Raw genomic sequence first — 72,089 nt, 5'->3', positions numbered from 1 at the left:
CAAAATACATTTAACAGTTGAGACACAGCAAATGGGCCTGACAGAGATTCTGCAGCTTTACCAGTGCAAATTATGGGGAGAGGACGGGGGAGAACAGAACATATGATCTTCAGACACGTTGCATTTGGATCATGCAAGTGCATAGATGATAACAGGAAGGGGGAGGCCCAAGTGCACCCAGTCGGTGGAGAATGAGGTAAGTGCAGAGAAAGCCACTCTCTTGGGTTATTTCTAAGTGCCGTGGAGGTGGGTGGGTGTAGGGCCCTGAGGCAAGTGCAATAGGGAACTGGTGGGATTGCACGGGACCGGTGAGACTCTGTGAAACACCAGGATGCCAGTGAGCAAGCTGTGAGGAAGAGGAGGGAGAGATGGAGTGAGCAGAGAGCTAGGTTAACAGGGAAGAGGGAGAGCAAAGGAAAACAAGAAGAAGAAGGTCTTCAGGAGTTTACAGAACTTAACAATGTCAGGCTTAAGACAAAGGGTGGCAGGGAAGCTGTTCCAGAGGCTTGCACCTGTTGAAGATTAGGATCTCCCTCCAAATATCTGCCTGGAGAACCGGCTCACTCGCAGAAGGTTTGAGGTAGATGAGCGGAGGGCTCATGAGGGAGAGTATTTAGGTAGACAGCATTGAAGGTAGGTAGGTCCCAGGCCCCAGAAAGCCTTGTGGACAATGCAGAGTGTCTTGAACTTGATCCTTGCAGCCACAGGGAGCCAGTGAAGGGATTTCAGCGCCAGAGAGATGCGGTCCCTGGGCTTGAGGACAAGGATAAGTCTTGCGGTTCTGTTCTGGATGAGTTGCAGAGGCTGCAGGGCTGAAGACGGGACGTTGAGGAAGAGGATGTTGCAATAGTCCAGGCTAGAGATAACCAAGGCTCTGGAGACACTGAGTCATTGGGGGAAAGTGAGAAAAGGTACAGTACCTCTAAGGAGGAGTAGCTGGTAGTTTAGACTTTTTAGAGATGTCAGAGATGTGAGAGCAGAAGGAGAGAGTGGATTCGAAGATGACCCCAAGGTTTTTTGCCACTTAGGTGGGTGCGGGTGCAGGGCCAAGGGAGGCTGGCAAGAGTGGAAGTGGAAAAGCGGGAGCATGGGCCCCTTTGAGAATGATCTCAGTCTTACTGGCGTTGAGGCAGAGGACGTTTGCAGCACACCATTACTGAATCACAGACAGACAGATATGAGCTAAGAGGAGGAGGCGGCTGAGGGTAGCCTGAAAGACAGTTACATGTTATCCACATAACACTGGAAGTTAGGAGTAAAAGTGGCAATGACACATGCCAAGGCACCCAAATAGACATTGAAGAACTAGGGGGAGAGGGTAGACCCCTGGGGAACGCCACAGGTTGAGAGAGCAAAAGTTGAGAGAAAAGCTTCAAGTTCCACCTGGAATGGGCAGTTGGAGGGAAAGGAGATTAACATGCCAGAGCCTGACCTGTGAATCCCAGGGTGTCACGGAGATGTGCGATCAGGATGTTGTAGTTAACCATGTCAAAGGCAGAGGAGAGGTCAAGGAGAATGGTGATAGAGGGAGTGTTAGTGTTAGGATATGAGAGGAGGTCTTCATGGGTGTTCAGAATGGCAGTTTCCATTCCTCTGGGTGCTCTAAAGGGATACTGGTGGTCATGGAAGCAGCCAATAGATTCAGTATGGAGGGTCAGCTGAGTGATAGGCAACTTCTCCAGGAGTTTGCCCAAGAAGAGATCAGCCAAGGCTCGGGCAAGTGAGTCAATATTGTCCTTTATGGTTTTAGCGGGGCAGGGTTTCACCTGTTTGGATGAAGCTTTCATAGACAGGACTTTTCTGATGACCTCATCAGGTGTGATGGGTGAGAGAGAGGAGAGGATACGAGGAGGGGGGCCAAGGGAGGCTCCGGTGTTGGTGTTTGCGGTGGAGTGGAAGAGAGGGAGGAAAGGATGCATTGTGTTTTTGTGATGAAGTGTGATGCCAGGGCTGAGCAAAGTCCCTTGGTGGGTGTGATAGAAGAAGAGGCTGCTGCCGGATTGGCCAATTCCTTGCAGACTTTGAAAAGCTTGGCTGTGGTGTTAGATGCCACAGAAATGTGGGCTTGAATAAAGACTCTTTTCTTTGAGCGGATGCAGAGTCGATATTGCCTTTGAAGGAGGCTGCATGCCAGTTTGTCAGATGATCCGCCCGATGAGTTCCATTTCCGTTCAGCTGCCCTAAATTTGCGTATGAGGGCAGCCAGATCGGAATCATAGCAAGAGTTTCACTTTTTGGAAGGCTTCAGTTAGACCCTCATGGCAGGGGCAAGAGTGTCAAGGGTGTTGGAGAAAGGGAGTTGAGGTTAGCGAGGGCTTGTCAAGATGGGAGTGAGCTACAGGAATGGGAGGAGGAGAGTAGGTAGAAGCAAAGGCAGCCGCTGTCACTTTTTTGCATGGGTCTGGTGACATCTCTTTTCCCTCCTATCTGTACTCCAATGCATTAGATTCAGTTCATAGGTGGTGCTAAATCACCACCTAATAGCCTCACTAAAAATGCTAACATGCAAATTCTATGATGTGAATATCTGTAACCTCAGTCACTTGACATGATAGCAACATGGTCTTCTAACTCACAACCATTCCCGCTATTGATGGGAGCTCTCATATAGGCATTGGAGTGCATCACAACAGTCGCCGGTGTTCGCGGATAATGCAGTGGGAAAAAAGTCTGGGAAACACATTTTGGGTTTTTTGCTGGTCAAAAGAGGGGCTGCAAAGGGTGGGGTTGGACTAAAGATGATATGGAACTGTTTGTCTAGCTGAAAAAAGGGTGTGCATATGCCACCAGGTCCACCATCATTTTTAGTGTCTACAGACATCATTTCAATTGCAAGGGGTTCAGGGTGAGTTTTGATATTTGAAGATGTATTGTGCATACATGTATGGTTTCATTCTATGGTGGTGGTTGTGGCCAGTGGCCAGATTCTTGGGGGTGTAGCTTTAGGCCATGCCCCAAGAATGTGCCCACTGGCCACAACCACCACAATAGTAATGTGTATAGTAATAATAGGTGAGGTAGTGGGAGTATACAGTATTGGTAATATTGAGGTATTACATAATTAAAGTGCATATGGTATTTATTATTGTAGTGAGTTGTCAAAGGGAACTATGTTCCCTGCTGGCCTGCACCCACTCCCCACAAAATCCCTCACCTCACCCTCACCCAACACACAATACAAATCCCTGAACACAAGCACCTGCTGTTTAAGGGAACATTGATTGTAGTGCACTGAAAGTGCAAGTTTCTACTTCTTTGTACACTTTTAAAAATACAAAAACATCCCAGAACAGATTCTTTTTCAAATAAAAATATAGCAACAGTAAAACTTAAGTAAAAAAGTAGAGGAGCATCGCTCCCAACCACTCCCGTTTATTTCGACCACTTATTGCAGTACAATTGAGGACAGTGCTTCTTGATGGTTGCCAGTCAATTCGTCGAAAAAAATTGGTCGACCAGACAAATGGTCGAATCAAATTGGTCGAAAACCATTTCGTCGAATTTTTTTTTTTTCTATTTTAACCCTTTTTTTTTTTTTTTTTTGGGGGGGTCCCCCCCCCAACCCCCTTTTTTCTCTAAAAACCCATTTTTTAACAAAACGAAAACCCAAAAAATAAATATATAAATAAAAAATTTTTTTCGACGAAATGGTTTTCGACCAAATTGCGTCGACCAAATTGCAGTCGACCAGTTTTTTTTCGACGAGTTGACTGGACACCTTCTTGATGTCTCTGTATTCTCATTAAACGGTTATATGATATCATTAGCATCATGGAGCAAGCACTAGATTCACTGATTTGTTTTCCTCACTAACCACCCGTACTAGCTTCAACTGGGCTGTTTGTACTCCTCCACCTCACTCTTTACCTGGAGAGTATCATAGGGTGTTATCCTATAACTGTGGTTCGTCCATATCTATTTTGGCCCTCTGGTTAACCTGATGTCATTGTTTTTTTTTTTCTTCTCATTTCCAATGTTATGTTAATGACAGACACATTTTTTAAACTTCACAGAACTAATTTGTTGTCCTCGTTTTTTATCTCTAAGTGTCTGTCTGCCATCGAGGCACTGTGTGCGGCTAACAATCTGTGTCTGAATGCCAGTAAGACAGAGATATTTTTTACTGTCACACCTGCACCCTGTTTTTCTCCTACCCTCTGGCTGCTGTATTTCGGCCCTCTACTCTTACCATTTTGTAAGGCCTAAAACCTTGAGGTTATCTGTAAGTCCTCTCTCTCCTTTATTCCTTACATGTTGGAACTTGCAAAGAAAGCCTGTGCTTTCACCTTGATCTGCTTACAGGCATTTTACTGTTGCTCACCTTCACCCAGAAGCTGAACATATGTAAAGCCCTGGTACTGTGTAGGCTGGACTACTGCAACATCTTCCTTAACCTCCCCCTTTGTTATGTATGCCCAGTTCGGCTATTCCAGAATGGGGCTGCAGAACTTATGCTTGGCCTCAAGCATAAACCCAGGGTTTGTATCGCTGACGCCCTGCAATGTGTACATCGGATCCTGATAATTGCAAGGACTACAATATGTCCACTTTGTTTCCCTAAGTACTGCCTTGCTAGATACCTCCACTGCTGTAACTCCAATAGTCTGCTTGTCAAATGCTTTTTGAAACAGAGTGGGAGGCATGTGTCTGTCTTCGGCCGGTGTTTGTCTTTGGAACAGCCTTCTGATTCCTCTTATACTTGAGCAGGACTTCCTTGCGTTATGGAAACTTATGAAAACTCTACTTTTGTGTTGCTGTTTTACTTAATCCCTCAATCATGCTCCTTGATAGCAGCCTCAAAAGCACTTCAGAACAGTTCCCCCCCTGCAGAGTGGTGTGTTGCAGTATATACAGAGTACTGTTGTCTTGGAAAGATATGGATCAACAGCCTCTTTTATGGCTTGCAAGGTAGCTGGTGGGACCTTCTGCCCCACAGGAGTGGCCTGTGTGGTGGCAGTAGTGGTTGAGGAAGATGAGGTAGAGGAAGAGAGCCTACTATTTCCTGAGAAAGTAACAGCCTTTCTAAAAGCATCCTGGTGGTTGGCTTTGGTGTGGCATCGCATGGAGGTGCTCCTGTAGGAGTACTGCCCAGGTTGTCCCCGACTGAGAACACTCAGTGCATTTCACTTTGGTAGCCTTAGCCTTCAGTACATCCCAAACAGTGGTAAAAAAAAACTGCCACACTCATGATTCTCTCTGGGTGCTGGAGGTAGGCATTTCTTCTACCTCATCTTCCTGGTCTTCTCCATTGTTTTCTGAAGTATTGTGCTTCTTCCATTGTTTGGGTCCTTTAGCTGGTGGTGGTAGTGGTTCCTTTCGAGGAGAGATGGACATGGCTGATGCCATTTTTGAAGTTAAATAGTAGTTAAGCTAATATTGTTCCAAGCTTTAACTTGCTGGTGGATAGCAGATGGAAAATCATTAAGAATAGGCCTATGAGCTGTGCAAGGGTACATTTTCAACATAAAACTTCCTAGAAGCACTGACCCATTTGTGAAGCATGGACACATTTGATAACACGTCATCACACCACGAGTGGTCATGTGACACTGTCCTGAAAGTCTGCGGTGATGTCAGATGTCCGCGTACGTCGGTGAACAGGAAACAGTGCTAAAAAGTTGCAGAAAGTTAATCGAAGTGTTAAAAATGTAGCTAGGCGGTGGGGAAGCCAAATTTTTTACTTGGAACTTTCTAGATTGACTGAAAATGCTGACATATTGGGGGTAAGTATGACATTAGGAAGTTGTAGCACATTAGGGTGCACTGGTAAAAGCCTATGAAATGCATTGAAAACACTTTGGTTAAAGGGACATTATGGTTAAGTTGCACTAATAACAAACCTTTTTCCTCTCTTGGACACCATCGGGAGGAGGCCCCTCTTGCTTGCCATCATCCGAAAGGTAGCAGAGTGGCTTTGATCCGAGGGAGGTCCTATCTCTACGAGAAAAAACTCAAGGACAGAAACAAAAGAGGAAAAATACCTGATACTTAGACTAAAGGACTAAAGGTACAGATGAGGAGGAGGGGGATATAGTTCTCAGCGACAATCCTGATACCAATGTTGAACACTCCCTGTTTGATAGTTTGCAACGCCCAAAGAAGGAAACCACAATGGCTACAGCGGAACAGCTACAAGAACTGGTCAATGCAGTGCAAGATCTATCCCAGGAGGTCTAGGCTTTAAAAACCGAAAATGCCATAGTCTGACAGACAGTGGCCAATCATGGTCAACAGCGCACAGAGCTCTCCCCATGCCTCTAACCTCGGGGAAATACGATGGTTCACTCCGAAAGTTTAAGGAATTCATGGAAGCATGTATTATCCACTTTACCTTTCACCCACAAACCTAGGCTGCTGACCAGGCTCGCATAGGCTTCCTGATTTCTAATCTCACTGGAAATGCTCTAGCCTGGGCTACTCCCCTCGTCACCAGCGCAAGTCCTTTGTTGCAGGACTACAGCGCCTTTACAGCACAATTCAAGACAGCATTTGAAAGACAGGTATCCGCTCAAGTTTCCAGTAAGGAACTATTGGATATACGACAGGGTGCTTCTAATCTACTTACCTATATCTCTCATTTCAAGCATGTAGCAGCAGAAACTGGTTGGCCGGACATAGCCCAATACAACATCTTCTGAGGAAACTACAAGAGGAGTTAAAAGACGTGTTAGCCCGATCCCCAAGACCGGCTACCTTTGCCGACTTACTGTCCACTGTTCTGCAGGTCGATTTTCGTCTCAGTGAGAGCGTACCAAGCGAAGAAAAAAATCGCAGGACATGCTTCCTGTTGGAAACCCCTGGACCAGTCCCCTCCTCACCTCAATAAACCAAAGACGAACCTATGAAAATAGGGACTACGAGAGGACCTTTGAATGTCGAAGAGCGGAAGAGAAGAAACAACAACAGTCTCTGCATGTATTACAGATCGGACAAATATCTGCTTCGCGATTGTTCATAGGTGCCGCCTCGTCGGTCGGGAAACGGCCGTCCTCAGAACTGGAAGGGGAAAGTCTCTGAGGAAGTTCTTCCAGCCCCTATGTTTCTATGTCAGTTACTACCGCCGTGCCTACCGATGACAACCGGCTCATGGTAGTGGGAATCCAACTCCATTTCCAGGAAAAGAGGTATTGAGGTTTTAGCCCTTGTCGACTGTGGGGCAGCAGGCTGCTTTATGGACATCTCCTGGGCCAAGAAGATGGACCTTGATACCCTGGAAAAGGATGAAAATCAAAAGGTGGAGGGTGTGGATGGCAAACCCCTGTGCTCAGGCCTAATCACTCACACAACCGTAACATTGACCATGGCTGTGATGCAGCATACGAAGACCATCCAATTGACCTCATCAGGGCTGCACATTTCTCTGTCATCCTCTGAGTTTCTTGGCTCAGAAAATACAACCCCGCCATCGATTGGGCAAAGAACCAAATGGCCTTCACCTCAGACTACTGCAATCAGATATGCCTTCAAAACATGAACTACTCTACTGTGGACACCTCTACGTCTATGCCTAAATCAATGACCACCCTTGGAGTCCATACCATTCCCACCTTCCTTGGCGAATTTAACAAAGTATTCTGTGATGAGGATCCACAGGAACCACCTCTGCACCGCCCAGAAGATTGTGCTATCGATTAAGTACCGGAGGCCTGGGTTCCCTTTGGCCGCATGTTTACTCTCTCCCTCAAGGAGAAGGAAGTTCTGCGGAAATACTTTTTTAAAATTGTCTTAGCTGAAATGAATCAACTTTTCAATATACATTTTACATAATTTAAACAGAACAGAAAATAGCAAGATTGCAGAATCATATACATAAAACACATCCTTATAAAACAGAAAACAACTTCCTTTCCCACAACATATAAAAGGTTTTTGTTTCCTCTACTTAAATGAGCAAATTTACAAAATTACAACTAAAACAGTTCCATATTTAAATCAAGACACGTATGACTCAATTACTGTACAGGATCAAAGACTTCAGGAAATTAACAATCGCTATCTGTATTGCTATTTAACCGAGCACAATAGATAAGGCCAACGTGAATCATGATCCAGATGACTTATTATTGAAGCAACAGGTCCAAATTGCATTATTCTTTGACTAATTAAAGCTGGGCAATAAGACAGAAGATGTTCAAGGGATTCATCTGACCTTTGATTCATACAGAATCAACAGAATTTCAGATGAATAGGTATCAATTTCCGTCTCACGTGTACTTGTCTGGTGACCCACAGATCAAAACGCACTCTTAAAAAGGCTGATCGAAACTCTACTGATGGAGATTTTGAGAGATAGGATTCCATCATCTTAGCATTCTTGGTGTTAGGGAGAATTCTCTTATAAGGCTAATTTCCCAAACCTAGTCCCCCAGCAGCTTTGCTGGATTTTTGGGGTTTGTTTTTTTCTCCTGCTAAGAGTGAGACTCTTTTCCTCCCACTGTTAGGCATGATTTGAGGGATGTCTTTGACTTAATGTGTGCTTATGGGCTATGGAGTCTTTTACTCCATAGGGTATCATCTGTTTTAGTGTACGTGTTACACAGCACCCTCAGTGCAGTAACACAAGGGTGTCATAGTGACCCCCAAACATAGACTCCATACCCTGGGACTGACTACTGTCTCCCAGGGCATGTAAAGTCACCATTGGCTTTACTAGTCCAAAATTGTGAACAGAACCAGTACAAACCATCATATTGTGAAAGTACTGGAAGGGGTTAATTTGATTGCTCCTGGGTCTGTTTCCAAGGGGCACTGCCCAGTCTCCCCTTGTCGAGTTTCTGGCTGGTGGCAGTGGTTACCACGCAAAATATTCCACCGGAATATTTCCTATGGGATTTTCCCATTTTAAACGCACCACTTTTTTTGGTGCAATGTTAAAGATACCGCCGGTTTATTTATTTAATTTAAAATCACTGGTTGGGTCTTTTCGCCTGAACTCTTTTCCAAAATGGCGTTTGTGTCCGTCTCTGTAACTCCAACCAAGGTCGGGCCCTTTCTTACACTTTTTGACAGGCTTTTCCAGAGAAGCCCTCCAACTGGTGCCACTCTGTCTGGACTGCGTTGCCTTAGCAACTCAACTCACACTCTGTTCTGATTGGCCCAGTGGTAAGCCGCCCGGCTCACCACTTAGCATTTATGAGTGACAGCTAGGCTGTTGAATGGTGGTTTTTCTGCATAAAAGCAGGGCTTTTGGGACTAGAACTTCAGAAGTCGCCACAGGACCTAAGAAATCCGAAGAGGGGAGAAGCTGAGCCATCTGCAACGACGACACCACAGGTGGAGCCCTGCTGCAACGACCTCACCACTTTCCCGACGACAAGAGAAGATCTTCTGCTGTAAGAGTCTTCCCCTTTGAACTGGTGGGGACAACCAGTTCGCCATTCACCTTCCAGGATGTCCCTTGGTCGAATCGGCTGTGCCAAGCACCCCGGCGGCCGGATAGACAAGCTTCACCACTGTGACCGCGAATAAAAGGAACGCACCTTTTAACCGAACAAACTCCGCGGCTGGTCTACCCTGGGCAGTGCAAAAACTCCAAGTTTCCTCCTCGAAGAGATCTTCTCCTTCCCTGGTCAAAACCATGAACTGCACCCGCTGCCAGGAACAACTGCCACCGCTGGAGCTTCCTCACTCTTTAAGGTACTGTGTTCCGCCTGGCCTCCCTTTCTGCGGATTGCTAAAGGTGACCCTTAAATCCTTGGCTTTCCAACTGGGTTGGCCCCAGACCTTCTAACTTTATCTTTCACATCAAACCAACCTCCTTTGGACATTTCTGCAAAGACTGGCGTGCTTTTTAAACTGTGTGATCTTGGGCACACCTTGCTCCATTTAAAGTGGGCCTGGCCTATGAACTTTGGCTCTACAGTAGACTCTGCCTTCACTAACTTGCTGTGGTCTTAGAAAAGTGTTGGGAACTGTTTTATTTTCATGACCTGCCTTGTTCTCTCCCTTTAACTTAATTATTGGAGTGCCATCTAAGTTACATGCTCACATCTGCTTTTACAAATAGTGGTGTTTTGACCTAGACTTGTCTAAGAAATATTAAGAGAGGTGTGTATACTTTACCTGACTGTGTTTTAACTTGCTTTGATTTAGAGTGCTTAGTGTGTTTTAAATAAATAATTATATACTTTTGATACCAAGCTCTGGTCAGTGTTTGCTTGCTCCTCTGTGTTTTTAGCCCTATTGTGTATCCTCTGTATACTGCCCTACTCATCTTGAGAGAAGTCTGACTGCTCAGCCACAGCTACCAGGTAAATCTGGGTGGTGCTGACTGCTACCAATTGGGTTTACTGCTTAATCCTGCCGTCTTAATCTTCTTGCAGTGTTCCCCAAGGGAACTGCACAGGATTCTGCCTAACATTTGGGACAAAATCTGACATTATAATTCTGTCTATTCATTAAACACTGTGCTCTCGTGTCAATCCAATCACAATGATAAATTAGTTCCTTTGCTTTATCAGGATTTGTGACCAGCATTTCAATCGATATGCATGAGTCTACAAGAATAGTATACGCTTTATGCACCCACATTAGTGCAAATTTGTGCCACAAAGTAAACATATAAGTCAAAATCATTTTTAGCATATTATTAGACTGTGTTGATATGAGGCACTTGCGAAATAATGCACACAGGCGCCACTGATATTGAGCATGGAGGGAAATAAAGCCTAGTTCCTATCGCAGCCACGGCCTAGGCACACACTGTGGCAGGTGTGAAAAGCATCTCCAAAATGTTGATTCTAGTTTGTCAAATTTGTGTGGTTGCCAAAATATTTTTATTTCCACACCATAAAGTATGGAGGGGATGGTTTTTTGATTCCAATAAAGGATTGTTGGCTTTAGGGTAAACTTACTGTATCGATATAGTGAGATCTTGGCATGCGATATGGCCCTATTTAACTTCTGCTCCATGCTCCCTTCATGCCCCTTTAGATTAGCAATGCCTTCAAAAGTCATTCCCAAATATATGTACTTCTTGACTATTTATAATGTTGACTGATTAATAGACCAAGTATACGTGTTACAATTGCTTTTAAGGGAGGAATAGCTCACTATTTGCATTTTATTTGTATTCATTTTTAATTGATTCAACTCCAAGTACGAGTTAAATATCATGAGCAGCTTTTGTAGCCCTACTGGCGTTTTAGAAATGAGCACAATGTCATCTGCGCACATTAAGTTTGTAGTGGGCTTGCCACTTAGAATATGCGAATCATGCGCTATGTTCACAAAGGACTGTGGACATCTTGAATAAAGTAATACAAAATTGCAGACGCCAGTAGGCACCCCTGTTTTAAGTCCATGTGCTGTCAAAATTGGAAACAATAGTAAATCCTCCAGGGTAAGACACATACGAATAGAGGTGTCCAAATGGAAAGCGTGGATAATATCACAAAGTGAAGGGGGCATCCATCTCTTTTTAGTTTTGCCATTAGAAGTACATGGGAGATTGAATCAAATTCCACGTGTAAATCCACAAACGCAAAAAAAAACGGATTGTTTGGTTGCATGGCATTGGTGCTTAATAGCATTAAGAGGGAGCAGGGAGCAGGTTAATATGTGTTCCCAAACCAGCGACAAACCCCGTCTGTTGTGGATCTCTTAAGTTATCCGCCTTTGTCCAAGCATTAAAGTAGCGTAGAATTAATTTAGCAAATAATTTGCCCAGCGCATCTAATAATACTATGGGCCGATAATTCTGTGGATTTGTGCGATCGCCCTTTTTGTAGATTGGGACAATAATCAAGGTTTTCCAGGAATTCAGAATGATACACCTTATCAAGATTTGTTTGAAGATTTTATAAAGAATTTTAGCCCACTGATGGGGATCGGCTTTAAACATGACATTAGCAGGCCATCGATAATGTCAGGAGAACAATCAATTAGCCATCTAGATGTGGTACGTTTTACATAGGCTACAGAATTAAATTCTTGATCTGCATATAAGACGGTGTAATGGGACACCCATTGATGTTCCTGGACAGCGCTCGTTTGTGCCTCCACTTGTTTCTGGTCAGTCAATAGCCCCCAAATCTCTGCTGAATTTTTACTGGCAATGGCCGTTTACATTCGCTTGCTATCATGTTGAAATATAAGTGAGTGCCGGCCACGCAGCCAGGTTTGATATTTACATTTAGCAGATGGCAGGGACTGTGCAATATTGGGGCATTTGCAGCTATTAGCATCCTTTTTTCTTTACGGTTTGCCGCTTTTCTATTTTTAATGACAACATCAAACAAGTGGGCGTGATTGCGTTTACAACGCTTCAAGGGCATGATGGTATTTTTAAACGGTTTGAGAAGGTCAGGATAATGGATCAGGGCTTGGAAATTGGTATTAAGTTTAACGAGCCGGTTGAATTCGGCTAGTTTTGGTTGTGTCCATTTCGCGTTTTAGCATTGTTGACTACAAAATGCTGAGCCATCCATTTACAATTTGCCTCACTGGACCCTCATTGAATGTGCAAGGATAATAGATTATGGTCAGCCGCTGGTCAACATACATATTTAATGGTGCTAGCAGAGGCATCACAATGCCAGATATGTTGTGCTGGTATGACCCTCTCAACCGCACCATTTAACATACAAACATTTCTATCCATCATAAAGTTAGACCATGTGGTCGCCTCTCTTAGCTTGCTTTTTTGATTTAGTAGACATGCAATCAAGATTTAAGTCTCCAACTACAATAGTGTCAGTTATCTCTGATGCCATGGTGTTCAAATCTAGTAATCTTGCTAGGCCCTCATAGAAGACCTCATCTACTAACCCAACATAGTTGCGATAGATGTTGACAAATGCAATAACATGTTGCGGGCAACTGATTTTCACCAATTGGATGTAAGAATGTTTCCCACGCTTCAATGGATAAACCTTGGCTTACATTTATACTAACTGCCAAGCCCGAGGAAGGTCGACCTCTGGAGCCAGAACTTGCCGGGAGAAGGAAAACATCATAGTTCGCCCAAACAGGAGAGTCAATATATCACGTCTCTTGCAGGGCAATTATATCAAAGTGGAGGGGAAAATTCTTAATAGAAGATTGCAAGTGGGCGTGCCCTTGTGTATTCCAACTAGCAACTCTAAATGATGTTGGATGAATTTGTGTTAATGGTTACTCCGAGGGAGTAGGGAGAACACAAGACCTTCCCTCCACACGAGAACCTAGATATATGTTGGCTCGGGGGTTATCAAATTGTGCTCTTGATGCCAGATGCTCAGGATCCTGAGCAATCAGAAACCCCATTTCAAACAATTTCATCTTCGCATTCCATATGGTGTTTAGAACCATGCCAGAGGGGATCCACAATCTGACAATATCCTCAAGCTCAGCTAAGTCACCAAAAACATTAAGTACACTTTGTCTATTCAAATTGTAAGAGTCAAAGGGGCCCACTCGGCATTACAAGATTAAAGAATGGCAATCAGATTGAAGCGATATAGCATGCACCGACACACCTCGTGGCGGTCCCATTGCGTTTGCACTTAAACCTTGGTTATCTGGTGCATGACTAGGATACATTGAGTTGGCACACTCTCGCTGTGCACATATGAACTGTTGCGCTTGGATCAAATTTTCCACACTAATGGGGATTCTGAAGCGTTCCTCTTCAGATCTTGTCCAGGGTAGAGCCTTATGTGGAATCCCTACTGCTCTAGACCCAGACTCACTGGCCACACTCTGCAACCAATTGGCAAAGTAAGAGTCCACAGCTTTCCGCAGTTCACTCAGCGCAGAGGCTCTAGGTGAAATCGTTTCCCCCTGAGCTGGGGCCCCGTCAGCTACTGTGGAATTCACAGGGGTCTCAAGAGGTTTTGGTTTTGGCATTAAGCGAGATTGAGGGTCTAGCTTGATCTCGCGTAATAAATCATTCAGGGGTTCATACTGTAACAGTGACTTACAAAGAGTTTTTACCGTGCATATTGTCCTCCCCCAATCTTCAAGCCACAATTTCTCTTTTAGCTCATCCAGGTTTGCCAAATGGAGGGTTACATTTACATTTAGGGTATTGAGTATCTGCTCACATCTCAAAGCCCACTCTATTTAAAGTTTGGATGACCCACACCTATATATATCACAAATATCTACAAACAATGAGGTTCTTAGTGCATTCGGAATCGTTAGAAGCAAGTGGATTACTCTTCAAACTACCATTGCCTTTATGGATATCAGCCTCAATTTATGTCTTACAATGGCAGTTGGTACACAGTATGGTAAGAATAATGTACCTTTCCAAATCTGACCCTCGCGTCTATCCAAAGTTGAGCCATTTATACTCAGGTTAAATTATAACCGATAAATCAGACCCAGTGTTACCTTTTGCTTATAGTAATTTACTTGGAGGACCAAGGAGGACAGACAATATTGGCTCTTAATTTTCCTTAATTGGGCTATATATTGGTATGAATTGGATATTAACACTTGATTGAGAATACCCTTATTTGTTTTGGGATGTTGAACCCCAGATACTTTACTTCTGTTACTATGTCAAGTTGATTGTCCTCTATAAACCACGTGGCATTCTTTTTTAAATCACCTCTTGTGAAATATGATAACATTGTTTTATGTTGTTAATAATTCTGCTGTTTCCTTTTGTATAACCCACCAACTCCTTTAAACCACGCTGGTGACCTATTGGCGTCTGGTTAAATATTATTATCAGTGCTTAGGCATAAGCAATATACAAATAATAAATCATTGACAAATGTTTATCATATGGTATTGTCACAACAAAACCAACTACTGGATCCTTAGCTTCCCTAAACTGGGAGGAAAAGCTCTAACTCCCATGAGGAACTCACCCAAATCTTCCGCATAATGATTAAACAGACAGTGCACCAGTAGACATCCTTGGCGCAGACCCGTATCAGTGTCAATTTCTCCACGTTTCGGTACCCCTTTGCATTCAATCCTATTATCACCTCTGTTTTAGACTGTAATAACTTCAACAAGGTTCTAGGGATTGTCTAGCGATTTAATTTATCCCATAGGATTGAACAGTTTACTGTATCAGAGGCCCCGGCCAGATCAATGCAAGCATAATACATTTTTAGAGTGGAGTCCTTTGTTTTGGCTTGAAGTAATGGCAATAGTAAGCCATTTATGGCAGTCTCCTGCCCAGACTTAAACCCCGTCTGGTATTTGGAAAGCCTGTTCGATTCTGCTACCCATTTCTGAAGCTCTTTTGGCACCATTGCTGCATAAATCTTACAACTTATGTATGTTAGAGCAATTGATTTGTATTTGTTCGGTTCATCCCTTGGCCCTTTTTATAAATAAGGACAACGTGGGCTTCATGTCATGATTCTGGTATGGTAAATGAGCTGTTATTTTCTTGAAAAGAAAACACCAGGATTTCTGCCCATAAAATAGAGTCACATTTATAATAAATTGACGAGATTCTGTCGGGGTCAGCAGCACAGGAAGTTTTTAAATGATAGATTTGGTGCCCAAACCTATCCCCCAATTTGGATCTACATCTAGCTCATTAGATATCTTATTGGCGGTTGTGTTCTTAACAAGTTGCTAAAATATATTTCCCATATCAGAGCTAATATTTGGTTGATTGGCTTATGGCTTTGAGTTCCTCCATTTGAATGCCAAAACATTGCCATGTTTTCTGATCTTGATACTTAAACATCTGTTGGCTTTCTTTTAACAGCATCCATTTGTTATGGTGGTGTACACCATTTTTATAATGTTGTTTTAGATTTTTTTAGCTGCAAGCCCTGCTCAACCCAATGCTAGATTTTCAGGTTCATCTCTTTGCCCTTCTTAGTTCCCTTTTTTTCTCTTTCACTTGGGCATCAAAAATATGATTCCTACTTTCTCTTTTCTGGCAGTCCCCTCCCATGTGGATCCTTACCTTGGAACCTCTCACAATTGAAGTCAGGAAGTTGGAGTAACAGTATGGATCACAATACTCCTCTTTAGTGTGACTCTCTAATGTTGACCATTTGTGCTTCTTTTTTAAATTAAAGTTTTTCAGTACACCATACTTCATATGGATTTTGTTCTCTTAGGGATTTGTTTTAATATTAGTTGGACAACATGTTCTTTTTAACACCCCATATTCTTTATTTGTACATACGACTCACTGTCTGTGATCACTAAAGCCCATTTTGATTACCACCAGTTTTTCACAACATAATAGCAGATTTGTTGAGATATGTATATAAGCCATTGTTGACATTAAAGCTGGTGTTCCCAAGCACCACAGCTCTGAGACTATGACACAATGCTACAGAGAAACGTTCACCACTATATACCTGAATCCACTACAAGGCCTCAAAGAAGGGGAGCCCAAACTATCTGGAGGTTAAAACCACATTAAGTAATTCACCATTACAAAGCACCATCACTACGTGGACTCACAACCAGGAACCCTAGCAGAGTAAGAACTTAACACTCAGACACCCTAACATTGGGAGGCACCCATCACAATCTCTGAGCAATAAGAGGCCTCCATCACAGGAAAACCATGCTGAGAAGCATGGGACATGGGATAACACTGCATCTGCGATAATCTCATGAAAGGTAATTTCCATCTGGTATAGTTCCACACAGGTTAGTTCACACACTTGGTTGAAACCAAGGCGAGGGTCACATGGGTGAGTACAAACATTGTTTGAGTACTCATAGATTTGAATAAATGTGGAGAGAGGAGAGGCTCAGTCGAGTAGGCAGTTATAACTTCATATTTTAATACTGATCAAAAAAGTCATAATAGCATAAAAATCCATAATGCATTCACACAATAACACCCTTTTAAATCATTCAATTCTATAGTATTACAGCATAATTTTATCAAAAAGTATTAGAAAAATCTATTAGAAAAAACACTAAAGATTAAATCTAAAAGTAACCTATCTATTGCTACTTAAAGTGATGCATAACAATCTATCTAGTGGTAAATTTCATTAAGTCATGATGGGAATGCTAATCACAGAAAGTGCTTAGTGCCAAAAAAGTGCTATGTGCCAAAGTGCTACGTGCCTACTGTAGATATGGAATAGTATAGTATCATGAAACAAAACAGTTTTGGCAACATGATATTGTCTAGTTCAAGCAATTGAACTGATAATCGCCTTCGTCAGGGTGCACTATTGAGTACAAAAAACATTAGAGATACTGGTACAATTTTTTTTTTACATAGTTTGCAGAAGGTCCAGTGGATCCCATAGTTCAATCTCTGTAATAATCCAAGCTTGATTGCAGATCTCAATTCTGATAGAAGCATCAACCCAGATAGAAACATTTAAAACGCAGCAATTGTAAATAGGAGAAAAAACAAAAAATAAACATTAGAATAAAAAACTGACTGAACCTCAAACAGACCACACATTTTATCATAAATCAAAAGGTAGCACTATCAATATTAAACATAGTATGTTCACCTAGATTAGTCCATACAAGGCGTAGAAAGCCAATACTTTGTTCACTCAGTCCAACAGGTAAAAAGATGATAACCGAATTACATCTGAGGAGACAAAAAATGGAGTTATAGATATATCTAAATTATCCCAACCCTCAACTTTGTAGCACAGCAAATACTAGCCTGAGACATGCAAAGGACTGCACTTCCACAAGAGTACTAACCTCTGTTTTTTATTATTACCAAACTTAGAGTGCAAGTAAGTCACTGAAGTTTAATCGTCTTTGATGTTACACAACGTTATGTCCAAAGTGTCCAAGGACTTCAATAGAATGAAGTAAAAACCAGCCCTTTAATGCGGCCTGATGAGAAAAAACAGAAATAAAAATGAATTAACTAGGCAGGCTGCAGGTTGCAAAGGACCAATCATTGCTGCAGTTCAAAAAGGATATAGGAACATTGCAAAAGACTCGTAAGGGCTAGAACATGGTCCGTTCTCTGTCATATGGCCAAATCTCAAGGTGTACTATAACACCTAGACATTGTAGCTGCCAGTGAATTTGAATAATCTGGCATCTTTGCATAGATAGTGAAATTCTATAATATTGCAACGTTGCGACTGAAGAACATGAAACTAAGCCAAAATCAAAATTCGAAATGGACTTAATATCCTATAACTATAGACTAAACAGAGGACCAGACCCAATGTTTGCATTATTTAAATCTAATGTGTTCACACACTGGGACCGCTCTGCTACTGGAAAAGTCCTGCAAGGTAATTGTTCTGCCAAGGAACAGTTCTGCCTGAGGAACACCCCTGGGATAGCTCCTTTTAGTGGGATAGCTCCTGTTCCTGGGATAGCTCCTACCCCTGGGGATAACCAATTCCCCTGGGGTAGCTCCCATCCCTGGGATAGCTCCCACCCGTGGGATAGGTCATGCCACTGGGCTAGGTCCTGCCCCAGGGATAGGTCCCACCGCTGGGACAGGCCCTACATTTGGGACAGGCCTGACTCTAAGGATAAGGTTCCTGGCCCTGAGATAGGGTTTAGACCAAATGCAAGGCTACCCCTCCATAACAAGCTAGCCTCTGGGACCAGGCTAGGCCCCAGGATAGGCTTACTTATGAGACAGCCTGACGCCTGAAACAGTGCAGCCCCCCCTGGACATTAGAACACTGGGACAGCTAAATAAAATCATCATACAAACTATACCCCTGTGACACCTCTGCTGCATGCTGCAATAGCAAAAACAGCCTAAGCGGAGAGAAAAACCATGAGGACAAACAGATAATTGACCAGAAGAAAAAGAAAATGAACATCCAACCTGATTGGGAAAAACAGAAATGAACAAGAAACCCAGCTGTAAGCATCAAGCCAACAACACAAAATGCACCGTACTAGGAAAGACTGATGCACACAAAATAGCCAAAACAGAACCAACCAACTAGAAGAAGCCCAACCATCCCAAAACACCACACCCGGGAACCAACCAACACCAGGAAATAGCACACCTACCTGTCCACCACAAAAGGGCCCCTTTGCTGGAACAACAAGAAAATAACTGTACTTATCTCGCTACCTATCAACTTACCACCCAATTGGACAACTAACCAATCACAAGAATAATGAGCACATAAAATGGATAGCCAGAAACCCAACAGACAGACGTGAAAACTACAGAAGTTTAAGCGAAAGAAACAACCTTAACACAACATTTGTCACAATAAACTGGTATGTCAGAAAAAAATCATTAATAGGAGCAGGCAGATGAGACCCAGAAGAAAACATACTTCCAAAACACAACCTTTTGGCCTACTCAACGATTAAACAGAAACAGCAGATCCCAAGGGACAATCTGATGGAAAAATAAATCGATATCAACTCAAACTACCAAAACCACTGCTAAAGGACCCACAAACCCCAGAAAATTAAACAATATACTGCAACCTGGTCAATGCAAGATCAATGTCAAAACACACAGCAGAAATGTACAAACGTCTACGCAATGGAGGGACAGATATCGTATTCCTCATCAAAATCTGGCTAACTCAAAATTTCAAGGTAACAGCACATGATTCCCTACCAAACAACCTCAAACTCAAAGAAGCCAACAGAGAAGGAAAAAGAGGAGGAGGTCTCGCTATTGCATACAAGGAACAGCTAAAGATAACAACAGCACCACCACTAAAAATCCCAAACTGTCAGTCACTCCTCCTGCACTTAGGCTTAGATCGCCAAGCCAACCTATCATTCCTACTTATCTACTGGCCACTGACATCCAACCCTACTTTCACTGACACATTTGTGGCGTCATCACCAACATATCCATCGACTGATCCTACTGAGAGATTTTAACACCTCGATCAAAGAAGAAAACATAGATTCACCCAAAACTCTAATAAATCAGCTAGCAATGATGCATCTACAACAATTGGTGAAGGGAATGACACACCTAGCAGGCAACACACTAGATGCAATCTTCTGAAAAAAAAACATTGCCACAACTGCACCTCCTCTGGAGCAACCACCTCAAAATATCCTCTGTGATCCACCTGCCAACACAAATACTACCTAACCGCCCATTTAGAAAAGAAACTGGATATCCGTAAACATTGCCTACCTAAACAGTAGAATTGAAGCCACAAAACCATGAATCATCATCTTATACTCAACTAGCAGAGAAGAAAAACTGACACTATCCAAAATGGATCACAAAAACTCTAGATAACATTGCATAAGAAAAAAGCATTCACCCCCTCACTAAAGAAAAACATGGTGAAATGATTTACATCTCAACTCAGAGCACTGAAAAAACAAACAGGAAACTGGGACAAGAATGGAGGGAAAACTTTGATAAACAGAAAAAAAATCACATACCAATGACAGATACGACTATACAAAGCTGAAACATTCAGAACAAAAAAGCCATACTACAACGAACAGATCACACACTCATGCAGCACTCAGAGAGAGATGTTCAATATCATTAAAAAGCTAAGAAACCTGTCAGCATGCACAAATAAACCAACGCCATCACAAAAACTATGTGATGACCTTGCAGACCATTTAAAAACAAAATCACATATATTCAGCAAGTCATAGGAGGTGCTGGAACCATCTACAAGACTAAACAACCTCCCACCAATCTCAACAGAACAATTGAACAGCCTAGTGAGCAAAAGCAACAGAGCCGGGTCTCCAGCAGACCGCTGCCCACCAGACATATACAAGACTATACTCTTCCAGAAAACACCTGCAGAATATTTCCTCAACCTCTTCACCCACTCACTAGCAACGGGAACTGTGCCACAAGCATTCAAATTGGCCTACATTAAGCCACTCCTTAAAGACCCATTGGGAAACACAGAAGATCTAACCAGCTACCGACCAATTTTAAACATCCCATACCTGGCAAACACCAAGAAACCTACATCTACAAACAAATCCTGGAACATGTAGAAAACAATGAAACACTAGACCAGGCACAAGTCAGCTTCAGAGCCATGAGAGGTGTGGAAACAGCATTACTATCATTATGGGATGATCTAAAAACCAATGAAGACTCCGACATCAAATCATCACTAATACTACTTGACCTATTAGCAGCCTTTGACACAATCCACCACAAAGCACTCATCAAAATATTAGAAAATATAGGAATCAGCAACACAGGGTTACTCTGGCTAAAATCCTTCATGACAGAAAGAATGGAAACACCCTGGCTAACATCCTTCAACTTATCCCCCCACACAACAACTTGTGGAGTGCCACAGGGATTATCCCTCTCGCCACTACTATTCAACAGCTACATGAAACTCCTCATCAACCTCATCAAAAGACGCAGCTTTGCATGCTACAGCTATGCAGTTGACACAGAAATCACCTAAAAAATCAATGCTAGCGAAGAACAAAACCCAAACTTTACCAACCCCCTTACAGAAATAAACCATTGGATAAGTACCAACAACCTTAAACTCAACACAGACAAAAACAGAAATCATGATTGTGCTGTAAGGAAGGCATGGTATCAAAATAAGACAGACAAAAGTGATCACAGTTCAAGGGTGTTTATTTAACTGTAAAATGGGTAAGATAAATGCCTAATCTAAACCTAAATCTGAGGTGGGAGCAACCTACGACCATCAAATAATAATAATACAGCCCTAGTGGAGCCAGTGAAATAAAAAGGGCCTATTCTAAAATAAACTATTGCCAATCCTTACCGCTATGCTACAAACAAGTGCCCACATGGTGCCAGACAACTCTATCTCTGGTATCAAGTTTGTTCACAAAAAACATCTGTTTCTTAATCTTGTTAATGTTGCCAATGCAACCTTGAGCCTGACAAAGTCCGGTCCATTATCAGGTCCTTCCGACTTACTGGCTGTGCTGAACTCGTTGGCATTACTCTTGTAGCTGGAGTCAAGGACGGTACCACAATGGCAACTGCGGCTCCCCATCAGTGCAGGAGGGTTCCATGAACCACTAATATCTGTCACACTATTCACCAGCTGCAAGTCCCTGTCTTATGTTTCCTTTGTCAGGGGCTTCATGGATCTGGGTTGAAAAGGGTTAGGGCACCACCCTCCTTGGCGTCCTTTCAAGTGTTGATGCCGTTCTCCTCTATTTGAACTGCCGTCCTGGGATTTCTGCTTCCTCGTGTGTTTGGCCTTGCTCGGAGTGTGCTGTTGTGCTCTACCTTTTTTCCCTATGAGGAAGGGAAAGGGCAGTCAGGTGTGTGTAGTTGTTGGTAATTGCCGTACTATGCTTGACCCTTGTGTTGGGGCATGTCAGGTAAACTGCTCTGGTATTAGTCTGTTGCCACTCACGGTGTGACAAAGTGTTTGTGTTAGAAAAGGGGGGTTCGAGTTTCTAAATATCATACTGGGCAGGATGGGAAAAGGTCTCATAACGAAGGGGATACCGCATCTCACCCTTCGATGTCCCACTTCCACTCCCCAAAGACCACCCATCCAGGTGATCGCCTGAATTGGTCAATCCCAGGAACCTGATCCAATATCAATGGCCTTGTCCTGGCCACCTGAATGACAGATCCCTGGGGACTAGCGGGTGAGACACCTTCAGGTTTTTCACAGCGCCCATTGACCCATCAAGCCATCACCACATTCCATGGCCTACTCATATGGAAAACCCACCAGAACCATTTAAAAACACCATAAATCTCAGAATATAAATGGACAACTACTTAACACAAGTCAATGCAGTAGTAAAGAAATTAGCCTTCCCCCTACATATAATGAAGCGGATACTTCCCTTTTTAAACTTCCCACATAGAGCACTTTCTGTCATTTTGCTCATCATATCAAGAATAGACTATGCCAACAACATCTATTTTGGAATGCCAGAATACTGTATAATAAAGTTACAATGAATACAGAACACAGCAGGTAGACTACTCCTCAGACCCACTAAAAGAGAACACATCACACCAACACTGACAACACTACATTGGCTACTGGTCAAATAACACATTTTCTTCAAACCACTCTCCAATAAAGGTTATGATGACCTAGAATGTTTAGATTCACTAGACAATGAAAATCCTTTGGGCTTCTATGGTCTCGGCTAATTGGGGCTATTTTCTCCTACTTTTCCAAGATACCATGTGAAGCCCAACAGACCTCCTCCCACTCCCCTTTTCTGTTCACCCACCTACCCCCATCCTCTATGGCATCCACTACCATTTTAACTTCTCTGGCACCACATATGTTGATGAAATGCAGATTATAATCCACCTACAAACAGGCTCTTTTTCACATTTAGTAAGCCTTGCTGCATATCTATTAGTACTCCAATCCTGCATATATAAAAGCCAGCTCTGCTTGAATCTTTGAAGGTTGACATACTCGTGTTATGTGCAGACCCTAGCATTAGCAATATCTAGTTATCAGCACAGTGATAGAAACTAAGACTACAGGGGCCAGATTTGGCCAGCACCAATTCTATCATCATATTATATCTGTTGTTAAAGCAACCATTTCACTCTATCCTATTGGAGAAGATTCTACCATCACTAAACATGAATGGCAAATTCCACCAGATCCGCTCCAAGGCAGATTACTGTAAGAGTCTGATATCCAGTTTCCCAAAGAAAGACATGTGAAGCCTACAGACCACCCAGAACAGGCTGGCATAACCAGTGTTTGGCCTCAGGGAAATCTACTACATCTCTACAGCTCTGGAAATCCTACACTAGCCTGGTTCAGTATGAAAATGACTTTAAAGACTTCTGTATAAAAAGTCGAGCAGTCTGGAACTTAGGGCCTAAGTGCCATTTCTGACCACTTTTCAAATATTCCTCTCCAAGATCTCTCAATCCAGCACAGCAAACAAACTCTCCTTGGCAACCTATACGTGTAAGCTACTGATCATTCTTTTCTTGAATGATTTTTCTTGTGTTCCTGAACCTTGTCCTGTATCATGAACATTGTACTTTTTAGCGACATCCTTTAGATGCTGTGCATATCTTTAAAACTCTTTAGTTTAGGAGAGTAAGATTGAATTTTGTCAGTCCGGTAACAAGGCGTGCTTTAGCATTCTGGATGGCTTTCAGAGGGGCCAAGGGGGAATTTGGGACTCCTACAAGTAGGGCGTTGCCACTGTTCAAGTAAGAGATACCCAGGGCTTGGACACTTCTGAAACTCAGGGCAGGGATGAAAGGCATGACTTTGCAGATGAGCAGAGCCTGTACCATGCTACTTGGAACTCTTTGGTGATTTTTGAATTAAATGAAAATCTGCCAAAGTCTGCAGATCACAACTAAATATCAGTTTAACAATAACATTCATTTTGAAAAAAAGATATCCTAAGCTGTGAGAAACCTTCCAGTGAAAGCTATATTTCATATTTCATATATATATATTAATTTCACGCATGTTTACATATGTAGGTGACTGGGTGGCAAAATTGTGTGTTGTAAGTGCATATGTCATAAGAGTTCATGCCGAAGAATGTATTTTGCAAGGCATTTATGTGTTTGGTTTCTAAGCGTCTGCTGTATTAAAGTTTTACAATTCGCCCATGTACACAATTACATCTCCAATATGGTATTTTACATGCACAACATGGGGTGTGTTATAAGAATGTGTGTCATATGTTCATGAGTTGCAAGAGTGTGTGCGCTAAGTGTGTGTGTCTGGGTGTGGGTGTGTGTGTCATAAGAGTGTGGAATAAAAGCATGAATTATAGGAGCATGTCTTCTAAGTGTTGTAAACCAGTGTGTCAAAGGAGTTTGTGCCATAAATGTGTGCATTATAAGAGTGACTGAAGTTTGCTGCTGTCACAGTGTACTGATGCGTATCGTGTCCATGCGCCAAAGCCTCTAAAACAACGGCATTGTTGTTATCAACATACATGGATAGGTCATCAAAGACACTCTCTGTCCCTGCCACTAGAGGTCTTAAAGGGGGTCTCGTACTGAGTTTGGGTTTGTGATTCATACTCCCAGGACTTTATCGACAGGTAAGAGAATATGAAGTGCCGTTCCGCGCAGAGAGCGTACACATGGGCACTTAAAATGAGCACAACCATGTGCACATAGATTTAAAATGAATGCCATTTTAGTAGGCTTTGAAGCGTGGACACGTGACACGACACACATCAGTATACTGTGACAGCAGTGCACTTCAGTCACTGGAGCTGGGGCTTGCGATTCACTACATGTAGGCTAAACAGTCCACCCTGACAAATCGATATCAGAGATGTAAAATAGGGGAGTTATATGATTGCACCTTCTCCCATCGGTTGTTCCATTCTGATATACTTTGATGACGAGTTGAAGAGATACTATATAGCGCTAAGTGTACAGTGTATCAAATTGGCAATAGGTATGTAGATGGATGATTTGAAGACATAAAAAGGGCTCTGCATGAGACACGGTTTTGGGCACTACCTTAAATTGATGTCAACTATTTCTACATAGCCTGCAAGGTTTTGGATGCTAGTCACCTATAATACCCTTATATGGCACCATGGAATTTTTTCAATTTGGAGAGGGTCTAAGAACACACTGGCTGGTGACTCCGACCCTACATAACAAAAGAATGTGAACCCTTGGCACACAATTGGATTGTCACTTATGGGGTATGGTGTTGAAAGTCGTTAGCTAAAGATAAAACATTTAAGTAAACTAGATCATTGTTTTATATTCAATTTAGCTCCAGAAGAAGGGGAAATCATCCCCAAAATGTGTTGAGCAAGAGAAAAGGAGATATTGATGTTATTTGCATTGCATTTTTGGATTATCACAACAGATTTGAAAATTGTTGAATACTTTCAATATTTGTATTTGAAGAAACTTATAAAGCCAGTTGTTCTGGCATAACAGTGTGCAGGGGACAGGAGGACCCCAGATTGGGTACTTATTTTCATGTTTAACATTACAACTTTAGCAGTTATAAAACCCGGATGAGATGTGTACTAATGTGTGCAGTATTTAAGAGAAGTTAATGCATTAGTATTGCACAGTTTTTCAAAATTCCCAAACCAAACTGCAATATTATCATGCAACTCACATACAGCTACTTCCTTTACAGTTGATTTATGTTCTGCATTTTCAGTCAGGATGTATTCATCATAATCATTCTGGGCTCCATTATGTGTCGTCACGCCTCCCACTGGTGCATACTGAAATTCTAGCCATCTTCCTACACGTTTGAATAGAAGATGTAAAATGATACTATATTTCCAGATGGTTCAGTGCTAATTCAATGCATGTATGACCTACTGGTGTTCTCACCTTCACATAAGAAGTGTAAGCAAAACACAATGGTTTTGCTAAATGCTTTTGCAGAAAAAGAGCAAAAGCATCCAAAAAAAACTGCTATTGTGCAAGAAAGACAATATACCAGTAGGACTTAGGAGAATCACATATTTAGGTATAGAAGCTTTTTTTTTTTTAACTGTCCCAAGCCAACATTGATTAGTCAAATGATGTCCTTTTTGGGGAACAGTGTACTTTTGTCAAGGTATACTAGGATATTCAAGTATAGAAGCCCTCTTACAGGAGATGACATATTTTCATATGCCCAAAACACTGAAATATTCAGTGGTGACACTGAAAGCATTTGTGGAAGTGAAACAAGCCCTTGTGAGTGCACACGCTCTTTGGATGCCCATTTCTCAAAAAACATATATCCACTTTTGTCGTCACAAAGAAGGATTTGCACAAGGAGTATTGACACACAACCATGGTGATGAATATGGAACAAATACATAGTAAAGGACTGCATTAGATCTTTTTGAAAAAGGTGCGTTGCCTTGCTTGGAGTCCATAGTCAGAGCTGCATTGGCGGTACAAAGTTCAGAAAATATAGTGTTAGGTTCACCCCTCATTGTAACAGTTCCCCGTGCAGCCACACTATTGTCATGAGCACTGTGAGGGGGCATAAGTTGTGCCACAATCAGACTCCCACCAGAAGCCTGAGGGTCTTAAAACCACTACAAAAGGGCTCCTGGCACCTGGCACCTCGCATCAGGATCATATGTAGGAAGGAAGGGCTGTTCAAACTAGGTCCCATTTATGTACATGGGCCTTCAAATCCAACATGGAAGCACCCATACAGTCTAGTTCTAAGAACCAAGCCATGCGGTCTAGTGTTTTGGGTGTGGAAGGCCTGGAACTACTTTCCATGGTACTACTTTACCTGGGCTATATAAACCACACCCTGACTGCAGAACACGCTTTGTGTTATTCTGCATCCAGCAGTGTGATGCCCACCGTGTCCAGCTCCTGTTCTTCAGCATCTTACTGTAGTCCTGCAAGAACAAGAACAAGATTATTCAGTCTTACCTGTGAAAACAACATCCAGCACTCATCATCTCAACCGGGCTGCAATCTGTGGAAACCAAGAGAAGAAGAAACATCAATTACCTGTGAGAACTAGCTAAAGGACTTCTGGCGAACCGCTACCATAGCTGCTGCTCGAACATCGCTACATGCAATAACGAGAAAAGGAAAAACAATATTAGAATGCACGCTTCCAAAAACATCAAATTCCATCAGTCTTACCTGAATTCCATCGCGCTATGCTGCGCTTCCATCCGGAGCACCACAGCAACACCTGCAAAGGAAAAGAGACATATTCAGGTTCACTTTCAATATTTAAAAAAAACGCACAACACTGTACTTACCTTAACCTTCAAACTAGGTCCCATTTATGTACATAGGCCTTTAAATCCAACATGGAAGCACCCATAGAGTCTAGTTCTAAGAACCAAGCCATGCGGTCCAGTGTTTTGGGTGTGGCAGGCCTGGAACTACTTTCCCTGGTACTACTTTATCTGAGCTATATAAAACACACCCTGATTGCAGAACACACTTTGTATTATTCAGCAACCAGCAGCGTGATGCTCACTGTATCCAGCTCCTGGTCTTCACATCTTACTGTAGTCCTGCAAGAACAAGAACAAGATTATTCAGTCTTACCTGTGAAAACAACATCCAGCACTCATCATCTCAACAGGGCTGCAATCTGTGGAAACCAAGAGAAGAAAAAACATCACTCACCTGTGAGTACTAGCTTAAGGACTTCCGGTGAACTGCTACCACAGCTGCTGCTCGAACATCGCGACATGCAATAATGAGAAAAGGAAAAACAATATTAGAACTCGCGAACTTCCAAAAACATCAAATTCCATCAGTCTTACCTGAATTCCATCGCGCTATGCTGCACTTCCATAGGAGCACCACAGCAACATCTGCAAAGGAAAAGAGACATATTCAATTTCGCTTTCAATATTTAAAAAAAACACACAATGCTGTACTTACCTTAACGGATTCCGGGGCCCTGTTTTTCATCTCGCTGTCATCCACTTGCAGTACCACAGCGGACTGTGAGGAGAAGAAGAAGAAAACACAGGTTAGTTTTAAAGACAATAAAGGTGCTGCGCTTCGCGCTTTCTCTTACCTAGAAACGTGCCTCTGCATCCGGCATGCCAGCATCAAGACCTTCGCACCTGAAAAGAAGGAGATAAAGACATTAACACATTCCCACCATAAACAGAACAAAGACTTACAATTAACAAACCTACCTGCCTACCAGCAGATTCGGGGTCACAGCAGGCCTGGGCCAAAGGAAGGCATACTGCACCAGTCAAGCAACTCAGGCAGTTTGCCAACAAACGTCAAGCGCCCCTGTACAAGAAACGCAGGATGGATAGCTCACCCTACAAATAACTAAGGTGAGAAAAGAACCCAGTGGGAAGGGAATCGGTCAGAGGGAGGTGGGAGATTTACCCATTAGAGACAGTTATCACAAATCCTCCCTTCTGTAATCGCAGATTCATTATTCAGCACTGGGCAACTACACATACAGGGTTCCAGATCTCAGAGCCTTCCAGACACCCCCGGGGATATCAGGTGAGAGTAACACTATTGCATACAATTGACATGCAACATATACCTGCATCACAACTTACAAAGTATTTTTGATCCTGTACAATTCAGAAAATATCAATGAATTAAAATCCAGCCTCACTACTGCTGACCCCAGTTGATGATAAGCCACATCACAACCTTGTAAAGATGTATTAGAAATCCCATTGCAAAACTAATGTGAGAAGTATAATGTTGATGCTTCTTGTTTGGGAAATGAAAGCGGATAGCTAAAATCTGGTTATGCAGTGTCTACTATGCATGTAGTAATTAAAAGGGATCAGTTTACGGATGTGTCCTCGGGACAGGTAGGGGAGCTCATGGCTATGATGGGTACTGATCCCCTTATGCATTTGGGAATGTGCATGACTGTAGGATGTTGCGGAAGAAAAGTTGTTTTTTTAACAACTGCAGGCAACCTTATAAAAATCACATGTTATGTGAATTACTTTCTGGAATCTTTAATGCTACAAACGAGTTAGGGACAGTCAAGTATATAGCACACCAATCCCCCAAGAGCTGGCATCAGCCAAGGAAATGTCTCTGCAAACAAAGAAGTGAGAGAGGATGCTCTTTCTGCTATTGCCTTTACAATAGCACACATACAAGCACATGCTTTTGTGTGACCCATTTCCACACTTAATTTACAAGCAGAAATACAGGACTGTGCTCCAATAATGTGGCAAAAAATACAAGGAACAGAGCATTGTGTACCTTGCAGAGCTATAAGCTATGACAATCACACAAAACCTATTTGGTACTTTACCAGGCACTGTTGAATTCATTTAGCATGTGGACTAAATGGGGTTGAACACTTTGAAAGGAGGGATGGTGTCTCAGATACAAAAGCAATGGTGTACCTCAGGTTTTTCCAAGGTTGTGGAACATTTATGCTGCCACTGTTCAGTCTGCTAACAGTTGAATGTAGGAAAATATGTGAATGTAGAACAGTGGACACACTAAGCACTCTTTGTTCCCTTTGCCCAGATGTAATGTTGTTTTGTACAGTTGCCTAGACTGGCAAACAGCAGAATGTCCTTGTAATTGTCAACATGTTTATAGGGATAGAGTTGGATCTGGCCAATACAGCTGATGCATAGGCTTTGGTGAAGGATCTAATATGTGGCTTTATCCTCTACTTCAGAGTGCCAGTGAGCATTAACAGTGATCTATGTATTACCCATCTCGAAAACTGAGATATACATTTAAATACAGCATTAGCAGTGATTTGCCATGTTAAGGAATATCACTCAAAATGTGTAACGACATGGGTGATTTCAGCTTCCAATGGCCTAGCCCCACTGGTGGTGTCACCCAAAGCATGTCTGGGCATTTCAAAATGTTCTTAGTAGTTGTAAATATATGCCCTGTCACGATTAATTAGGTGGACACTCTCAACTCAAGGTGCTGCCTCCCCAAGCAAGCTGGCACAAACCCAAAGCACTTATACAGATTCAACTTTAGTGATGCCTCCAAACAATTTTGCACCAACCCCAGCAAATACCCTCTGTAGCACCAATCAGCTAGGACCCAGGCTGGTGCATAGCAAGAATATATATTTACTTAAAGTTTGACAGAGAAGAATAGCAACCACAAAAACATCAACCACCAATGATGTGCCAGTAAACAATATCACCCATTTAAATGTCTTGCGCCATTTGACTAACGTAGGTTTAAAGGACTTTCAGTTGCCATAAAACAGAGGTACAATTTTGAAGTTGGCAGTAACAATTTACATCAGATTTTGTGCAAATTAACCAATAGGCAAAATACAAAACACACTGTCATTGCTTAGTTTGGTACAATACTTCACTCTCCCAGCAGCCCCCACCCTCCATGCATTAATTAGATATGACCCCTCTGATCTGAATGGAAGGTAGAGTGATTGGGAACATAATGGAAAATCGTTTTGGCCTTTTTATTTAGGTACAATTAAATGTTTTGGAATTATGATTTGGGATGCAAGGGAATACATGGGGAATTTCGTTTTTCACCACTCCTACAATGAAAATGCAAGGTTGGACTGAAAGGGAAAATTTGTTTTGCACAATTTGTTTTCAAAGGAATGCAAGGTGTTGGGATTTCTGTTTTGGGGACACTAGCACATTCAATTGAACACCAGGGTTACCCAATTACATTACAGACTAGAGTCATTTACATTGCACTGGGATAATCCTTTGTCAATTTCAAATTTTTTAAATTGTGCTAAGAGTATACATATTTTCACGCCTCTCCCTCTAATGGAGAACACCCACTAACGCAAAGGTAAGGGTTAAACAGACAGATTCCAACATGATTGAATTTAACTGGATAGAGTGTTCTTTTGTAGTGAATTCATTGAGTTAACTTTTTAGTTCAATATGGATAGGGTCTACTCAGTTTTGCCCCCCCACCCCATTCACCCACTAAGGGAAAGGTATTAAGGCAGGTAGCTCACCACACAATTGATAGCTCTGGGGTATATCTACTTACATGGGAGATGTCGGTTCTTAGCTCAGGAGGCCCGTTAGATCCTAGGACCCTCTTTCAGGCAGGCAGCTGACACCTTAAACCTCTATCCACCAGCCAGGTGTCTCCAGCCACATGCCTCTCTCAGATAAAGCTCCCAGAGTTCCAAGAAAAATCCCTGGGTCTCCTTTTCTCCCACCTTCTAGGTAGGCCTTGATTTTAATTTGTTCCCCTGGCAAGATGGTGCCCCGATGGATTAGGCAGTTCTCCTGGTCTCTCTTCCTAGTGGTTTTCTTGCAAATCCCCTCCTAGATTGGAACTTGGCAAGAGATAGTGTTGATGACATGCCTTTATTTTCAAAATTCCCTCACTATGGATTGGCCAGCTCTCTCCCCCTCCATCCCCCTAATACACCCACTGCCTGCTAATAGGAGAAGGAGATAGAGGGTATGCAAAATAGAGGCTGAGAGAGGAGGACAAATACTTCATTAAAGAAAAGGTGGTCTAATGTTAATCATATGACCAGACATCACATGTGTCCCTCAGTTTCACATCAGCTCCCACCAATTCTTAGGTTGCATTTCTCAATCGTCACCTGACCCGAACATCTGCTTATCAGCAATGTGTTTCATACACATTGATTATCCAATAGTGGTTCTGAATCAATTTTTTGAGGTCAAGTTAGCCCTGAAAAGGTCCTTTCCGTTGGCCACTAATGGACTGTTAATGGGGAAACTTGGCCTTTCAGGTCATTTCTGCTGGCTGTGTTATCTGTAAATCCCACAATTTTTATCTTTGTCTCTGTATTGTCTTTGTATTTATAACTGAAAACCATACCTTTTTCTCCTGCAGGTCCTCAGTCAAAGGTCTTTAGTTCAAATGTTCAAAGGCAAAGACCTTTCTGTTCAGTGTGGAAAACGCCAGCTGCATCCATAATTCATAAAATACAGCTTTAAAATGACAAGATGTGCTTACATGTAACATTTTAGCATTATATCTGGGCATGTGACTTAAAATGCAATCTTTCTTTTCTACTATATTAGAACAGAGGTAGATTCAGTATTAATCGTATGCACACAGATAGGCCGCAGTTAACATAGGAAACCAGTGTTCACTTTAAAATAAATGAAATAGGCCTTTCTCTTTACATGCTGTCATTTTATATGATGAAAATTAAGTCTCTTTATTCGTGATGAATGCAATCTGTCACTTGACTTTATTTCTTAAATGTCAGGCATCATTCCTCCTTTTTATCTTCCAAATACGCAGTGTTTCAAATGTATCATTTCTTTCCACGTGTACTGCTGTAGTTTTTCATCTGTCAATGTGTCATTTCTCAGTTTACATAAAGTCAGCTTCTGCAGCACGCATTTTACTTCCCATTCATTGGGCATATCCATCAATTTTCGGCTCTCATGTAGATTCCACATTCACTTGCTCACCTCTCCATTTTAGTGGAGTTGACTAGGCCCATTGCTTTCCATTTTACTAGGTGTTCTGTCACATATCACTGTTTTGTACTGGCTTTTGTATTTCAATGGAACGCCACATTAGCCAGCTTCACTCTCACAATATGGGCCTTGCATGGCCTCTCCATCTCTGTCACTCTGGGGTTTTTTTTCACCCCACACCTCATGTTGTAAACATCAATGTTGTTACTGCATCCTGTTCACTGATTCATGTTTCTACTTCCTTTTCACCAACATATTCATGCCTCATCTATATTCCACTGCTATTTAAGAAACAGCTGCAAACATGGTTGCCCTCCAAATTTCTGTTCCTTTTATAGAGTGTTTCTGATTGAAGTACTAGGTGACCTATTGCATATAAGTAAAATAGAAAATGTGCCTGACACTTAGATATGGATGCAGTGGCGAGCATTGGATTCTATGCCCCAGAAGGCAGACATACATGTGTGTGTGTGTGTGTTTATTTTTGCTACCTTAGGTTTTCATGCAATTTGAGGATGGACCTACATTAGACGTGGAATTATATTGATCTCATGCTGATCTGCAAATTCATGTTTTACTCCAGTATAGCACATAGTGCTAAAGGTGATTCCTGTTTCCCTAAGTGGTTTACACTTCAATTAACAATATATACTGTGTCTTATTCATTCAAGCAATTCTCACATTGTTGGCTAATTTTAAATACATAGTTAATTCTAGCATGACATTTTAAGTGCACATTAGATTTGCAAAGAGTTACACGTTGTTATGATTTTTATAAATTGAATGTTTGCTGTGTTTTGCAATTTAATTTTTTTGTTTTAAAAGGTGCACAACTTGTATTTTTGTAAACAGATTAAAATGATACTTTCAGTTTGTAAAGGTTTACACTAAGGTTTTGTGAAATAGAATATTGAGAAGATTTTTTCATTGTGGTGTACTGAAAGACTTCAAATTACTTGTGAACTAGGTTTTATTGTATATTTGCTTTTTTATAGAACTGGATGTCTAAACAGACGTGCATCACTGCATGGTTTGGTCACTTGTAATCCAAACTGTTTACTGATTTCTTTAACGATTATTTTCATGCAGTACGATACTCCTCATTTTTCTTGCTTTCCATGTTCTCTCTTTACAGTAAATTGTTTCAATTCACACTTCTCAATTGCATGCAAATAATACATTAAACTTAATTTTAAAACTAAACTTTAATTAAACCGTTTTGTTCGCTTATGAATTGAACAGAGAAAGGGCCTGATTTACAAATCGTTTTGTAAATCAGGCCCAAAGTGAAATGAAAGTACTGACCACCAATTATGAGAATGGCCATGGTGGAAGAGAAAATATACACTTTTTTCTGTGCCCATGTCCCTGAAGCACGACCATGTTAAACCGAGTATACTTGAAATATATGTGTCTCTCATTTACTTTGATTCTAACCTTAACATTGAAACGTTTTTAATATTGGAGTCCATCATTAAAGTGTGGGTCACATGATGCTCCCCATTGTCTTGCTTCCAATGCGTTACCCCAAAGCTATACTCTCGGCCCAACCTGACGCCCATCATAAATGATGAGCTTTGCAAAGAAAAACAAATACTTCTAAAACAGAAAGACAGATATTTAGCACTGCAATACAGCTTAAGCTAACACAGCACAACTCTATTGCCAAATGCTTAAAAGGGTTTATGAGTCAACAACTGAGCAATACAAGCAACACTCTATGGATCGGATTTACAAAAGCCTTTGGAATGGGAACATCCCATTGTGAAACGCTTTGTAAAACAGGCCCTATCCATGTTAAATGGTTATTTAAGGTTAGTCCTAAAATAATCATTTGTAATCAGAGTACACACATGTTTAACAAAGGATTGAAAATATTAACTTTTTTATGTGTCTTTACATTTTATTAGTGCGAACATTACTATGGGAAGGCTGGGTTGCCAAGGGACTTGGTCGACCTTCAGCAGATTATTTGGCCACTGGAAAAATTTACCTTTGGACTTTTGAAGTCTTTTTAGAGCTTGCTCCTCCCCGGTTAGGACTGGTAGTATTTGAACATGTTCCTAAAACTTAGTCCAACTTGGCAGGGGCCTTTCATTTAGCAGACATATTGAGGGGAGAAATCACAAGTATGGAAAAGGTGTATCTGATTCTAGACTGTAGACTATCAGATAAAAGTCAGGCATTGTTATAGTCTACTCAAGAATGAATGCTTCGTACAATAGATTCTGGGAAATAGACTTCTTTAACAATGGCCTGTCTCTGTACATCAATGGGATCTCAGAGCTAAGCTGTCCATTGAGCAAGCACCAGTATTTATTGTGACCACGGCGGTAATCTGCTTTCACTAAATGGTACATTCCAGAGATTTATCACTAAAAGTTATAATCTTTTTGGATTCATAGTTTTTCTGACTAAACACATCAGAGAATTATCTTTGTTTTCATGTTCACTCAGGCCTCAGATGTATGCTGCTCATTAAATAAAACATCACAAACCACGCAATTGGGACTCATCTATTGGAAGCATGTGTAAATGTGCGCTGGTTGGTTCAGGGTATTTATATGATTTATATTTCATAGTTTAAAGCTAAATTGGAATACATGATACACTCTAACTGGATGAGGAAAATAGCTTGCAATCATGTTTGCAATGTTGTGGGACATTGGCAGATGTGTCTGTAACAAAAGCGTGCAAAAACGTACAGTTTGTTTGAATAGGAGATAGATAGCAAGCTTGTTTTTTGCACTTTGGGTGTTAATACCGTGAAAAATTACAATTGGCATGGTGCAAAGTTTTTCTAATTTGGCCCAGTTAGGTAAGAGTTGGTGCAGTCACACTGTGTGAGACTACACACTGCTTATCTGCTCGGTATTAGGTAACCCATCTTTTGGTACAGGTCTGTACTACACAAGCTGGTAGAGTGACTGAACAGCTAGGCCTATCTCAAGAGGGGTAAATGTGAGCTGTAGAGCTGTAGCAATAACATTTGTCAATACAAATAACCACGTAACACTTACACTCAAGGTTTCAGATATAAATAGTTAATTATTTATTTAACATCAAGATTTAAATAAACGTTCTTTAAAAAGCCAATTTGTGTAACAGTAAAAATATACTTTAAAAATACTTTTTCAGAATCGGAACAAGTTAGTGGGTAATCTTTAGACATGCTTCGTGCACATTTCCTACACCCTGATGTGACTTCAATTACAAGGACAACTTTGCAGATTCTGAGGTTGCAGAAAGGAAAGGTTTAAGGAAGAAAAATGGTTAAACATGTTCTCAGTATATGTGAGGACACTTACATCTTCCAATGAAGTCTAGACAAACTTTTCCCAGCAATACGTGTCTAAAATAAGTTAGCACCTATGAGGGACAGCAATATCAAAATCAATGGGCTAGAAGAGTCTGCAGGGAGCCAGGACAGCCAAAGTAAATTTGAAACAGTCTATGTAGCTGAGGACCTTCTTAGAATCAAAGTCTTGCGCAAAGTTGGAGAGTTTGTCAAATAAAATCACTTGCAGGGTCACAAGCTCTTAAGCCTTTGAAACAAGAGTTGGGGTCTACTCTAAATGTGAGACAATGCAATTCCAAACTGAGAAAAGCACTGCTAAAAGACAAAGAGGTAAGTACCCCACATCTAAAGAGTACCTATGGTTTGAAGAAGAGTGGTCCACCTGGATTATGTCCTGTTACAGCTGTGCAGACCCCCTGTTCCTGAGCCTCAGTCATGGGGTCAAGAGGGAGGACGTCTGGAGGGTTCCTGCAGAGATAATTGGGAGGTCATCGGCAGCTACAGGCTCTTCTCAATTCAGCGGCACTTCACAGTTTCAGTGCTTAGTAATCAGTACCATTGTGGATCTTGGATACCGGTTGGGCTTCCTTCACTCTTTGGGTCCTGCACTCTGGTGAGGGGACTCAATCTCTGGTCGTCCTGCTTCTGGAAGTTCCTTAGGAGACTCTGCCTCTAGTCCCAAAACCTTTGCCTTTTAAGCAGGTTTCCCCATTCATGTACAGCCTATGCTCTCAATCACACAGCAGGGTGGCTGTCCTGGACGGACAGCCAGCCAGCCAATCAGGGCTGGTTGCATTCAGGCATTCCTAGAGACAGGAAAGGGCAGGGGAGTATCAGGAACCTCCCTCACATCCTGCCTTTCCAGACACACTGAAGCCAGAGGCGAGATTCAGGGCTGAAGTCTGCCAAAGGCAAAATGAACATTAGGCTCAAACCTGGCTCAACGCACAGAGAAACACACAAATGACCTCACAAACAGAAAATGGCAAAAAAAGGAGACAGGCTATTTTGACTAAATGGCCATCCATGGGTGCTATACTGCAGCTGAGGATTCAGCCTACAGTAGAAAAGCATAATGGTAGGAACATTAAAGCACTGCCACCAGGCATTTAAAGTAGTGAGCGTAGTATAGCACTCCACATAAGATGGTGTGTGCTGGACCACACAGAGAAAAGGTAAGTAAAGTCAATTTCTCTTTTCTATTCTTGGGAATGGTAGTTCACAAAAGACGAGGTATTTAAACCTTATGAAAAATCTAAAGGATTTCTCTGTGACTCTGCACTGAAGGTGCTGTGTGTCACCACCCAAAAGGTAGATGCCCATGGAGTTTGTCAGACTCCAAAAATGGAGAAAACACATAATCCACATCAGGCCAAACACGAGGGAGTGAGAAAAAGGTCCCACTCACTCCAGGGTTAAAATGACAAAGTCCTAAAGTCCAGCAAAAGAGCTGGGGTCTCTAAGGTTTAAGGGAATTAGCACATAAATGATTACTCTCCATAACAGGCCCATATGTTTTAACAATAGGGCAAACCTTGCACTTATACCAGTGCAAGGTTTCTGTAATCTGGGCCATGGTAGCTTGTACTCTGTATCCGCAATGATACAGTGCACTTTGCTATAACAAACGTACAAATCATTGGTCGTGAACTACTAATGTTTTCCTTGGAATGCCACTTTCCAATTATTCTGAGTACCGTAAGGATGAAACAGACAAAGGGGCTGTTAGGGAGAGCCCATACTTGTTTTTTTTAGACCAGCGTTGCTGGATTACTTAGTTTCTTCAATTTGATGGGGCAGGTGTCCGTGCCCTAAGGCCCACAATTCCTTACAATCTCTCTGGTTGGTTGGAAAGATGGGCATGTTGCATGATGTACTTGGCATACTATGAGTTTGGTGGTAAGGAGGAGGATAAACCAAGAGCCAAAAGCTGAAAGTAATTCCGCCACCTTACCACCAAAAACTGGCAAAGTCAATGCAATGACTGCCCTGGAATATCCATGGAGTCATGTGGACCCCTAAAATTGAGGCTTTCACCGCCCTACCACTACTTGTAATCCTGCAGTACATCCATAGGCATAGGACATGGGTGGGATGGGGGGACAAATCCCCCCAGAATTTTAAGTGGGGGGATACAATGGCATTTATACTCCCCAGTTTCCCCCATGTGTGTGTGCAGCGTGATGCATGCAAACTTGACTCTGAAGTTTACTTTGCACGCAGTACAGCTGCTTCAGCAGCAGCAGCGGGAATGTAAGATTCTTGTAACAAGATTAGAATCTTGTTACAACACGAACTTGTGCGTCCCCCCTTCCCGTAATGCATCCAGTGGTCAAGTGGGTCATCTAATTCTGTGTATTGAACTTTAAATCGTTTCCAATGTTAAACAGTGCTGGTCTATTAAAGTTTCTTCCCACTCGAAATGTTTCTGTTGAGTAGGTCGGATGGGAGGGCATTGAGTAGCAAGGTTGTGATGTGAAGAGTCGCCCTTGCAGTCCAATATGCCACCCCCATTCTGGTGTACATTTGTGACAGTTGTTTAAGAATGATATTTTTGACATGTATTTTTTCAGGTACATGCGACTGACGCTGCAATGTAGATAAAAGCCTTTCTGTTTGACAGTGATGCCAATGCTTCAAGATTACGCATCACCACAGAGGCTCAGTGAAAAGCACGAAGGGTGGTGGGCGAAGGGCAGGTTTATCTAAAAGCGGGAATGTGCACACTACATTGGTGCTAGTGAAAATCCAGTGTAAAAGCATTTGCGTTGGCGCTAATAAAATTGGACTGGTGTTCTCCCCAAATATGAAATGCAAATTGACACTGTTCTTTCTTGTTGGTAGGTAAATGCATGTTTTGTGTTTAAAGAGGGCTAAATTTACCTGTAGGCTGTTTTCAGTTATTAAGGTGTAGGGATCCCTGAGTGCAGGCCGGGCCGCGGCGCTGGCGGGGTGCAACGCACATCGTGTTGGAATGGGGTGGTGGGAGGTGTTGCTTTCTGGCTAGAGCGCAATTCTGTTTATAATGCGGGTGGGCGGTGGGTCCAATGGAAAACAGGAGAGCTTCATAGACAGTTAACATAGAGGGGACCAGCCAGGTAAAGGGGACCAGCGGGGTAAAGCCAGGCACTCAAGTGTGAAATGTCATAGTGTTGTGAGTTTATCACTGGCCCAGGCTTTGATGTCATTAAGTGATTGCAAGAGTTGTGGTCTTGTGGAAACAAAGCCGACTTGCCCACATAAGAGCTTTGTGTGATCCTGGGCAGATCCCATTATTTCTAAATGCCTCAGTACCCTTATCTGCCAAAGATGGTGAGGTCCTAGAAAGAGGCTTGTAGCTGTTTTAAGCACCAAGTAAACTCTGGCCATCCGCACAGGCACCGGGCCAGCCCCCACCCTACCTGTCGCTGCTTGTTGTATGCAGTCAGGTTGGTGTGATAAACCCAGCTGGAATTCATGACATTAAAGAGGATGATTTCGGCGGTGCTGTTATAAGACTCTGAAAATAACTCTGCCCCAGCCTCGTCCACTGTGAAAACATCCGGCAGGTCCACCTCGTCCAGTGCCAGGGCGGCTGGCATCAGCAGCAGCAGGAGCCCCCATGCCCGGCACACCATCTGGGCACTCTGTGGTGGGTTTCTGCAAGGATCCTCTTGCCGCACCTCGCCAGAGAGATGCTCCGTGGTCTGCCAGGAGGTTTTAATGGAAGGCCTGTGACAGCCCTGCCCACAAGTGCTGTCTCCCTCAGCAGATAAGGCGGCATCCGCTTGGATGGATTCATCACTGAATGAATGGATGACCTGGTCCATCATTGACCATCCATGTACAAACCTAGAGGAGACGGGAAACATTTAGCGACCTCTGGTTTCCCTTCCTTTGATGGGGAGGGGCTGAGACAACGAGCTTGCTGTGTGTGCTATCCTTCCATTTACGTAGAGACAGGGGCCACGCAGATACATGCAGATGGAAATAAATAATTTTCCTTGTTGATAATATACAGAATATACAGTCGGGTAAAGGCACTAGGACCATGGATGCTGCCAGGCCTGGACAGCTAGTGATTGCAAGAGTTCTCCTTCTCCCCAGCCCTGAGTTAATGCAGCACACTTCGGGGTGGGGGGGGGTTGAAACTGTTTCTGAAATTGCATTTACTGAATGTCGCATGACACCATCCATCATACATAAGTCGCATATGGTGGACGTGTTTGAAAGTCTAGGCAGTTTATCAGAATGAGGTGGACATTGGCGATGATAAAAGTCAGGTCAGCCTAGTCATAGTTGCGCTAGTCCACTAGGACCTTCTGCTTGTTCTGAAAGCAAGTAGTAAGCAACTGCATGTTGGACCCTGTGCCAAGCTTGTTTGTACCTAATGTATAATGAAGACCTAACTCTATTAATACCAAGAAGTGATGCATGAAAATCTTAGAGTTAATCATAGCTACTCAGAATCCCTCTGGGTCACTTCAAGTACTTAATTATTTAGCTCATCAATGCCATTACCAAACAGGACCAAATGAACCATATGTCAAACAGTAGGAGTCCTGCTGCTCCCCAGCACGGGAAGCAATGAAAACAGTGAGATGTACTTGTAGTTATTGCAGAAAACCTCGTGCATTCCATTGCCACAGGAAAACGTATACCGTACGCCACCCAAAAGAGATATTTGTATGGTACAATGTTACTCTAACCCTGCCAGGGAAAACAAACATATGCATGACACTCCACTGTCTCCCATCCCCTTGTGGGTCTGTGGACCGACCACATGGTCTATGAAATTCACTGACAAATTTCACAGATGTGTTTTCCATGAAAATGGTATCGTCCAACCTTTGGGGGGCAATGGCATGTACTTGACATCCCTGGGGTGAAGATGTACACCCTTTTCAATTTGTATTTTTAGTGCATTATATAAACCAAACTGGCATCCAAACAAATCACGTTTTAACCAACCTTTTTGTTTAAATACAAAACCGCTTGAATGGGTTGACACAATAGGATGCAAAGCACGTGGTTGGTGCAAATCCACCCAGAGGTGTTTCTGTTTGCTATCAGACAAAGCAAAAATCCCCCATGTAGTTGAATGGAACACCATACCTTGCAACAAACCTTGCAACAAAATGTGAAGTGGAATCTTTCATACAGTTTCATCAAACCACACTTAGGTTATTAGCCTACCAAAAAGTGTAATCTTAGCTAAAAAGTCACCCATCGCCAACATACTGTTAGTCACTCCTTTCAGCAACCCTTTGCATACTATCACTTTAAAAATAAATCATCAGTATAACGGAAAAAGTGGAACTGTTGGCCACAGGATCTGATGCAGGAGGGGTGGACTGGCCTATAGGAAACTCTAGAGATTTCCTGGTAGGCCTCTGCACCCTGGGCCTCTTTTGTGTGGGAACCTAATGAATTTTCTCATTTTCTCATAGGAAAAGGGTTAAGCCTGCTGAAAATGTGTGATATAGGGCCACTTTGAAAATGATTTCCAGTGCCTTTTTTGGTTCCCAGTCCACCCCTGATCTGATGCGCTGTTGGGCAGTTCTGGCTTAAGTCTGTGGGTGCTGCTAAAATACTCATTTTAGCATTTAATGTATTAATCGTTGCTGTCGATTATTCGTTGTTATTGCACAAGTCATGTATATGTTCAATCTCACTTGTCAAACAAAACTCCAGTTCATGGTCTAGACTCTGTACCCATTATGTAAACTGTATAGACCTAAACGATATAAAACACACTATTCACTCGATCCAGTATTCAACACGTTTTAACAATTTGCAAGTTTTCCTCCTCTTTATGTGATCAATACTCGGTCGCATTATTTTCTTTTGGCAGAGGGGGCGTACAGCTTTTTATTTTCAACATGTTTCAACATTCAAACACGCTATGTTTCATGACAGTTTATAAATTAATCTATTGCCTAAAAGGGAGGGCCTAAACCAAACATGATTGTTTGTGTGTAGTGTGTAGGATTTCATTTAGTATAAACATACCAACAGTGCCCTGCGTGATGATATATGTGATTTAATACATACTGTTATTTTAATTTTGTGAAAAGTCGAGTTCTTTGACTAAAAAACAATAAATAAATAAAAATAAAAAAAAGTCCCAAGGTGTTCCCTGTCCCCACCCAGATTGTAAGGGTCTTCTACGCCCCTGAGTACATCTGTGGGATGGAATGGGGGTAACAGTATTTCTGGTTGCCTGTATTGCAGCAAATGTACTGACAAAATACCAACAAACTTGTAAGAGGCCCTGCTGTACCCAGACATTTGAAAGTGTTTCTTTCTGCTTTACATATGTACCATAGAAGCTGACAGACACTGTAAAGTCTTTGTTTGCCTGTTTATATTGTATTTTATTTTTTTTAAGTATACATTTACTGACCATATCACACACTGGTAACCTTGTGCATCCTTGAAACTGCCTTCCAGATTTGAAGATTTCTTTGGTTTGAAATTATTTGTATGCCTAAATTGCCTTTTGTTATGTCACTTCGAAACACAAAGAGTTCATCAGAGAGCTACAAATCACAGTAGCAGTAGACGAGGAACATTGATTTATACTAGTTTAAGTGTTCCTGTGTTGCCTGGCAGGGAAGGTGGCTGGGAAACTTACTTACTGGAGGAGCCTTCTGCCTAAGGTACATGTTTACCCAAGCCAGGATAGCATCCATCAGCGCTACCTGCTGAGAACTCTTATCTTCATCTGTGCACAGTAACAGCAAGACCTCTGATGGCCTGCCCGCCTCCCTGCAGGAGTCCGAGGATGGGCCTGAGATTGACTATCTGTAATTCTTTTGTCAAGCGCTCTGCTGAAACGTTATCACAAAGGACGGCCATTTGGCCCCTTTCCTTGACGAATCTTGGCTCGCTCGTTTGTGATGGGTTCATCACAAGTGAAAAAAGCATGGAAACACACGAACAGCATTTAAAGCCCATGAGAAGTAAAGATTTTTAAACAGCGGTTCTGATGGGATCCAGACAGAGATTATAGTGTTATTCACTTAATCACTTTCTGCAAGTTTACTTTGAGGCACACAACACTGTGTATCTGATTTGAGACCCACGCTGCGTGTAGAGACACCAAAAGGGCGAAGGGCAGACACATTTGACTGGCACGCACACCCTCTGTATATAACACCATAGATGAATGTGTTATTACCCATCCCGTTCATTTCTATTTAAACGTCTGTAATGTGTTGTCATGCCTTGTCTGCAGAGGGACAGAAGAGGGGCGCATCATTGTCACATCAGACATAATGCGTTTTGATCATAGGCCTAGAAGATTGGTTGCATAGGAAATGTAGCTGTCACAAAAATGCATCTCTTAATTTCATTCTAGTATTTGCAACACACAGGTAACCGTGTTTTCTATGCAGGATGTGATGTTTGTTTTTAAAGTTAAACGTATATCTGATTAAGTGTGATTTTTTTCTCTACATTAATAGCATTCTGTGCCTTGAGCACTTTAAAGAAATAAGCAGTGCCTTACGCACTTCGAAAACATGAACCGGCGAAGCATTCATTTTAATGCAATTACAGTAGCTTGAACCATTTATTAGATAAAACATAATTTCAGCGACATTTATTATTGTAAAAAAACAATACATTGAGCGACATTGTGAAACGGTTCAGCAAATAAAGCACTTAGGTTGAGGCCTCGGAGCTGGCTATTTTTGTAATTGCGTCATCAAGAACAAATTCCTTAACCATTGAATAGTGACTGAATGTAATGATCGAATATTTGTATTACACTCGTGCGTACAGAACCTTCGATAAACTTCAATAAGTCATGAAGACTGTGAGACTAGGGTTTAAACCCGAGAGTTCAAAGTTAGGACAATCGACTGGAAAGGAAATTAAACACGTTCTAGGGATACTTACGATGTGTTTTTATGACACAAATCGGCACAGGCTCGTCGCTAAGTGCAACCAAAACACAATTAATGGTAATGATAAATATACGGCTAGTGCTGCTGCCTTTAAGTGCTAATAACGAAGGCCATGATTTAGCCAGAAGTAGCCTCTATATCATTGGACCCATTTAGACCACACCCGGGAAATATGACACAAATATCAGATATAGGGTCGTAAATTAAAGCAGAATTTTAAAAACTGGTTACGTAGTCACAAGGCACTTATGATCCAGAGAGACACAGAAAGTATTTTGAGCGCTATTTCATCAAAAGGTTCCAACCTTTTCTGGTCCCTAACTAAGAATGTGGGTATCCAATTTGCTTCTCATTCTGTAACAATTGATTAAGATATTTGGATTGAGCACTTTTCCACTTTATATTGTGGAACAGTATTTGATATCATGCAACACAATGTAACTGTTGACTGGTGTTTGAAATTTGACTTGGATGACATCCGATACACCATAATGAAGTGTAATCCCTCTCGGGCTCCTGCCCCAGACCGTTTATCTAACTGTACATTTAAATCTAACCCCTCAATTTTGGTGGCCTTCTTATTTAAGTTATTTAATAATATTGTGTGCCTTTGTCGTTTGCCAGACTCCTGGAAAAATACTAATGTAGTGATTATTTTTTTTAAAAGGGGACAGGAACAATCCGATAAACTACCCACCAATCTCACTAATGGACGCAGGAAGCAAGATTTTTTCCCAAAATTCTTTTGAATAACGTAGAACAGTGGGCCATGGACTAGTCTTAAGCTGGTTTCAAAAAAGGAGTGGGGACAGCTCAGAATTGTTTTATCTTGCGATTAATGATTTTGCAGGTTAGAGCACAGAATACATTATTTTTCCTAGCTTTCTTAGACTTGTTCCATGAGTTTGACTGGACCAAGCTCGGGGCGGAGTTGAGATAAAAAAACTGCCCGGATAATCTTCTAAATATCTTAATTGCCCTCCACAATGGAACTCATATACGCATCAGACTCAATAATAAAGGCTTATTCAGTTAATGCATTGAGACCAACCATGGTTTACGACAAGGATGCATAGTAGTCCCTTTTATTCTTAACTTTAATATACATGATATACAATCAGCTTTTTATTAAGTATCTTAATACATAAACTTCTCGACTTGGACCCTTTCCCATACAATACTTGATGATATTGTGATTTTTGACCAAACAGCCTTTTCTTCAGAGAAGCGAGACAGCCGTTAATTTATCTGTTAAGGATTTGGAGTTAACAATGAATTCATCAAAAAACAGTTATGATAATCAGACCAAGGCAAACAGGGACGAAAAGCGCAGAATTTATATTTTTGTTGAATGGTACGATGTTGGTACAGGTTGATGTGTTCAAAGATTTGGGGGTTACATTTTCTGTGGTTAAAAATATGCAGAAAGCTATCTCTCATTTAAAGAAGCAAGTGGGCATGGCGGCCAGTGAAACGTGTGCTCTAAACAAAAGATTTGGGAGATTCTCTATTAGACCACTGCTTATGTTCTATAACCTAAACCTTGTCCCAAAACTCATTCATGGTGCTCAGTTGAGGGATTGTGATATGGTTTGTGATAGAATTGAAGCCTCAATTTCTAGGAAGACTCCAAACCTTCCACAATTCACCTCGATTTGCACCTTATGACATGAATTGGGATTGATTTCATTGGACACTCGTGTTGCTTGGAAAAAGCTCAAACTTTACTAAAAAAATCTTGATGCCTCCTCACTGTTCAATGTATTCCAAAGTTCAGCACTCCGTTATGACACTTAAAGGCCCAATACTATTAACATGGATACAACAACATTCTATTGCATAAGATACAAGAAAATCAGGAAGACTTGGTTACCAATCCTGAGAAAGTGAAGCGAAAGCTGTTTGAATTGAATTGGTGTGAGAGTTGTGACTCTCTGTCAGGTCAGCAGGTTTGGGAGCATTGTATTTACGATAATAGAGGTTTTAACATTTTACCTGCTTATCTTTTTAGACACCCATCTCATGGTTTAACTCACAATATTAAAACTGTGATTTAATTGATACCGTTCAAATGAAGTAGTAGAGAGCAGAAAGACTGTCGGCTTTGTAACAACAGTACTGAAAATGTAAAACATCTAATTCTGCTATGCCGTTTGTGTATTTTTTTTAGCAAGGAACCTCTTCCCTAATTATGATAGTGATGTAATGAGTAGTACTACTGACTATCTGTAGATTTGTATTTTAAACTGTAAAAAATTGTCACATTGCTATGCAGTGATACATTTGCATGCAACTGTCCTTAATTGGGAATGTATAAAGTTGGAGTGTGTACTATTCTTATGTGAACTTTTAACATTGTATGCAACAAGTTTTAATGTTATTGAACTATATTTATTCTATGTGGAATGGTTTTGTTTGTGCTAAAGGTTCTTGTAGAGCCATATAGCGTAAATAAATAAGTAATACATCAGATATGCTGGATATGTTTTATAAAAAAGACTTTTGTCAGGTAGAAGCTCCTTCTTGAGTGAAATTCTCCCCACTTTGTGAGTCCGCCAGCATTTCTGCTGGACTATTGGATTTTTTGACTGATTCTCCTGAGTGAGTAGGAACTCTTTTCCACACTCACTCATTCTTTTACTCCAACCTTGGGGACCCTTTTTTAACTCATTTTGGCACTTGGTAACAGAGTTATACTTTGCTCCATGTTTTCTGACATCTACATTTTATTATTGCCGCACACAGCACTTTATGTGGATGCTCGTTGTGCTTTCTTTTTAATCTTATTTTTATCTGGGTTAACTCATGTTAACAGGGCAGGGGGACACCCCTTTGTCCATTATTTTTTTTTTATTGTGTGAGATCAGCACACCCCACCTTATGTGGAGTGTTGAAGGGACACATTGTCTCCCTTTTCTCATGGTTCCAGTAACCTTTAGTTACTGTTACAAGTTCATCTGACAGTCTGATGGCAGTGTACCGTTTTGCACAACATGTTGTGGACTTTTGTTACAGGTTTCCTTTGCAGTTGCGGTAAGGGGCAGAGGGTTCACCATTTGCCTAAAATGGTGACTGTACTTTTCTAAGCCCTGTTCATGATGACTTGTTCTTACTTGAGCCTTCATCTACCTGCTTGGAGGAGGGAGGACCTGATGGGTCTTTTGATTTTGGCGGATTTCCCTTGGAAGCCCACCAAGGCTCTCTGAGTCCCTGAAGGACATACATTGGGAGAGGTGACCAAAACTCTCCTGATCTCTATCCTGCAGTGTACCTGTCTGAAACCAGTTCATGCTGGGAGGATGGCTGTGCCCATTGGACAGCCACTCTACAAGATTGAATGAATGCATGACTGGTGATTGGTGGGCTCAGCCATAAAAGACTAGGGCCCTGGAGTATAAACTCAGAGTTGACCACTGTCACTTAACATCAGAAGATGACAAAGAAAAAGGACATTCACAGCCATCTCCAGTGACTGCCAGAGCCATCTGAGTAACTGCTGCTGTTTCAACATCAAATTCTGAGTGACAGGGAAGCTCTGAAGCAGACACACTCCTCCCTTGGACTGGTGGGCCTCACCAGATCCAACATAAACTGCATTTTGTGCCCACCGTGGAAGATCTACAACCACCACGGCCCACTGTTTACCAATACCCACGGTACTGTGCCATTTTATGGTGCAACATCAAACTTTGCAGGCATCCTCCCGAACTCCAAAGACTGCATTACACTCCCGAAAGTCCCCTCAGCCAAGAAGTGGACCAAGAACCAGAGCAAACTCTAGCACATGAAAACCATCCCTCAACCATCCTTGAAAATGGTGCCAATGAGACAGTGCTGAAAAAATCTTCTGCTGGGCATCCGACTACTCAAGAGCAACCAACAGATCCATTGCAAGTGCTCTTCTTCAGTCACCAAGAAACCTGAACCGGTGTCTGCTGTCACCTCTCCTTGGGGACCATCCTGCTCACATGCTTCTTCACTGAAAAGGTACTGTTCATCCCCTAGTATTTAACTGGGACCAGCTTTGTTGTTCCTGTGCTTTAAAGGGTTGCAGTTAAGCTGTTCTGATCCGAGAGCCGAAGCGAAGGGATGAAAGTATACAGAACACTGCAGAAAAAGCAGGGTGGATTATCCTGTGTAATGGAGAGTGCACCGACCAGAATAAGGAGATACTGTTATGATGATGCGAAAGTAAATTGGATGGAAAACAATGCCCAGATTTGAAAAAGGCACATAAAGCCAAATCGTGTGTACTCACAAAGGGCTGATCCACAGAAGTGGATGAAAAGTTTGTCTTAATTAACATTAAAAAATGAAGTTATTCTTAAACTAAATGTGGCACATGGTCTTTTGAGAGAGTACATATCTTATTTAGCGGAGTTTTTTTTCCCTCTGATTACTCTCAAAAACACAATACAGAAGTAGGTTATATTGATGACCGAGTCGCTGGGTGCACAAGCTTGATATACAAAAAAGAAAAACATGCTGCACCCTTGATATTGTTTCTAAAGAGACCTGCACATCTGCAGGGAGCCTCCTCACTAAGAAAGATGTGATATAACACAGGTATTTTTTCATCCCATGACTGTTTATTTTCCTGTGTCAACATTTCCTCTAGGTATCGTATGTATTCCATGGGGTTCTTATCAGGCTTTATTTTGCGAGCCAAATAGAAACCATATCTGACGTGTCTGGATATAGCTACCTCAGAGTCTTTCAAACATGTGCTCGATAATTGTTAAAGGATGCTCCATCATATATATTAGAGATTAACTTTAGCCTGGAGTATCCGGTCTGTTGCCATATTTTTTCACTCTCCTCCCCAACCAATACTTCCAGTAAACATTTTATGTCTCCTATGGCCAATGGTATCTCTGCTGTCTCTTTCTCAAAAACAGAAATCCACTTGCTCGCCCCCATCATAAATGTAGGTAAACTGTACACTAAATTGTCCCCATCCATTGTCTGTCATGGTATGTAGTGGACCTTGCCCCTCGCTTTCTGTAAAAGGGGGAATTGTGTGCGCGCTCTGCATTTATTGCCATGTTGTGGTCTTTTTGCTACCGCTAATATGGTTTTCCTGCTGTGAAGCCTGTTTCCCCAGTCACCCAGTGATTCTTCACTTTCCTCCTTTTCTCTCTCATCTCTTCTCCTTTCCCTGTCTGTCAAAGGGTGGGTGTCTGTTTCATCATCCCCTTGATCGCTGTTAGCACTGTCATTCCATTCTGATAGCGTGTGCCCTTCTTCTGCTCTGTCAGTATTGCTGCTGTCCTTGTCTTGTCCCCACTTGTCTATATTAAATTGTATACGTCCTGCTGTCTACCCCTGTTCCTTCTCATGTTCCTTCCCTTTCTCCTCTATTTCCCTTTGCATAGCTTTTTCTGCCTTCTTGAACACACTGTCAAGTTGTTGCAGTGCGCTCTTTTTGATGTCATGTACATTTTTTCTCATCCATTTCTCATCCTTGCCAATAATGCTTGTGCTGTCCTCATCTATCTTTTTATGTGTTCCTTTCTTTTCTTGAGACACTCCTTTAGGATTGGAATACCCTGCAGCTGGTTTTAATATCGGGTATATTTTATGGGGTGGCGGAGGTGTGCTTCCCTGCTTTTCTTCCTCTTTGCCTTTTTCTGTTTCTTTCTCTTTTGCTTCATACTTTTTCCAAAGCCCTAGTATGTCCAGTCTCTTTTTAAGTTTTGCTCCTTTGTATGTAGCTGCTAAATATGAGTACATTCTTTTGATAATATCTTTATCAACCGTTCCCTCTCCGGGCCCCTCCAGGCCATTCTTTATAACACTTGCCCACTGTATCGTGCATCCACTAAAAAGGTACTTTGAAATTTTATTGCAGTATTGGTACTTCCAGCGTAGGCTACTAGGTGGTGTTTTGAAATGTGTGTTGTGGCTCAAATGAACTTTCCTACTTTCACATTTCAGGGTTTTTTTCAAACATTTTTAAACCCACCATAACTTTCTTGGTGTTGTGCTACAACCACAATTGGCAGTAATATACTGCACTGATGATCCCTAATAAGGGTGAAGTCAGGTAGGTAGTTGTCCTGACAGCCTTGCTAAATGTCTGTCTTGGGTTGATTAAGCTATGCATAAAATAGCACCACCCTCATAGACAAAAACAAATCCTGGAGAAAAAGGTTTGCATTTGAGTTAATTTGTATACCCACACTGCCTTGCTGTTGTGGCTCAGAACTGGAGGTGAACTTCCAGCAATGGCTAGTATGTGGTGCTGTGGAATGTGTGACTTGGCTCATATGAACTTTCCTACCATATATATATATATTCAGTAAAAAAAGTTGTTAAAGGGACGTTATGGTTAAGTTGCGCTACTAAAAACCTATGAAATTCAGTAAAAAAACTTTGTTAAAGGGGCATTTTGGTTCCCAGTAAAACCGGAAAACCCCTGAAATTCGCCAGTTATGGTAAGCTAAGCAACCATAACTCGCGCCACCACCGTGCACTGCTAAGACTAACACCCAGGACATCAAAGATGACATCACATTACGCCTTGCTTTCTCCATTTGTGTACCACATGAGAAAGAAAGAAGCCACATTTGTCTCTGAGCAATCCGTGAACAAATTACTTCTTTCATTGCAAATTGCAAAGACATTCCAGACACATGTCCTAAACTGTTCCCTCCACAATGAATTACAATTATGACTGGATGTTCCTCTATCTTCAAAGTTGCACAGAGAGGTAGCAAGTCCAGCCACTTCATTCCACACACTCCATGCCAGTGCACTTCCACATGTGGGAAACCAAGATCTATAGATATTCCACAGCTTTCTGCATGCACCTTCAACCAATGTATCCACGAGTCTCCCAAAATCCACACAATCTGTTTTTTAAAACACTCAGCCATAGCTATCTGTTCTTCTCTCAGCAAAAAGAATATCTGAGAAAAGCTCTCCTAGCACAACACACTCACTAAACTTTACTTACCAATCCCTTGCTACATTCAATCTCATTTGCATGCCTCCCCACTCCAAATTCCCCAGATGTAATACGCGGTGTCCTAGAACTACTGCCATGTCCGCGAACATATTGTAACATGGACAGCCCTTCTACCATTTCCACTTCACTCTCTGTGCCATTCCCTCATTGGATGTAGCTAAGAAATCACATGACCATCCACCAATCAAATCCAAGACCTTTACATGTAACTGCATCATCATATATCAGCACTGCAAGTGTACTTTGAATCTCTCGGACTACAAGTCTCATACCATTGGCAAGCACGATCTACGAGAAATACTAGACAAGTCTCCAAGATTTCTACTTGCAGCTTCGTCCATATCCATATGCATGAACACAAACTACAAGTATGCATATTTTCTATACAGTACATGAACACATTTTCTAACCGACTTTTACCTTGTATAATCTGTAAAATGAATCTACGATCATTTTTTCATTCTCCTAAAATGAACTGTGACTTACAAACCTTTATACTGTTTAATTTCGTCGTACACACACACGCACGCAAATAATGTTAAACTAACATTTTTGAAATAAAATATATAGACTACATATGATCAAACAAAATTACATGCACACTCTATCATCAAATCTCAAAGAATAATATTTGTACAAACACATACTTGGTTTTAATTTTTTTAGTTTATATAATTACTTACATTTATATCGGACAAGCAGGCTATGACATTGACTCCCTCTTACGTGGAAAAGCAGGCTATCACATGGACTCACTATTACGTGGAAAAGCTTAGTTACAGGAATAGTGGTATACAGTGGTACATTATGATTTTGACAAGCCATAGTAAAGATATTTTCTTTCCTACAGTTAGTCATAAGATAGTTTTAATGGTTTTGAGGAAGGTGCTGAGCATTTCAAGTTAAAAAATCTATGTCTAAATTAAAAACAGTGCTATATACAAACCAAATTACTAATTTCTTTCTTTTACAAAAGTAAATTGTTACCACAATATTTGAATTATTACTCAAACACACTCTAGGTTTAATTCATGCTACTTCTGTGCCTAAAAATAGAGATTCTGCACCATTCTGACCAAAAATCCTCCCGTCTTAAACAGTGATTTACTGGCAGAATGGCCCACAAATTCCTATTTTTCGCCACACAAATTACCCAACTCAGCTGCTAGAATTTAGATGTTGTAGAAGAAACAACTGTTTAATTGTATAGCTTTTGATATACTATTTATACTTCTCCACACCACTGGCTTACTTTTTTCTGTCATCTGAACCCCAGTTTAGTAACACATTAATTCAAGAATACACATCCCTAGTAGTTGGACTTCCCAATGCACAATCACACACCATTACATACATCTTTATCATCTCACTCTAACACTCATGCACACAACACACATGCATTGCAGAACACCCCAACCCATACCTTCTGTATTATTTTCAACAGACACTAAAGCATGCCTACCAAAAAGCAACTCCGTAGAAAGGAACACAGAAGTAGAGCAAATGAAAAGAAAAGTCTCCAACATAAACATCCATCTATAGCAGAATTTGTAATAAAAAGTTGAAACACAACAGCTAATACAGTCATGTAGTGAAACAGAAGAAGTTTCTAGTACAAAAACATTGCCTCCTCTATCAAAAAGTAAAACAAAAGGATCACCAATCAGCATATGGGAAAAAAGTATAGAAGCACGTGCTTTTCCTCTACTCTTTCCTACTGGCAAAGGAGGAAGATACAATGATAGACCTATTCAAATATCAGCATCAGAATATCGCTCATTACGAATGTATTCTGAAAGATCCCAGATTTTGACAAAATGTGGAATACGTATTCCACCTACTCTTTGAAAGTGAACTAGCAACTTTATGTTACGGAGTTGCACACATATTAAAATCAGGATCACACTTTCAAAATATGACAGCTACACAATTATTACAAAAATTTCAACAAAAAGTTGACGTTTTAAAAGCAAATCTTACAAATCTATTAGCAAATATCCGTGGTACTAAATAGTACTGGTTTCAACGTCATGGAGATGTTCGTTGTATGATCAGAAACCTTGGCCCACCCACTTGGTTTGTTACATTAAGTTGTGCAGAATATGCATGGGAAGATTTACATGCTTTCCTACGAATATCAAACGAAAACAAAACAAACATAGATATACTAACACCTGGAGAACTTTGTTCAAAGGATCCTGTTAATGTTTCAAACTATTTTCGCCATTGCTTCATTGCTATGCTACATTTTATTTGTAACAAAACTGTTCCTCCCCTTGGAGAAGTGCAACACTTCTTTTGGAGAAAAGAATACCAAGCAAGAGGAGCATCACATATCCACATGCTTTTATGGATTAAAGATGCTCCTAAATTTGGTCAAGACAGTGATGCCACTGTTTTACAGTTTATTGAAAAATATGCCACTTGTGAAAGTCCATCAGAATCCGCAAATAGTGATCTTCATGCAAAAATGTTACAATTCCAAAGACACAAATGTGGCAAATATTGTTGTTGCAAATACAAAAACAAAGGGAAATACTACACCAAATGCCGATTTGGTTTCCCTAGACCAGTTACAAATACAGGTCAAGTGAACAACCTCATGTCTTCAGTTAGACATAGTGTTAAAGGTAAGTCACCTAAAAATATGTATTGCATAAAAAGAAAAGAAGAAGAAAAATATATCAATGATTACAATGCAATCATTGCCCACTTATGGAATGCAAACATAGATGTGCAGTACATTGCAGAAAATTCTACTGCAGTTGCAAGATATGTCACAGCATACTTAACCAAATCAGAAAAGACTGAGCTCCAAGACCTCTGGAATGACCTGTCATCAGATAAAACAGTGTCTCAGAAATTATACAGCTTGGGCATAAAAATGCTGTCCCATAGAGAATGTGGATCCTATGAAGCAGCTGATAGATTAACTGGTACTGCATTTTATGGTAAATCTGCAAATATAGTATGGCTAAGTCTTGGTCCAGCTAAATCTAGAAAAAGAGTTCTAAAAGCATAGGAAGATATAGAAACAATAGCCAAACATGATCCCAGCAGCCAAAACATTTTAAAAAACAAGTTATTGAACACATATTACCCAAACAGGAGTACCACTTTGGAAACCATGAGGCTATACCACATAGCCCAAAACTACACATACAAAAATAATATAAAACCTGATGAACAAAACCGTAAATACAAAGTGACAAACTGTGAAGGCAGCTTAGTAAAACTCACCAAACCAAATTTAATGAATCATATCAAATTGTCATTAAAGACTCCTCAACATAAAGAAGTATATTACATGTCCCTGCTACAACTCTTTAAACCATGGAGAAAAGAAGAAGAAATAATAGATAACTATGACTCATATGAAGAGGCTTTCAAAGCAAATGAAAGCAGTATAACTGATGTAAACTTTGCACAGTACAAACAATGTTGCTCAATGAACCGCAACACGAAGAAGAACTCCAGGCCCAACTAGATAAGGACACTCCTGACAGTAGTCAATCTTCTGTCACAGGAAGCCAAGAACCACTGGGAGACCCACTAATAACAAATGAGGCAGAATTAGCTATGATAGAAGTAGAAAACAACATGTGTCAGTATGAAGAAAAAGAAGACTTAACTATACTACAATCAAAGCTAAACAATGAGCAACATAGCATTTTTCAAGAAGTAACAAAAGAAAGTGCACATCGTGTACAAAATGAAAACAAAGAATGCACCTGTCAAAATTACAAACCTATACTATTGTATGTCAGTGGTGGAGCTAGTTCTGGCAAAACATTCCTAATCAAAATCATCAGTAAGTTCCTTCAACAAATGACAAACAACAAACTGTCTGCTGTTGTCACTGCCCCCACAGGTTTAGCTGCCTACAACATAGGTGGTGTCACTTTACACCGATTACTACTCCTGCCAGTAGAACACCAAAACAAATTAGATTATTACTATTACAAACTTTCTCTAGAAGCTGCAATGGAACTACGCAGAGTATTGAAACAAATGAAAATGCTAGTAATAGATGAAGTGAGCATGGTGTCCAACCTAATGTTGGCTTTGATTCACCTCAGATTACAAGAAGTACTCAAAACAAATTATGAAGAGCTCTTTGCAGGAAAACACATTATTGTTTTCGGAGATCTTCTTCAATTGACACCAGTAAAAGGTGAGCCTATTTTTAAAACATTAGGACACAAACTCTGCCGTAAAACTGTTGGCAGCATTGGAAATGTCAACCTTTGGCAATATTTCCAATACAGAGAATTAACAGAACACATGCGCCAATCTGCAGATCTCACTTATGCCAACATCTTAAAAAGTATCAGAGTTGGTATACTTTCTAAAGAAGCAGAAGCAATATTGAAAACCCGGCACATTCATGCACTTTATGGTGATAATGCATGTGCTACAGATGTTATGGAACAATTAGCCCACAAAAATGTCAATTGTATGGCCTTAATGCCAACTCTTGCAAGCTGTTTCAAATTCAATGAAATAATGTTAAGTAAAGAAATGCAACCAATAAGGCAAATTAGCACCACATACAAACTAGATGTACATGGAATGACATTACCCATGTGGGACCAAGCCACAACAAGACTAAATAGTTTAGAAAAATCAATCTCAAACACAGCAGGCTTGGAAAAGATATTAACATTTTCCTCAAATTGCAGAGTAATCCTGAAACGTAACCTTGACGTGGACCAAGGACTAGTTAATGGAGCACTGGGTACAGTTGTTGGCTTTCAAACATACCCACGTGACAACAAAATTCAGTTTGCCAATATTCTCTTTGACAAACTTTCAGAAGTAAAAAGAATAGGACGCTCAACAGCTCGATTCCTTCTCTTCAAAGACATGTATGTACGCAGAGAACAATTTTCTCTAACTCTTGCATACGCAGTCACCATTCAAAAATCACAAGGTCTTACCCTAGACAAAGCAATGATAGACATTGGTAACACAGTCTTTAAAGAAGGCATGAGCTACGTACCACTATCACGCTTACGTACACTTGACGGCCTATTTCTAATCAACTTTCATGCAAATAAAATAAACGCTGATATTCCTTGCATTTTAGAATACAATAGACTTTGTTCACTATACACTCCCCATCTAAACACATATTCTGTTCCACAAAAAGTAAAACATTATAAAAGAAAAATAAATCAAACAGAAAAGCAACAGGATGTCACTGCAAATACTCCAAAGAGAGTAAAAGAAAGTAATACATCATCAAGTGCCACAAGCAAAAAAAAATCAATTAGGGAAAGTAAACCAGGTACTTCTTCAAAGAAGGAAGACAAACTCCAAAAAAAGCAGTCAGATACAGAACTTCCTGGTCCCTTTAAACTCTCAAATATAGTTGGTGTAAGTTTCTACGCAAATGTAGCAATGAATATTCTATTTCAATTACCACCAATTGTTGAGAACATTTACTTACACAGTACACACCCATTGTGTTTGCAAATGTTAGTACTTCACAGAAATGCAGCAAATAATCCTGACAACACGTATAGTGTTTATGGAAGAAGACAACAATTGGACTACTGTGCTGGAATGGTGAAATTCACTATAAACTCACAGGAAGATCCACAAGAATTTCTAATGTACTTACTATTAGTACTGGAAAAGAAAATACCTATAAATGAAGTCTTCCAGATTTCATACATGTGGAAACATACATGCACTCTCTGCAACAATGTGACACAAGAACACATCCCCAAAGAGCGCTTTGTGTATATATCAATACCTAATTGTGAATCCGTTCCATTTCAGCAACTTGTACAAAATGCAAACCACGGTAGATTATGTTTGACCTGCAATTCAGATAATCGCTCCATGGTAGTAATACAAACATAAAGTAAATACGTAATACTAATGCTTCTACGTTACAATGCAGATGGTACCAAAACGAACTGCAAGCTGACTGGATTCACACATGGTCAAATATCACTTGGTAGGAAATCCTTCACAACAATAGGTATAATCTACCACGCAGGAGCCACAACCAACTCAGGGCACTACACTGCATATATAAAAAAGAAATGTAGATGGTTTGAATGTAATGATAGTACCGTTACTCTAAAGCAGAGATTACCAGCAAATCTTACAAACGCTTATTTAATGTTCTCAAAACCAAAATTTGATAACTAAACTGTACTTAAACCTTAAGTACACTTGTAGTAAAAAAATATAAACTGTCACAATATCAAAAGCTATCTAACTGCCCAAAGATGCTACAACAACAAATCAGATAAATTAATATAAATTAATACCACTCAAATAGAGCAAAAAATAGACGTCAATTGGTATCTAACTGTCCCAAAATTTAGAAATATCCAAATAGATAAAGCAATAACATGAAATTATATAAAAAATAAACAGTTAGAATACGCCTACTGGTATCTAACTGCTCCAAAATTTTACAATCTCCAAACAAATACCTAATATCTTAGTGCTCCCAAAAACTGGAACAATCCAATGTATAAAGCATTCGCCGGAAACAACAAGTAAACACTGAAAACAAACAAACAAATAAACTGTAGCATAACAGAAAAAGGTTTTTTTTTAATCCAACATGGATTTTTTTTCTCCCACAGACCCAATGATTTTAGCAACAAACACAGAAACTGAGCAAATTGCATAGTACTCTGGTTTGTCATCTACTAAATATGAGGGTCAAAAAAAAGAAAAAAATGTGATTGCACAATGTAATAAGTCTTTATAATATACTAATACTAACATGCTATTTTCTTTTATTACAGAAATGAACAAGAAAAACATGGACTCCCGTTGCTAAACCAAATAGTAAGTATAACATGATAAATACAACCATTGCAGCATATCACACCCATACTGGCTTATAACATTGTTCCTTATAAATTTGTTTTTGACCCAAAGATATAAGCCACTATGAGTGTGATATGCTGCGGTGGTTGTGGCCATGCACCCAACAATCTATAGCCAAGCCACAACCTCCGCAGCATATCACACCCATAGATTCAAGCATTTTAACCATTTTAATGTCCGCGGACACAAGGAAGTACCTAGAACACATTCAACTTTGCAGAGGACGATATGGACAGCGTCATCAGGACACCCCCATTTTCTTTATGTATGAACATTTCAGGACACCGCGAGTGTTCTTAGAACACTTACAGCTTGACAACGAACAATACAGACAATGTCTTCAGGACACCCCCTGCGAACATTCCAGGACCCCACGCGTCTTCTTAGAACACTTTCAGCTTGACACCGAATCCATTCTGTTTATTTACGAACATTTCAGAACAGCCGTGTTGTCCGCAGACAAATCGAACACAACAAAAGCGTCTAGCACATAAAAAGAATACAACATTGCACCTATCTCATACTCCCCCACCCTCCCCAAACACTCTTACACCAACACACTCCACTAAATACAATTTTTAAACCAAGTTTCACCTCGCTGTCCGCAGTCGTCCCCGAATGCAAGATGTCGGGAGCCACCAAAAATCTGATGTGCTCCACGCCCCACGCCATCCAATCAGCGAACACGTCGGATGTCCGCAGACATCGCGCAAGCCGCTCGGCCAATCAGGGCACTGTCTGTGGAGCGAACGGGGAAGTCCGTCCGCGAAGCGAATGGAGATATCACACATTTTTTTGCCTTACATTTTGCTCATATAAAAAAAAAACTACTGGACAGATTTACACCAAATTTGGTGTAAATCCGTCCAGCGGTTTGGGCTGTAGGCATGTGCAAAGTTTTTTCCCGTTATGTCTATGGGAAAAAAACACAAGTTTTGGGACCCCCCCTATAACTTTGCCCCCCTGGACCAAACCTCTCCAAACTTTGCAAAAACATTCAGAGTGGGCCATATACTTTGTTTTGCAAAGTTTGGTGAGGATTCGTCCAGAGGGAGCGAAGTTATAAGCCACCCAAAAAATGCTCTTCCTATGGAAACACCAACTTAACCATAACCATATATATATATATATATATATATATATATGTATATATATATATATATATATTACACGGCCCACGGTAGTGGCCGTGTAGTTATGGTTAAGTTGCTGTTTCCATAGGAAGAGCACTTTTTGGGCAGCTTATAACTTCGCGCCCCCTGGACGAATCCTCACCAAACTTTGTCTATATTAAATTGTATACGTCCTGCTCTCTAGAGCCTAGAGTCTTGTGTGCATGCTCGAAGGTCATGCACCCAAGACTTTAGGCCCTGGCAGCAACCACCGCAGCATATCGCACCCATAGATCACACCCATAGAATCAAACATGGGTCTGATATATGGGTGTGATATGTTTTGGAGTTGTGGCCAGACTGTACCGAAGACTGAAGATATAAGTACTGAAGTTATAAGCTACTATGGGTGTGATATGTTGTGGTGGTTGTGGCAGGATGCATGGGTGAAGGCTGTAGGCTGTAGGCTGTATACTCAATACTCTAGGTCCTGACCAAAACCACTGCACCATATCACAGCCATAGATCATACCTATAGATTTGATTATCTTTCAAATGGTTTCAATTATACTTACTGGATGATTTGTTGACATTCAATACATTTTTTACATGAGTTTATTACCTGGAGGAAGTGTTCTTTTTCAAGTTCTGTGATAAAAGAAAAGAGCATGTTAGTGTATGTATTATATAAAGACTTATTACATTTCATAATAGATATTTCAGTTTTTTTTTCTTGACCCTCATATTTGGTTTACAAACCAGTGTACTGTGCATTTTGCTCAGTTTCTGTGTTTGTTTTTGAAATCATTGGGTCTGTGGGAAAAAAAAAATCCTTGTTGGATTAAAAAACCCTTTTTTGTTTTGCTACAGTCTATTTGTTTGTTTCCTTTCAATGTTTACTTCTTGTTTCTGGTTAATGTTCTATCTGTTGGATTGGTGCAGATTTCTGAAGCAGTTACATAGCTGATGGCGCAATGGAACTGTCTATTTTTAGTTGTTGTACAATCTTGGGCTAGTTACATACCTATTGGCGTATTCTAACAGTTTATAGTTTTTTCATTGAATTTTTTGTAATGTTGAAGTACAGATTAGTTATTAAATTTTGGTTTTAAGAAGATTAAAAAGTTCTTGTAAAATGTGCTGGTAATCTCTATTTAGAGTAACCATCCACATTTTTGTTGCAGATTTCTGAAGCAGTTAGATACCTGATGGCATATTCTAACTGTAATTATTATTATTTTTTTTTATTTAGTGGTATTGATTTATCAGTTTGGTTGTTATAGAATCTTGGGTTATTAGGATACCTGTTGGCATATTCTAACAGTTTATAGTTTTCTAATTGAAGTTTTGTTAATGTTTAAGCACAGATTTGTTATTAAATTTCGGGTTTAAGAAGATTAAATAAGCATTTGTAAGATTTGCTGATAATCTCTGCTTTAGAGTAATGGTACTATCATTACATTCGAACCACCCACATTTCTTTTTTATATATGCAGTGTAGTGACATGCATTGGTTGTCGCTCCTGCATGGTAGATTATACCTATTGTTGTGAAGATTTTTCTACCAAGTGATACTTGATCATGTGTGAATCCAATCAGCTTGCAGTTGTTTTTGGTACCATCTGCATTGTAACATAGAAGCATTAGTATTAAGTATTTACTATGTGTTTGTATTAGTGAGGAGGAGCGATTATCTGAATTGCAGTTAGTACATAATCTGCCAGGGTTTGCATGTTGTACAAGTTGTTGAAATGGAATGGATTCACAATTTGGTATGGATACGTACACGATTTCTTCTTGTGTAACATTGTTGCAGAGAGTGCAGGTATGTTTCCACATGTATGAAATCTCGAAGATTTCATGTATAGGTATGTTTTTGTTTTCCAATACTTGTAGTAAGTACATTCGAAATTCTTGTGGATCTTCTTGTGAGTTTATAGTGAATTTTACCATTCCAGCACAGTGTCCAATTTTTGTCTTATTCCGTGAATACTATATGTGTTGTCAGGATTGTTTTTTGCGTTTCTATGAAGGACTAACATTTGCAAACACAGTTAGTCTGTACCGTGTAAGTAAATGTTGTCAACAATTGGTGGCAATTGAAATAGAGTATTAATTGCTACATTTGCATAACAACTTATACCAGTTACATTTGAAAATTTGAATGGACCAGGTAGTTCTGTGTCCAAGTCATTTTTTCGGAGTGTATGTTGCCTTTCTGAAGAAGTGCCTAAGTTACTTTGACTAATATGTGCTTCTTTACTTATTGTGAATGATGAAGTATTCGCTTTTTTTACTCTCTTTGGAGGATTTGCAGTCATATTCTGTTGCATTTCTGTTTGAATGGGTTTTCTTTTATGTTTATTTTTTGTGAAACAGGATGTGCTTTTAGATTGGGGGTGTGTAGTGAACGTAGTCTATTGTATTCTAGAATGCAAGGAATATCAGTGTTGACTTTACTTGCATCAAAGTTCATTAGAAATACACCTTCGAGTGTACGTAAGCGTGATAGTGCTATGTAGCTCATGCCTTCCTTAAAGACTGTGTTACCAATATCTATCAATGCTTTGTCTAGGGTAAGACCTTGGGATTTATGAATGGTGACTGCATATGCAAGAGTTAGAGAAAATTGTTCTCTACGTACATACATGTCTTTGAAGAGAAGGAATCGAGCTGTTGAGCGCCCTATCCTTTTTACTTCTGAAAGTTTGTCAAAGTGTATATTGACAAAATGCATGTTGTTGTCACGTGGGTATGTTGGAAAGCCAACATTTGTACCCAGTGCTCCATTAACTAGTCCTTGGTCCACGTCCAGGTTACGTTTAAGCATTACTCTACAGTTTAAGGATATTTTTAATATTTTTTCCAAGCCAGCTGTGTTGGAGATTGAATTTTCTAAGGTATTTAGGGCCTCATCACGACTTTGGCGGTAACCCTTAAATCTGGCGGTAGCGCTATTACCGCCGGATTTAAGGGTCCCCCAAATCAGGGCTTTGGCGGATTTTGCCCCATCTCTGAGCTGGGGGGAAATCCGCCGAAAATTCACGCTCATACCGCCAGCGGGAAATCCGCTGGCAATATCAGCACAAAATTTCCGCATTGAGCCCAATGGGGAATGGGGCATTCCCAAATGTGCTCAATGGGGAATGGGGAATAACATTACCGCCGAACTCGTGATCCGGCGCTATTAGCGCCGGGGGGTTCGGCAGTAGGGCAGATAGCGCCTGCACTAATTGCGCCGGCATTACCGCCCAAGTCGTGATGAGGCCCTTAGTCTTGGTGTGGCTTGTTGACACATAGGTAGTGTAATAACATGTACGTCCTGATTGTCTGTGGAGCAAATTTCAATTATTGGTTGCATTTCTTTTTTTAACATGCAAGAGTTGGCATTAAGGCCATACAATTGACATTTTTTGTGCTAATTGTTCCATAACATCAGTAGCACATGAGTTATCGCCATAAAGTGCATGGATGCGCTGGGTTTGTAATACTGTTTGTGCTTCTTGAGATAGTACACCAACTCTAATACTTTTTAAAATGTTGGCGTAGGTGAGGTCTGTAGACTGGTGCATGTTCTCTGTTAATTCTGTGTATTAGAAATGTTGCCAAAGGTTGACATTTCCTATGCTGCCAATAGTTTTACGGCAAAGTTTGTGTCCTAAGGTTTTAAAAATAGGTTCAACTTTCACTGGTGTCAATTGAAGAAGATCTCCGAAAACAATAATGTGTTTTCCTCCAAAACGTTCTTCATAGTTTGTTTTAAGTACTTCTTGCAATCTGAGATGAATCAAAGCCAACATCAGGTTGGAGACCATGCTCACTTCATCTATTAGTAGCATTTTCATTTGTTTGAAAACTCTGTGTAGTTCCATTGCAGCTTCTGTAGAAAGTTTGTAATCATCTAATTTGTTTTGGTGTTCTACTGGAAGGAGTAGTAATCGGTGTAAAGTGACACCACCTATGTGGTAGGCAGCTAAACCTGTGGGGGCAGTTACAACACCTGACAGTTTGTTGTTTGTCAATGGTTCAAGGAACTTGCTGATGGTTTTGATTAAGAATGTTTTACCTGAACCAACTTCACCACCGACGTATATTAGTATAGGTTTGTAATTTTGGCATGTACATTCTTTATTTTCATGTTGTACACCATGTGCAATTTGTTTTGTTACTTCTTCAAAAATGGTGCGCTGCTCTTTGTTTAGTTTTGATTGTAGTCCAGTTAAGTCTTCTGTATCTTCTTCAAAGTGACACATGGGGCCTCATTCCGAGTTCGAAGGTAACCACGCCGCTATTTGCGGCATGGCTGCCTCCGAACTTGTACAAACTCCGGCCTGGTGAATGGAGTAATTACCGGTCCATTCCGAGGTCGGAGGGACCGGTAATTCCCCATTCACTAGGGCCATTCCCCATTCCCATTTGAGCCCCCATAGTGCTCAATGGGAAGGGAGAAGGCGGCAATAACGGTACCGTGAATTACGGTACCGTTATTGACCTCGGAGTCCCTTTGTGGGTCCCGTCCTTAACGCCTGCTAAAAGCAGGCGTTAAGGAAGGTCCCACAAAGGAAACTCGTAGTAAGGCGGTAAGGGTTTAACGGCACCGGTCTCATTACCGGTGACCGTTAACCCTTACCGCCCTACTCGGAATGAGGCCCATGGTGTTTCTACTTCTGTCATAGCTAATTCTGCCTCATTTCCTATTAGTGGCTGTCCCAGTGTTTCTGGGATTCCTGTTATTGAAGGTTGACTACTGTCAGGAGTGTCCTTATATAGTTGGGCCTGGAGTTCTTCTTCATGTTGCTGTTCATTTTGCAACATTGTTTTGTAATGCATAAAGTTCACATCGGTGACAGTGCTTTGTTTTGCTTTGAAAGCATCTTCGTAGCAGTCATAGTTATCTAGTAACTCTTCTTCTTTTCGCCATGGTTTAAAAAGTTGTAGGAGGGTCATGTAATATAGTTCTTTCTGTTGAGGAGTTTTTAATGACAATTTGATATGATTAATTAAACTTGGTTTGGTAAGTTTTACTAAGCTGCCTTCATAATCTGTCACTGTATATCTACCTTTGCTTTCATCAGGTTTTATATTATTTTTGTATGCAAAGTTTTCGGCTATGTGGTATAGACACATGTTTTCCAAAGTGGTACTCCTGCTCGGGTAGTATGTGTCTAGTAAATTGTTTTTCAAAATGTCTTAGCTGTTTGGATCATTTTTGGCTATTGTTTCTATGTCGTCATATGATTTGAGAACTCTTTTTCTAGATTTAGCAGGACCAAGACTTAGCCATACTATATTTTCAGATTTCCCATACAAAGCAGTACCGGTTAAACGATCTGCAGCTTTGTAGGCGCCACATTCTCTATGAGAGAGCATTTTTATGCCTAAGCTGTACAATTTCTGAGATAGTGTTTGGTCTGATGATAGGTCATTCCAGAGGTCTTGAAGCTCTATTTTTCCTGCTTTTGTTAAGTATGCTGTAACATATCGTGCAACTGCAGTGGAATTGTCTGCAATGTACTGCACATCTATGTTTGCATTCCGTAAGTGGGCAATGATTGCATTGTAATCATTGATATATTTTGATTCTTCTGTTCTTTTTATGTAACATGTGTTCTTAGGTGATTTACCTTTAACATTATGTCTAACTGAAGACATGAAGTTCTTTACTTCACCTGTTTCTGTAACTGGTCTAGGGAAATCAAACCGGCATTTGCTGTAGTATTTACCTTTCTTTTTGTATTTGTGACGACAATATTGGCAACATTTGTGTCTTTGAAATTGTACAATTTGTGCATGAAGGTCACAATTTGTCGTTTGTGAAGGGATTTCACAGGTGACCTATTTTTGGATGAACTGCAAAACAGTGGCATCACTGTCCTGACCAAATTTAGGAACATCTTTAATCCATAAAAGCATGTCGATATGTGGTGCTCCTCTGGCTTGATATTCTTTTCTCCAAAAGAAGTGTTCCACTTCTACGAGTGGAGGAACAGTTTTATCACAAATAAAGTGTAGCATAGCAATGAAACAATGATGGAAATATCTTGAAACATTAACAGGATGTAGAGAGCAAAGTTCTCCAGGTGTTAGCATATCTATGTTTGTTTTGTTTTTGTTTGATATGCCTAGGAAATCATGTAAATCTTCCCATGCATATTCTGCACAACTTAATGTAAAAAACCAAGTGGGTGTTCCAAGGTTTCTGATCATACAACGTTCATCTCTGTGACGTCGGAACCAGTATTCTTTCATACCACGCATGTTTGCAAACAGATTTGTAATACTTGATTGTAAAACCTCATCTTTTTCTTGCAATTTGTGTATTAATTCTGTAGCCGACATATTTTGAAACTGTGTTCCCGATTTCAATATGTGTGCCTCTCTGTAACATAGAGTTGCTAGTTCACTTTCAAAGAGTAGGTGGAATATGTATTCCACATTTTGTCTAAATCTGGGATCTTCAGAATACATTCGTAATGAACGGTATTCTGATGCTGTTATTTGAGTAGGTCTGTCATTGTATCTTCCTCCTTTGCCAGCAGGAAATAGTTGAGGAAAAGCATGTGCTTCTATACTTTTTTCCCATATGTTCATTGGTGATGCTTTGGTTTTTCGCATTTGGTACGTTTCTAGTGCATCATCTATGCTCTCTTTAGAGTGCAATGTATTCATTGTATAATGGTCTAAAATATTGGATACTGCATCGGTATACAGAAGTTCAAATTGACCAGTTTCTCGTGACTCTTGAATTATTTCAGTTGTTCCACTTAAGTTTTCTTCAATATTTATTTCTTTGTAGTACTGTCAATAATGTCAATAAGGCTGTTTGTGCCTTTCTAAGAGATGTTGGCATGTCCTCTTTTCACAATGAAAATATTATGTTTCGTAGCACAAACATTTTTGGTAGAGATGGAGTCCATCTTACTTATGCTGGTAATCAGATTTGTCTGAGAAATGTATAAGATGCATTGCGTCCTTTTGTGAAATTACAGCCATCTTTTTTGCAGTAGGTGTTGATTTTTTAAAGTTTTTTAAATACAAAAAATTCCACAAAAGGCTCTTTTCAGTGCCACCACTTCCTCCCAGAAAAAAGTGCAATAATTTTTAGAGGGCAACACTCCAATTTTTTTGGATGTTCGCAAACTGTCCGCGGACTTCTAAAAAAACCAGTATCCTGCTCAATTTATTTCCCTCTTCTATTTTTTGACTGTGAAAGGCGGCTCTGAAAAGCGCCTTTTTTATGTTTGTTGTTTCGTAATTCCTTTTGATTTTTTACACACGACACAGTAGGAGAGGAAGGGAAAGGAGGGTAAGGGGGGACACCAACCACAGGGATAATAAAGGGTGGGTGGAGAGAGGAAGATGTAGGGTGGACCTTACTTAGGTAGTGAGCAGGTATTCTCGTGCTCTGAGGCCAGAGTCTTGAAAGCACTTCGAAGTCTTTCTCCCCTGCAGAGTACTGTGTCGCAGTACATACACAAAACTGTGACCCTTGAAAGCTAAGGGTCATCAGCATTGTGAATGGCCTGTGAGGCAGATGGAGGGATGCGCTCTCCCACAGGAGTGTCTCTTGTGGTGAGAGGAGCGGAAACAGAGGATGAAGTAGAGGAACTCAACCTACTACGCTCGTTGCAAGGTACAACTTTGCGAACGGCCCTACCGTGGAATGACTTTAGGTGACGCTTCATAGTAGTCGTACCAAAGCTGTACGAACCAGGCCTCCAACGACTCAGTACCGAAAAACCCCTGAAATTCGCCAGTTATGGTAAGTTAAACAACCATAACTCGCACCACCACTGTGCACTGCTAAGACTAACACCCAGGACATAAAAGATGACATCACAAATATCATTGATGACATCACTGATTACATCACATGTGCATTTACTTTTCATAAAGAGTCTGTCCAATGGATTCTTATTATAATGTTCACAAAAAAGTGTAAAGGATCATTTGAATAAATATCATGAGCTACTTAGTGCATTAATCAATACATTGATATAAATACATTCTATTATAAATTCTATCAGGTATACTAACATACTCATGTAGAAACATACGCATTGTGTGCAGCATACATGATGGAAGTGTAATATTCATAATTTTGCCATATTCAATACTGAAATTATAACTACTTTCTTATTACACTTTTGCATAATGTTAAACATGTAATAAATAGCTAATAAAACCTACTTACTACAGACAAAACACAAAGAAATAACAACACATACAAATATGAGTATATACATGGAAAGTGAAATAAGCAAAGAAGCAATAGTAGTAGCAGAAAGTGTTCATAACCTAACTAATTTTCTTTTTTCAGAGAAATGATTACTTTGTTTCAAAGGTGCAACTTACTCTATGTATATGTATCACATGATGTGACTGCACCCTAAAGAAAGTAGTGTGAGTACAATGTCTACAAATATGAATATATACAGGGAAAGTACAGTAATAAAAAATAAAAAATAAACTATCAGAAAGTGCTGATAACCTTACTGATTTTATCTTCATGCACAGAAACCATTGCTGTCTTTCAAGCCTGTGTCTTCCCTTATGTATATGTTTCATATGATATGACTGGACCCTAAGAGAATTACTGTAAGAACATACTTGAGGGATAACCCTACAAATATAGTACTTTTTCAATTGTTATTTCCTGCCTGCTACTGATGAAAACCATGTCCCCTAGATATGTCAGTAAAGGAATAAAGGGGGAGCCAGACATGTGATGTCATCAGTGATGTCATCAATGACATTTGTGATGTCATTGTTGATGTCCTGGGTGTTAGTCTTAGCAGTGCACAGTGGTGGCGCGAGTTATGGCTGTTTAACTTACCATAACTGGTGAATTTCAGGGGTTTTTCGGTTTTACTTGGAACCCTAACATGTCTTTAGCAAAGTCTTTTTACTGAATTTCATAGGTTTTTAGTAGTGCAACTTAACCATGACGTCCCTTTAAGAAAGTTTTTTTTACTGAATATATATATATATATATATATATATATATATATATATATATATATATATATATATATATATATATATATATATATATATATATATATATATATCACCTTTGCCAAGCGGTTTGATTCTTTGCGCAAAAGCTCCACTACACAATCATTTCCTAAACAATTGGGGGAGGCAGAAACCGTTTCTTCAGAATCTGATGTCTCTGTTTCAGAAAATGATGAAATGCCTATCAAACTAAATATTTTAGACGAAATGAGACTTTTATGTCAAGATGGAAAAAACCAAAAGAGGGGCAGAGGCCGTGGAAAGAACAGAGGAGGAGGAAGAGGGAGAGGAAACAAACAGAAATTGTCAAAAGGAAAAAAAAACGTCGAGGCTGTCGTGGGAAGCGGCTCAGATGTACATCAACAAGGCAGGCTGATGCGCTCTGGAGCGAAGTAGTAACAACAGACAATATGAATTTTCATCAAATTGTGAATATGTCTTCCCACACCCTCACAGGCTCACAAGCATCATTGCTTCCATTGGGCTTGAATTTTTGTCCTAGCACTCAGTTTGACTATGTCCAGTCACGTCTGGACTTTGACAAATTTCTACGGAAAGTCAGACTAAAGAAATTCTTCTCCATCAATCCCCCGCAAGTTAAACCATCTGTGCCACGGCTTGGCCGAACTGACATTCGCATTTCTGACATCTCTACCTTGACTGACTTGGCCTGTCTTCAGAATGAATTGTTTGATCCCTCCACTTTTGATCGAGTTGACTTTGACATTGATCCCAACTGGGATATATGTACTAAATTGAAAAATAAGTCCAGGTTCAACCCCCAATTTTCGGTGGGGGGATGTATTGAGGCATTTCATGATTTGTGTGTTAATGATTTTCGTAAACTTCGCAAAAACCTTTTAACAACAAACAGAATCTTACAATCCCACAACGATCGGCCCTTAATGAATTGCAGAATTTGCCCTACATTGTGATAAAACCTGCCGATAAGGGTTCTAATATCGTTATTCAGGACAGGGAATGTTATGTGGCTGAAGCTAATCGTCAGTTACGTGATCGGTGCTGTTATTCCAGGCTTCCTAAGAATCCTTTTGTCGAAATACAGTTGGAGCTCACCACCTTATGTACCAAATGGGCTGAGAAAGGCCTTATTGAGGATGAGCTTGCTAAGTTTCTTGTGCCTGTGAGTCATACCATACCCACTATATATTTTTTGCCCAAGACTCATAAGTCCTTGATCCATCCACCAGGCAGGCCTATTGTAACTTTGTGTGGTTCTCTCCTTGAACATATGGCCCAATTCATAGATGAGACCCTGTGCCCGCTGGTGTCAGTCCTGCCCTCGTATCTACGTGATACCAAGGACTTTTTGAGTCACATTTCAGATATACCTTGGGAGGAGGGCTTAATATTAGCTACCTTAGATGTTGTTTCCCTTTATACATCTATAGATCACACAACTGGATTGGTAGCCTGCAAACATTTTTTGGACACTTGTTCTTTGAACTATTTGGGGCACAGTGGTATGATTTTGGATATGCTTTTGTTCTGTTTAACGAATAATGTATTTCTTTTCGAGGGTTCCTTTTATCACCAGGTCAGGGGTACTGCTATGGGCAGTACCTTTGCGCCATCCTATGCTAACCTCACCATGGGGTGGTGGGAGACTACTTTCTTGTCTGAGTTACTTTCAGTTAGTTTTTCTACACAAGTTATTGGTTGGTGGCGGTACATCAATGATATTTTTATCATTTGGAAGGGAAATGAGAATGAGTGGGGATCTTTTGTGGACAACATTAACAACAATGTTGTGAATTTGAGATTCACTGAATGCCACAGCTATACTCAAATTGTTTATTTGGATGTTAATGTAAGATTGGACAACCTAGGCATTCATACTTCCCTACACAAAAAACCCACCAACACTGGCCTTCCTCTACATGCAACGAGTTGCCATCCGCTCTCCTGCAAGAACAGTATCCCTTATGGCGAATTTATTCGCTTTCGGCGCAACTGCACAGACATTGAAGAGTTTGATCGCTGTTGCAGGTTGGCTGCCGCTGACTTTCTACTTCAGGGGTACCAAAAAAAGATTATTGAAATGGCTTTCTCCAAAGCACGGTCACTTTCAAGGGAAGTGTTACGACTTGGTTCTGTCAGTAGGAGGAAAGATAAGGATCAGGATGAACCTCGCCTTATTGTTACATTTAACAAAGCCTCTTATGATGTTCGTAAGATTGTTGCGAAACATTGGCATATTCTCAGGCTGGACAAAGATCTTGGCCCATTACTCCCCAAGTGTCCCACAGTAACATACAAACAGGCACCTTCTTTGAAGGATAGACTGGTTTCCAGTTGTTTTTCTCCTGTCCAGAAACATTCTACCAGGACCAATTGGCTACCCGCCTTACCCAAGGGTTTTACCAAGTGTCAAAAGTGTAAAGCCTGCCCACATGCCACTAATTGTAAATCTTTTATACATCCAATCACGGGTATGGAATTTAAGTTAAAATATTTTATCAATTGTGAGACTCCGTTTGTAGTGTATGTTTTAACATGCCCATGCTGGAAATGGTACGTGGGATCCACTACATGTGTACTTAAGCTCCGTATTTTACAGCATCTCAGAGCGATTAAGAACTTTGACCCCACGTATCCTATGGCCACACATTTCAGGCAGGAACACGACAGTGATGTTCATTTGCTTACATTTTCTGCTGTGGCTCATGTACCGATTGATCCGAGGGGAGGTGATCGCACTCTAAAATTGAGACAACTGGAAACCAGGTTTATCCTGGACTTTGCCCCAATGGGCATAATGTGGATGAGGAGTTACATACCTTTGTGGGAACTTAATTATTTTGTTTCTTTATGCGCCTACACACACCTCTCCTTTTCTCTTGCTCTGTGTTATTTGATCCTGGTCCCTTGCCACTGTATACTGCTTCTCCTTTTGTTCATTTGGATTTTGGCCCTGGCCTGGAATTGGTTGATTTATTTAATTTGTATTTTTTAAGTTTTCCAACTTTTTTATTTGTTCAGTTGGTCTATGTTGGCTGTCTTGCCCTTTTCTGATGTTTAGGGGATTTGAATTTTGGGAGTACACGATTGTATCTGTAATTTTTGTTTTTTTGATATTGCTTTCTTCATTGTAAATTGCCTTTACTTTTCCTACAAGCTCTAATATTGCATTTTGCACTAGCACTTTATGATTACCAAACTGTTCTGCCTATCCAATGCTGCTAGAGTGATAAGTTTACGATCTAATGCACTTGCACTTTACATTGTAGCATGTAACTTGTCTTTAGCTTAAATGTCGCACATATTGACTGTCCTCAAACTGTCAACAGAGTGTTTATATTAGACAGCATTATCTTGTCCCAGCTGTGTTTTCTGCATGTATTATAATCATATTGCCTTGTTGAGCTAGATATGCACTTGCATGTTATATATATATATTTTTCATATATATTTTTTAGCTATTGACTGCATTTTTTTATAAGCTTACATAGGAACACATTTGCACTTTATGTCACAGCTGTGGACTGCTAATTTTTGCTAATCTGTGCTAATTTTTGCTTTGAGTGAAATTTGCTGACATCTATCTCACTGCATGTCCTTTTTATTATATTTCTACATGTTTGGTGCTGAATTTTAATGTGCTATTGATTATACTGCCTGTTCTTTTTATGGTTAATGCAGTCTTCTGCTGCACTCTAAAATGGCCGCCATGTTATTGCGCAAAGTTGTTAGCTTGTGCTGGTAGGCAACATGTCTCCCTAACGTGATCAAGCGCTCGGAGAAGCGCGAAACGCGTCGTTGAGGACACTTCCCTGGCGTTCTGTTCTGTGTGCTGTGTGTTTTTTGCCTACTACTTTTACCATCTATTAAACTCGTTTTTGTTAATTGGATTTGAGTTTGCTACTTTTTTCATTGGAACCTGCAGACCTCATGCTTGGAGTGCGGTTTTTTCCTTCCTCCATGTCTTAACTATATATATATATATATATATATATATATTCAGTAAAAGAACTTTGTTAAAGGGACGTTATGGTTCCAAGTAAAACCGAAAAACCCCTGAAATTTGCCAGTTATGGTAAGTTAAACAACCATAACTCGCGCCACCACTGTCCACTGCTAAGACTAACACCCATGACATCAAAGGTGACATCACAAATTTCATTGATGGCATCACTAATGACATCACATGCCTGGCTCCCCCTTTATTCTTTTACTGACATATCTCGGGCACATGGTTTTCTTCAGTAGAAGGCAGGAAATAACAATTGAAAAGGTACTATATTAGT

The sequence above is a fragment of the Ambystoma mexicanum genome, chromosome 5q, assembly GCF_040938575.1.
Source record: "Ambystoma mexicanum isolate Mex_15411 chromosome 5q, UKY_AmexF1_1, whole genome shotgun sequence".
Classification (NCBI taxonomy): domain Eukaryota; kingdom Metazoa; phylum Chordata; class Amphibia; order Caudata; family Ambystomatidae; genus Ambystoma; species Ambystoma mexicanum.
Note: the sequence above shows the minus strand (reverse complement) of the source record.